The sequence below is a fragment of the Nyctereutes procyonoides genome, unplaced genomic scaffold (genome assembly GCF_905146905.1).
Source record: "Nyctereutes procyonoides isolate TBG_1078 unplaced genomic scaffold, NYPRO_anot_genome, whole genome shotgun sequence".
NCBI classification, from domain to species: Eukaryota; Metazoa; Chordata; class Mammalia; order Carnivora; family Canidae; genus Nyctereutes; species Nyctereutes procyonoides.
In genome coordinates, this window is record NW_026575123.1 from 750,603 (window position 1) to 822,691 (window position 72,089).

The 72,089-nt window shown below is 38.6% G+C and overlaps 1 protein-coding gene across 1 annotated transcript; it reads right to left on the reverse strand.

The window, feature by feature from the left end:
• Positions 1-22,139: 22,139 nt before the first annotated feature.
• On the reverse strand, positions 22,140-45,409 carry KLRB1 (killer cell lectin like receptor B1). Its single transcript, XM_055336727.1, has 6 exons — positions 45,325-45,409; positions 28,623-28,721; positions 27,893-27,967; positions 26,594-26,748; positions 26,109-26,224; positions 22,140-22,866 (listed from the first exon to the last, which is right to left on the reverse strand). Exons 1-6 carry the CDS (start codon positions 45,407-45,409, stop codon positions 22,719-22,721), a joined length of 678 nt encoding a protein of 225 aa, XP_055192702.1. The 3' UTR covers positions 22,140-22,718.
• Positions 45,410-72,089: the final 26,680 nt, after the last annotated feature.

Here is a 72,089-nt window from a genome sequence, read left to right on the forward strand (position 1 = left end):
GGCATTCTAAACACCTCTGGAAACTTGATAAATCATTAGGGGATGGATCTGTGCTGTTAGGCCTACTAAGATTGGGCTGCCTATCTTTGGGAAAGCTAGGAGGAAGATCACAGGTGTGGGTTATGTACCCTAAATGAGGTAGAAACTAATGAAGATCATGTAACTATTGGTAGATAAAAACTCAGCAGTTCATATCACATACTGGTGGAAAAGCTAACTAAATAATCTTCCCATTAATGAAGTGCCAAGCTCTTGGGGACCACATTTATAACACTGTGGTATAATACGGCTGACTACTTCTAAGAGTACTAAAAAAATTAAAGAAAAGGAATGACAAGGCCAGGACTTTATTCACTGGTTTATTTTTAATTTTATTTAAATTCAGTTAATTAACATATTATTGGTTTCAGAAGTAGAAGTCAGTGATTCATTAGTCTTATATAACACCCAGTGCTCATTACATCACATGCCCTCCTTAATGTCCATCACCCAGTTACCCCGTCCCACAACCCCCTCGCCTCCAGCAGCCCTCAGGTTGTTTCTTATGATTAAGAGTCTTATGGTTTGTCTCCCATTCTAATTTCGTCTTGTTTAATTTTTCCTCTCTTTCTTTATGATCCTCTGTTTTGTTCCTTAAATTCCCCACAAGTGAGATCATATGACAATTGTCTTTCTCTGATTGACTTATTTCTCTTAGCATAATAACCTCTAGTTCTATCCATGTCATTGCAAATGGCAAGATTTCATTTTTTTATAAGCTCAGAACTTCAATAAATCAACCCTTCTCATCTAGACATCTATAACAGAAGTCACCCCCAATTCCCTAATGGAAGTAATGAATTAACTTCTCTCCTATGCATACAAAATAGTACTTTGTAGGTGCCATCCTTGAAGGTGTTGATAATGTAGGTTATTTGTGGGACTTCATCTCTCATATAACCCAGTTGAGAAAGACTGCTCTAAGAGCTTGGCTCAAGATGTGCACTGAAGATGGATGTCACCAAGGTGGAAACACAGGAGATTCCTGAATCTCCTCCTTCTACGGATGTGCCAAATATACAGCTCTACAGCTGATTGATTATGTCTGAGAGAAATACAGAAATAAGTTGAGTAACCCCTACGCATAATATAGAGAATTATTAATGTGGTTGAATAGGTAATTAATCTAAATGATTAAACATTTTTGGTTTAGTGCTTACAGAAAAACTGAGTTTGTATACAGGATAATATGATTTATCTGCTCATTAGGGACATTTTTACACTTTATTAAGATGGCAATTTCAATATAATATGAATATTGTCCTGTATTATCAATGTAACATTGTTATATTGTAATATAATAGTGTCCTATTTAATGTACTGTGTTAATTATATTTTAGGTTAAATTTATTTTAATTTTTAGTTAAATTTATCTCCATTTGTATATTTATACGTACATATATTTATACATATAAATGCACACATAGAAATGTGTTAATAAATCCTTTACTGAAAAATTTCACATAAGTGGTACACATGGGCAAAATTAGAATTTTTCTCTTTTTTTGTAAAATGACTATTTTTCTATGTTCAGATAACAAATGCTCTTTTTATTTACCAATCTATTCTGTTAAACTTGATCTTGATATATTTTTTAAAAATTCCTTTTAAAATATTAAATGTTTCTATTAATCTTTGCTTCTTATTGAAATGTGTTTTTAAAACATAGTATTCTATTTACCTCTAGTTTCTTTTGGCAGTAGTCAATTTTGCTTTTCTCAAATTTAGGTCCCAAATTAGGAATAATAAAACTGTTGAGATAACTTTATGTATATTCTATTTTTGGGTCCCGGAAACAGGACCAGATAACACATTTATTTCTTTATTTTATTTAAAGAAATAGAGTAGGAATACTAAAAATAATCAAGTTTGTTTGTCAGCCTCAAAATCTGATTATTTCATACTATGTGAGAATACTTTGGCTGCTGAACTTGTTAAAAGAACTGAAAGGGCGGCCCCAGTGGCCCAGCAGTTTGGCGCCGCTTTCTGCCCAGGGTGTGATCCTGGAGACCTCGGAAGGAGTCCCACGTCGGGCTCCCTGCATGGAGCCTGCTTCTCTCCCTCTCCCTCTGCCTGTGTCTTTGTCTCTCATGAATAAATAAATAAAATCTTTTTAAAAAAAACCCTGATAAATGTAGAAGAAAGTACATCTTCCTAGATTTATTACATATAAGTTAAGACTATAGGGGATCCCTGGGTGGCGCAGCGGTTTGGCGCCTGCCTTTGGCCCAGGGTGCGATCCTGGAGACTCGGGATCGAATCCCGCGTCGGGCTCCCAATGCATGGAGCCTGCTTCTTCCTCTGCCTGTGTCTCTGCCTCTCTCTCTCTCCCTGACTATCATAAAAAAAAAAAAAAGAAAAAGAATATATTGTGAGAATATTACAATGATTGTAAATAAGGATTACCAAAAAAAAAAAAAAAAGCTTAAAAATAGGACACTCATGTTTAAGCACAAGGACTGGTATAATAATTACTTACAAAAAGCTGTTGTTTCTAGGAATCTAGTTTTAAGTACTCTTGTTAGGGATGCCTGGGTGGCTCAACAGTTGATTGTCTGCCTTTGGCTCAGGGCGTGATCCCCGGGTTAGGGATTGGGTCCCACACAGGGCTTCTTATGAGGAACCTGCTTCTCCCTCTGTCTGTGTCTTTGCCTCTCTCTGTGTGTCTCTCATGAATAAATAAAATCTTAAAAACAAATACTCTTTTGTTAATTGAAGGCACTTGGAGTTACACCAAAGTCCTTGTATTATTTGGCTCTTCTTAACATAGCAATCCACCACTATAACATGCTGAACTCAGGAGTGCTCCTTTCTCTACTTAACAAAACTCCTCAGTGGTTTAATCTCCTCTAGAAAATATTCTATGCTTTACACAGGCCTTTTGTAATTTCCTTGGATAATCTTGATTTAATTTTTTATACTGATTTACACTTAAAAGCAAAAACTTGAAATTATCAAGCAGACTATCGAATTACAGATTCAAATTCAATCTTGGAACATGAGCCACTTCATGGATTTCAATTAATCCATGGATTAATGGATTTCAATAAATCCATTGAAATCCATGGATTTCAATAAATCTAGTTAATTTTCTTCATCTGGGCCTTCCAGGTTAAAAAAAAAAAGATAAAAATCAACATATAAACAAGTAATGTTCATGTTCTAGTATGCCTGGTCATTATTAGCTTATTTTGAGAGCTAGCTTTCACTGAGAATGTTATTAAATACCTTTGTAAGTCTTTACCTTTTACTTAAAAAAGTTTCATTGTTCTTATCTTTAATCTTCAGTGAAAAGTAGGAGAACAAATGAAATGGAAAAACCAAAAATTGGCAAAGCTCTCCAAGACTCTAAGAACTTCCATGGCCTAAGGAATTGCCATAAGCCTTGATGATACATAGGGTACAGACTCTCCCTTATAGATTAATAACAGGCTGCCCCATGCACTAGGGTATTTCCTATTATGAACAGATATAACAAGACACAACCAGTCTTATTAAATAGTTACAGTTTTTCTAAAATAATCACTCAAGACATCCCTTCATAATGTGAACATAGAACTTTAGTCCTTTCAAAGAAACACTATAAAAAAAATTCATCCTTGTCTTTTGAAGGAAAGGATCTAGCCTGGTACCCTAATAACTAGTATTGCAGTTAACCCCCAAAGTGTTTATCCTTGGATCCATGCTTCCCAATTAAGAAGACAGACAGTATCTTCTCTTAACAACCGGATATCTTCTTGTTCTGTTTCACTGGAGGACTTTAAATTGTAGATTCGAATTGTCCTCTAAAAAGAGGTAGCCACAGAGAGTAGAAAACTTCCATACAAGATGATGGAATAAAATTAATTTTTTGATTACCTGCCATCCTATTTCTTTCTGTTTTATCCTCTATATCCTGCCTACTATTGCATTTTAACACCTCATGTTGACTGACTGAATGATTTCCCAACAAGCTCCCCAAAAGGAGTCTTTCCTTTTACTATTGACACGCTGTGGCCTTCTGTTACTCAAGGAAAAAGAAAATTTTCTTATGCATTTTCTGACCATAGCTACCATTTTGAGCAAACTGATTTGTGGGCTTATCATCCCCCATCTGTTCCTGCTGTTAAGCCTCTAATAGCTATTCCTTTAAAATACACATTCTCAGTAGGGGTGACATCACTTCTAAGAGAGCAAAAAAAAAGTTCTTATGGGTTGAAGTTGTCTAACTTTTTAATGTATAAGCATTTTTATGCATACTGTGCATAAACAGATATAAGCATATCTAAATCTATGGTATTAACATTTCTTGGGTGTAACAATTGGAAACAAAATGCCTAAAAGGGCTCCTTAAGGGGGACAGAATTGAAGAAAGATTGAGAAACACTGTGAAAATATTTCAAAAGGAGATTTTCTTTTGCAGGTCTTGTCTGGTACTTAAATTACCCTTACATTATTAGTTGCAACCTTTAATCTTGTAAAAATTGGGCCTTGCTGCCCCTCTCCCCAACAGAATACTTCTATTAAGGTCATTGTATTTTTAGCAGCTAAATCCAGCTTATCAGAAGTGTACTAATTTCAGAACTATCATTAGTAAAATAGTGTCTCTTTCAAATGAGACAAATGCAAAGCCACTCCTATTTGTATTTAGTACAGACACAAATCAGAACCTTGTGCAAACTATAAAAATAATCAAGTATCTCCCTCTCTCAGTGACATATGTGACTCCAGCTTCTTTCTCTAGCTCAGGTCTTGCTATGATCTTCCTACCTCCTAGATTAAAACTACTAAGAAACCTTCAGCAATATAATATAAGGGATCTCCAAATAGCATACCTAAATGAAATTTTGATAAAGACAAAAGATCTATGCCCACAGGAGAAATAAAGCACAGGCAAATATCACAAAGATCCTAGATATCTCGGTACATCTTCTAGGGTCCTCTTACATTCCACATAGAACATGCTTTGTCTCTGGAACATGAGCCACCATGATGTATGTATGATATCTCAGCCTCAGGGAAACCAAAAGACAAGTCTATTGAGAGGTCTTTTATCATCCATTGGTTACATAGCCAAAACTTGCCTGTGAAGCCAAGCTAACCCAGTACAGAACATCAATCTGTTCATTTTCAGCAGAGACAATGCTAGAGCTACCACAAAACAGCTGCAAGTTTGCTTTATCCCTCTACAATACTCAATAATCAAATTGCCCTGTGGACCAAAATGCTAGTTTCCGAAAGCATCCTATCCAGAGCAAGACCAACGCTTTTGGACTCTCCCCTAAATCACCTAGCATAAGGTCCAAACCTTTAACAACCCATTCCTAATATTTTCCTACTAAAATATTCCACTGTCAGAGATAAAGTTGACTTACAGTTGAACTGGATGAGAAAAGTTATAGCCTTATCTCTGAGGCTATAACTTGTGAGTTTGACTCTTGGCAAAGATAAGCACAATGGGATTTATGATGTGCTGTTTAAACTTTGAAACTCCCTAGGGAGTTTGAAACCCCTAGGGCTAGTTTGTTGATGGATTTCAACTAGCACAACCAATGAGGCAGCCAGACAATAAATAATGGGGCCAATGGGGAATTAAAAACCCAGATGGGAACTTCTGTCTTGAGTTTTCCCAGAACTACAGTTTGTTGCATAAATATTGGTAGTTCAATTTGGAAACAGATGAAAACTATGTGTGAATAAGAGTTCTGGGGTGACTGCCTCTGGAGGTCCCCAGGATCCCAAATGATTGCCTACATAATCTTTCTCTGGTTGCACTGTATCTGTAGCTTTTAGGTGAAGGGCTTACATGAGTATGCTCTGGAGAGTCTTGGAGATGCTCAAATCCAAACTGTCAAAAACCTTGCACCCAGGGATTCCCATAGTGTGGGTATTCCTTGCTATAGCACACAATAAACCCAGCTTTAACTCAGATTTGTTCTTGTCTTAAACTGGCAGACATTGATTCAGGAAATTAAGGTAGAAGTCTCAGCACTAACGTAGACAGACATTGTTTACATCAGTGGAAAAAAAAAGATCTATATTACATTTTACATTTTAAGAAAGATTTATTTGAGAGGAAGAGAGAGAACAAGCACATGAGCATGGGGCAGAAGAGCAGAGGGAGAGGGAGAAAAAGTCTTAAGCGGACTCCATGCTGAGCATGGAGCCTGACTTTGGGCTTGATATCATGACCCTGAGATCATGACCTATGCCAAAACCAATAGTCAGATCTTAACCCACTGTGCCACAAGTGCACCTACATTTTACTTTTTGAACAAAACATATGGAGAGAAAACAGATGGAACCATAGTATATGGCTATGTTTAGAAGGGTATATTAATTTATCATTGCATGTCTAAAACAAGGGCTAGAAAAATGTTTGGAGTTAGGGGTAAAGAGATCTGTAATGCTCTGTATTTTTTTAAAAAAGACTATTTTTTTCTCTTTTATTTTCTTTCTTTCTCCTGAAAGAAAGTAAACTAGCACAACTAGACATAGTGCAGCAATCTAGCTAGCTAGAGGCTAGAGGAAAAAGTATAAATGAACCCAAAGAATGATTCTCTTCCAGAATCCTCAAAATAAGAAGAAGAATGGAAAACAAAAACAAAAAAGTTGCATGAGTCCTGAAAACTAGAAAGACTGTCTTCCATGTATATATGAGATACAGTGCAGGAAGTTTCAAAAAAATTGATGCAAAAAGGAAGACTTGATCAGATGGTTTCTATTTAGAAGAGTAGTAAACCCAGGAGAAATGTTTATAAGACTCTTCCATAATCCCACTAATACTGCTTTGTTTTAGAATAAAGTGTAGAGCAGTAAACAGAGCAATTAAGTCTGTATTTAAATTTAGCTGACACAAACTGAAAATTAGCATATAAGTAAAGGTCTATCTTAAGAGACTAATGTCGAGTCCTAGCCTATAGAATTGCCTTTTTATTTTAAGAAAAGGATACAGGTGAGACTGGAGACTGGAAACCAGTAGATACCCACATAGATTTACTTCCAGGGAGGAAAGCCAGGCTGGTCTCCACTTCCATACTATGATAACTAAGAGACTACAAGAGACCCTCCTATAGAGATTTTGTGTCTGTTTGTATTAAGGTTTTGAACTAAGAATACTACGTTGAACATTTTCAAATTTTTCACGGATTTGTTAGGGGTGAGAGGGACTTAGGTTTGTGAGAAAGATAGTCTTGGTCCTCAGATTCCCCATTATTTTTGTGAGGATCCACGCTCAGAATAAAGACAGACAGAAAGAAAGTAGCGAGCACAAAGCAGTTGATTAAAGAGAAAGTATGCTCTCAAGGTGGGAGGGCTGGCAAGTTCCACGGGGTGTAGTAGCCCAGGTGGTCTCTAATGGAGGCTGCTTCCAATCTTTTGGGAGGCTCCTCCCACAGGTTTGACCCTACCAGGTTTGTACTGAAAGGTCCTGGCAGCCTTCTTCATCAGGCAGGGCTGTATGTGATATGCAAATGTTTTCTAATGAGAGTGGAGAGGTTACCTTGGGGCGGAGTAGAGGTGGAAGAGGAGTTTTGTACCTGTGGCTTTTGATCTGTCAGGCCCAAGCTCTTAGAAGCCACAGGGTGAGGATGTTGAGCTCCAGGGCTTAAAATGTGTAGTTTATCACCATCCATGCCTCCCGCTCTTGTCTCTATCATTCTTCTTCAAGATCTTGGGACCCTGCCTCGGGGCCTTCCTTCTACTGCCCAGGTCTAGCTTCGACCTAACCCATTTAAGAAAGTATAGCACGTAATATCTTTCCTGCAAAAGAAATATCCCCCCACACACTCTGACATGCTTCCTCTTTCCTGATACCTTTGGCTCACTTGCCTCGCAGGGCACCGACCTGTGTGGTTTTCCTTCTCATTAGTGTCTTGTGCACTGTCTTTGTTCATTCTTCTACTTCCATTGTTCAGTGTTGAGGTGCCATGGGGGCGAAGTCCTGGCCCCTGCACTTCCCTGTAAACATTCTCTTTCTCAATGGTCTCATTTAGTTCCTTAGCTTTATATGCTAATAATCTCCGACTTTCCAGTTGCTTCCCAGAGCCGTCTCCCTAACTCAAAACACACGTTTTGAGTTACAAACTAGGAATCTTAAGCTGTATGTCTAATGAGGATCTGGGTCCCATTGTCCAAAATGGAACTCTTAATCTGCCCCAAATCTTCTTCCATTCAGTTGATAACAAATCTCTCCTTCCCATGCTCAAGCTGTAAAATCTGGACTCATTCCCAACTGTTTTCTGTCTCTTACATCCCACACCAATCTGTCAGAAAACCTTATGAATTTCACCTTTACCATAGATCCAGAACCTAAGCACCTCTCACCAACCCCACTGCTGTCACCCTGCTCTAAGCCACCATCTTTGCCTTCCTAGGTTATCACAGCTGCTTCCTTATCTGCCTTCTTGCTTCTGTCTTTGCCCTCCACAGTTTTTTTAACAATACAGAAATCAAATTGAACACTTAGCACTAAAATGTAAATCAGATCAAGCCCTTACTGTGCTCTAAACCCCACAATAGCTTCCCATTTCCAAAAGAGGAAACCAAACTCCTTACGGTGACCTACAGGTTTTATGTGATCTTAGCTTGTTATCTTGCTGACATCAGTTCCTGCGACTGTGCCTTCATTTACTTGGCTCCAGCCTCCTTGCTGTTCCTGGAACATGCCAGCCATACTTTTGTTTTTCATTGGCTCTTCCTTTTACCTGATTCTGCACTCACTGTGATAGTCTGTCACCTGTCTTATCTCCTACTCTCTTCAAGGTCATGCTCTCTATATCTGACCTTGACCCTTTTATTTAGTAGAGTAGTCTACACCACTGTCCTTCAAATCCTTCACCCATTGTTTCCTTTTTTCCTTCTTTATTACCTTTTACAGGTTTACTTATTTTTATTGGTTTTTTTTGTTTTTCTGAACAATATGTAACTGAAGCTCTACGAGGTCTTTCTCTACCATGTTCACTGACATATCCCAAATGACAAAAGTTGGCAGGCATTGTAGGTCATCCAGTATTTCTTCAATGAATAATTGATTCTGAACTTTAACGTACCACAGTATAGATTAAGAATATCTATAGAAATGTTTTAAAATACATGTGGAATGTGTAGAATCAAAACTACAGTGAGGAGCTTTGCCACACCAGACTCCATATTCCGTACATTCACTTGACTAAAGGCTCATTATAACAGACAGTAATACAAATAATAGGGCAGATTTATGGGCTACTTAAATGATGCACCTCAGAGAATACACTATTTCTTTTTTGAAAAATACAAACCATAAAGTTAAATATATTATCATTCATTATTTTAGAAACCACTAACACATTTTTTTTTAAGATTTTTTATTTATTCATGATAAACAGAGAGAGGCAGAGACACAGGCAGAGGGAGAAGCAGGCTCCATGCAGGGAGCCCGACGTGGGACTCGATCCGGGGTCTCCAGGATCACGCCCTGGGCCGAAGGCGCCAAACCGCTGAGCCACCCAGGGATCCCCACCACAAACACATTTTAACAAAAATTTTTTTTAAATGTTAGCATTTTGTGATACCGTTTTACACTTTTACAGTTGCAGATGCACATGATGGTCACAAGGTGGCGAGAGACTCACTCTTGAATTTATACAAGGATGCTCCTGCGGTTGAAAGGAGCCTCCAGAAAAGGACATTTAACACAAAATCTTCGACTGCTGGCTCTAGGAGGAGAAATGTGTGAAAACCTCAGGAGGCAAGAATTACTGAGAAAATTCACACTTAAAATTTAGTAGCTAACATTCACATAGGCAAGCTGGAAAGTGGACAAAACATGGAAATAGAAAGAAGCAAGGAGAAATCTAGTACCTACTCCCGGCTCAATTAATACTTGGTTTGTGACCTTACCCAAGTCAACTATAAGTAGCTCTGACATGTAAAATGAAAAAAAAATTAGACTCAGAAACCTTTCACTTTCTTTCTAGTTGTAAAAAAATCCCTTCTTTTTTTGGTTCAACTTGAATATGGTTAAGTCTCTAATCATGAACTTCTTGTGTCTTAGTCCTCAGAGACATTGACCCTGGAAGCAAATGCCTGATAAACACAATTGACTTTCTGTTGCTGTGACGAGTTTCCTATAGAGAAGGAAACTTAGTTCCTCTTAAGATGTATACAAATACGATTGGAGATGCCATAAAGTATTCCTGTGCTATATACTTGTTTGCAGCACATGGATAGGTATTTCTGAAAACATATATGCATATACTGGATTTCTGTAATCATTACTATAGAGATAGTTTGTTAGAGCCAACTACTCCTCTTCCGCTCCTGTGCATTGCCATCCCATGTGTAAGCAAGGTGGAGAGAGTAAAGCAGCAAAGCTATGAGGGATAAGAGGCGTGGGCAATAGGACATATGCTAAAGATATGGAAAGACAAATGATACTATCTTTTTTTTGACAGGAAAAGGAAATCTAGTTGGTTCTAAACAAATTTTCCTGTAAATTTCATTTTTCTCATACAACTGAATCAATTATTCATTGAAGAAATACTGGCTGACCTACAATGCCTGCCAACTTTTGTCATTTGGGATATGTCAGTACCAATTCATTGTCTTCATGATCCTTGCTAACTTTCTGACATATCATACCCAGGAAGCTGGTATCCTTTTATTATTTTATGGTAGCTACCAAAGCAACCAGATATTCCCTCTTTTATCATATCCTCTGTTTTCAAACTATTTGCAACTCTTACCCACCTCAAAACTAAAGTCCATTCCATAGGAAAAACATGTTTTCAAACTGATAAACTTTATTGATTGAAAGTCCCCTTTATCTCCCCTCCTCCTAAATTTTGGGGAAGAAGTCATAGAATTGTTAAATCATTCTATTGGAAAACAACTTTGTGGACATCTAGTACCAATATCCCAATTAATAGAAGAAATTTCTGCATATACACGGTGTGAAGTATGGTACAACTAGAAATCATTTTAAAGGATTATATGTAAACTGAGTAAAAAGAAATTGCACCAGCTCTGGTTTTCTATCTCTCCATTGTACCCATTTCTTGTAATGGAACTTAGCACCTCCTCCCATTAAGATTAGAGGACTATTACCCCCACCTTTGAGTCTGGGCTAGTCTTTTTTTTATTTGATTTGTCCAAGAATGCAGAGATGTGACAGAATCCAATTGCAAACCTAGACCCCTCTTCTTTTTAAAACTCTCCCGGCCACCATCTGAATAACTTGAGATAATCTGAGGAGAATATGAAATGCCTGTGCCTACTAACCAGGTGAACAGTGAGCCAACTGCCCCACAGATAACTAAGGTCACCCAAACAGCCTTCAGCTGGTCTGTCCGCAGCCTACAGATGCATGAGTCAGTCCAGGCAGTATCAGCTGAATTAGGATCAGATAAGTAGAAACTTCCAGCTTACTCACAGTATCATATGCAAAACTAAATCATTGTGTTTTAATCCACTGAGTTTTGAGGTGATCTGTCATGTATCAAAATTTAACTCAGGTAGCAAGTGCAGTAGTACTTGTACTTATTGTTTCTATTACAAATCAATTGTAGTATTATATAATTCCATTAAATGTATCTGCAAAGTTTAATAAAATTTGCTGTTGACTCTGTTTTGATTGGTTAGAAATTTTGGAGATGATGTTGGTTTGTTTTAGCAATTCTTCCTCTGGGTTGTTTTGCCTATCTCTGTCGATAACTGCAATGGATACTAATTGAGGGAAGAATATTGATAAGCCAGAAGCAGCTCAATTACACACTAAGCCAGTGCTAAGTAGTGTGAAAATTTTAAAATAAATACAGTGAATGACTCTAAAAACCATATTTGTCTTTCTTTTGGTGTTTTTATTATTTTCTTAATTTAAATTGAATTTGCCAACATAAAGTATAGCACCCAGTACTCATCACATCATGTGCCCTCCTTAGTGCCCATCACCCAGTTACCCCATCCCTCCACTCCTCCCCTTCTGCAACCCTCAGTTTGTTTCCCAGAGTTAAGAGGATTATCTTTCATGGTTTGTCTTCCTCTCTAATATTTTCCCATTCAGTTTCCTCTCCTTCCCTTATGGTCCCTTTCACTATTTCTTATATGCTGCATATAAGTGAACCATATGATAATTGTTTTTCTCAGATTGACTTATTTCACTCAGCATAATACCCTCCAGTTCATCCACATTGAAGTAAATGGCAGGTGTTTATACTTTCTGATGGCTGAGTAATATTCCATTGTGTGTATATACACACACACCACATCTTCTTTATCCATTCATCTTTTGAAAGACATCGTGGCTCCTTCCATAGTTTGGCTATTGTGGACATTGCTGCTATAGACATCGGGGTGCAGGTGTCCCTGATGTTTCACTACATCAGCATCTTTGGGGTAAATACCCAGTAGTTCAATTGCTGGGTCATAGGGTAGCTCTATTTTTAACTTCTTGAGGAACCTCCACACTGTTTTCCAGAGTGGCTGTACCAGCTTGCAGTGTAAGAGGGTTCCACTTTCTCCACATTCTTGCCAACATTTGTTGCTTCCTGTCTCATTAATTTTGGCCATTCTCACTGGTATAAAGTGGTATCTCACTGTAGTTTTGATTTGCATTGCCCTGATGACAAGTGATGTGGAATATTTTTTCATGTGCCTGTTGGCCATGTGTAGGGCTTCTTTGGAGAAATGTCTGTTCATGTCCTCTGCCTGTTTATTGACTGAATTCTCTGTTTTTTGGGTGAGTTTGGTAAGTTCCTTATAGAGCTTGGATACAAGCCCTTTACCTAATATGTTATCTGCAAATATCTTCTCTCATTCTGTAGGTTGACTTTTAGTTTTGTTGAGTCTTTCCCTTGCTGTGCACAAGCTTTTTACCTTGATGACGTCTCTATAGTTCATTTTTGCTTTTGTTTTCTTGCATTTAGAGTGGTGTCTTGCAAGAAGTTGCTGTGGCCACAGTCAAAAAGGTTCCTGCCTGTGTTCTCTGAAAAATGAGGCTCATGCAGGTATTCGAGCCTCAGGACCTTGCATATCCCTCTCATGGTATCATGGGTACCTAAATCATGTCTTAACCTTCCTAGAGTGTTCTCTGGGGCTCCCAAATCAGAGTCAGGGTGTGAAGCCATTACAAGGTGGCAGCCCATCCCTGGCATCACATGGACATGTGCACACAGATATTCCTCACACCCCTCCCCTCTCTGGCATCCTGAGATGCTGCACTTGGGAACCTCTCAGAAAGTTGCCTTACCTGAGACCAGTGCCTCAGGGCAGTGGTGCTCAGCCTAGCCAGAGGCGGGAACCCTACACATTCAGGAGTTTTAATCACGAAAGGATTCTGTATTTTGTCAAATGCTTCTTCTGCATCAATTGAGAGGATCATATGGTTCTTGTCTTTTCTTTTATTATATTATCACGTTGATTGATTTACAAATGTTGAACCACCCTTCCATCCCAGGGATAAATCCCACTTGGACACGGTGAATGATCCTTTTAATGTACTGTTGGATCCTATTGGCCCATATCTTGGTGAGTATTTTGACATCCATGTTCATCAGGGATATTGGGCTGTAATTCTCCTTTTTGATGGGGTCTTTGTCTGGTTTTGGGATCAAGGTAATGCTTGCCTCATAGAATGAGTTGGGAAGTTTTCTTTCCATTTTTATCTTTTGTAACAGTTTCAGAAAATAGCTATTATTTCTTCTCTAAATATTTGGTAGAATTCCTCTGGGAAGCAATCTGGCCCTGGACTCTTGTTTCTTGGGAAGTTTTTAATAACTGCTTCAATTTCCTTGCTGCTTTTTGGTTATTCAGGTTTTCTATTTCTTCCGCTTTCACTTTTGGTAATTTATAAATTTCCAGGAATGCATCCAATCCTTCCAGATAGCCTCATTTGTTGGCATATACTTAATCATAATACATTCTTAAAATTGTTTTATTTCCTTGATGTTGGTCGTGATCTCCCCTCTTTCATTCATGATTTTATTGAGTCTTTTTTCTTTTTAATAGCTTTGCTTTTTAATAAGTCTGGCTAGGGGGTTATTTATCTTATTAATTCTTTCAAAAACCAACATCTAGTTCATTGATCTGTTCTACTATTCTTCTGATCTCTTTGTCATTGAGTTGTGCGCTAATCTTTATTATTTCTCTTCTCCTGCTTTGTTTAGGCTTTATTTGCTGTTCCTTCTCCAGCTTCTTTAGGTGTAAGGTTAGCTTGTATATTTGAGATTTTTCTAAATTTTTGAGAGAGGCTTGTATTGAAATGTACTTCCCTCTTAGGATCACCTTTGCTCTATCCCAAAGATCTTGAACAATTGTGCTTTCATTTTCATTAGTCTTCATGAATCTTTTAATTATTCTCTAATTTCCTGGTTGACCAGTTCATTTTTTAGTAGGATTCTCTTTAACTTCCAAATGTTTGAGCTCCTTCCAAATTTCTTCTTGTAACTGAGTTCTCATTTCAAAGCATTGTAGTCTGAAAATATGTAGAGAATATTTGCAATCTTTTGGTATCAGTTGAGACCTGATTTGTGACCCAGTATGTGGTCTATTCTGGAGAAAGTTCCAAGTGCAGTTGAGAAGAATGTGTATTCTGTTGCATTAGGATGGAATGGTCTGTATATATCCGTGAAGTCCATCTGATCCCGTGTGTCATTCGAAACACTTATTTCTTTGTTGATCTTCTGCTTAGAAGATCTGTTCCTTGCTGAGTGAAGTGTTGAAGTCTCTTATTATTAATGTATTATTATTTATGTATTTCTTTACTTTGGATATTAATTGGTTGATATAATTGACTGCTCCCACATTAGGGGTATAAATATTTATAATTGTTAGGTCTTCTTGTTGTTTGGATAGACCTTTTAAGTATGAATATTAGTGTCCTTCTTCACTGGAAGGTGAAGCTCTTTCTCTTGGAAAGCTTTCTCTTTCTCTTTGGAAGCTCTTTCTTTTTCCTTCTATTCTGAATGATAGCCTTGCTATGCCATAGATCCAGGATAGTTGGAGGCAATGATATGAAGAAAGACATGGAATCTCACTGAATTTTAATCTGGAAACAGGGAGACCGAGAGTTGGACTTGGACTCAAACTGGAGTTGGACTCAGACTGAGGCTTTGTCTCCTCCAGTTTTTATTAAGAGAGCTAGCAGATTGGCTTTTAGGAATGATTAACTTTGGGAAGCAGAGAAAAACATGTTTACTTCGAAAAGTAAAAGAATAGGCTATTGACTCAAGGGGGGGTGGGATACAGAGGAGCTGTATCTGGAGGACAATGTGGTCAATAGTCAGTGGGCCAACTCAGGATCTCCCATATCCCTTGTGCCGAGGACTATAAGATTCAGTTCTCAGATAGGCTCTGCAGCTGGTTCCCCACATTGCTGGATAATGTATTCTTGGCTGCATGTTTTTCTCATTTGGTACCCTGAATATCATGCCAGCCCTTTCTGGACTGCGAGGTCTCTGTGGAGAGGTCTGCTGTTAATCTAATATTTCTCCCCCTAAATATTAGGAATCCCTTCTCTTGAACTTTCAGGATTTTCTCTTTATCTCTGAAATTTGCAAACTTCACTATTATACGTCAGGGTGTTGTCTGCTTTTGTTTATTTTGGGAAGGGTCTTCTCTATCTCTCTAATTCTCCAGATTAGGGAAGTTCTTAGCTATGATTTACGTAAATATACCTTCTGCCCCCCCTTCCATGCCCTCAGGAATTCCAATAATCCTGACATTTTTTTTTTCAAACTATCACTTATGTCTCAGAGCCTCTCCTTGTGAGCTCTTAGTTGCCTTTCTTTCTTTTCCTCAGCTTCCTTTCCATCAACTTGTCTTCTATGTCACTTATTCTCTCTTTTGCCTCATTTGCCCTAGTGGTGAAAGCATCCAGTTTAGACGGCATCTCAGAGTGTTTTCAATTTTGGCCTGATTAGATTTCATTCCTGCACTAAAAGATTCTCTAGTCTTTTAAACGTTTTTAAAGCCTAACTAGTAACTTTATAATTGTAATCCTGAATTCCATCTTTGACATTTTGCTAAATCCATATCCGTTAGATCTGTGGCAGAGAATATTACCTCTGGTTCTTTTTGTGGTGAATTCTTCCTTATAGTCATTTTGTCAAGTGCAGAATGGTCGTAGAGTGAGCAGTCAAAAATATCAACCACAACCCAAGCAAAATACACACTAGACAATTCTGAAAAGGTCAGGAACCAGAAAATAAAGGAAAAAAGACAAAGAAAAAGAATACCATTTAAAAAAGAGGGAAAAGAGGGGGTGGGAATTTGGGGAGATATAATCTCACAGAGTGGACAAAACAGGGTGATTCACTTGGTCCTGAGTGTATTTTGGTCTGTGGGTTAGAAGATATAAATTCCAAATTATAAAAAAGCAAATTCATATATATATATATAAATATATATTTATTTATGTATACAAAAATAAAGTACAGTGAACGGAAGGCAAAAATGAATAATATATATATAACCTGTAATTGCAAAATATGAAAATTAAAAAGAAAAGACTTCAAAATGAAGATTTGATTAAATAAGAAACTTGTAGCGATAGGATAAAAAGAAAAAACAGTGGAAAATTTTAACCTGAAAGATAAACAAATCATAAGGAAAAAAAAACCCTCCAGTTCTATATACTATTTTCTCCCAGTCCTACAGTTTTCCAGTCCTGTTTGGTCAGTAAATATGCTGTTCCTCTGTTCTTCTAGCTAGTCTTCTGAGGGAGGAGTCTGCTGCACTGATTCTCAGGTGTCTGTGCCTGGGTAGAGTTGCACTGTCCCTTGCCAGGGGCTTTATGAAAGGTAGACTTAACTTGAGGGTTAAAAATATTCAAAGTTCCCAACAAATACAGAAGAAAGAATGACATTCATTCAGAAAAACACCATGAACAAAGGCATCTTCATCCCATATAACAGTTCCTGAAACATTGTTTTTATTTTTATTTATTGAGAGTGGAGGAGGGGCAGAGGGTGAGGAAGAAGCAGACTCCACTGAGCAAGAAGCCCAATGTGGGGCTCCATCCCAGAACCCAAGGCCCCATCCCAGACCCAGAGCTGGAGATCATGATGCGAGCCAAAGCAGACACTTACCCCACTGAGCCATCTACATGTCCCCTGAAACATTGTTTTATTAATCACTTACAATTTCCTACAAAATAAACTCTGACAGAATATTTATTCTTCTCTTTAAATCATCATTTGTTCAGTATTCACTGAGTACCTGCCATGTGCCCAATATCTTTCTAGGTTCTTGGGACACATCAGTGAAGAGACAGGCAGAGATCATTGTGATTTAGGAGCTTGCATTCTGGATCCACCCCTCCCACTGCTGGTTGGGCAAAATCACTTCACATACAAATTATCACTAATTTAAATTGCCCTGTATTTACATTACCACCAAACAATAAGTTGAAATAAGGTACTCATAATTGGATACTGCCTCTCATGCTTTTAGCCTCAAAATCATTACAACTGAATAAAAACTTGAAGAAGAAAACAAGCTATCTGGAGGGCAGTTTAAGTCAGAATTTGAATTACATTTACAGATTATGTTTATTGAAAGTCTTTGCCTGAGAATTTGTAACCATGATGCAATTACCTATTCCCTGAGATAGAATATTGAAAATTTCTCATGAATCACAAATGATAAATCCAAAGCACACTCTGAGTATGCAGTGTTCAAATGTTTATTTTGAAAGGGCTCTAATAGAGTGTGTCAGGATAGATGGATATGCAATTGGCTTCATATACCTGGGAGATCATATTTGGGTTCTAGCTCTATCAGTGGGTCACTTCCTAAATGTTGACAAGTCATTCTATGCTGCTTGTATTATTATTTGGAAAATGGTCTTTTTAGAAAAACTATTCCTGTAACTCTGCCTGCCCTGCTGAGTTTCAAGGCAACAGCCACAAATCAATAGCCACAAATATTGGTGAGGAAAGCAATGAGATACCACTAGCCCTAATCACCATCTCACTCTAACTACATTAGAGACCCCAAGCAAGAACCATCTCAGTATGCCCATTCAGTCAACATATTTGATTGTACAATTATTTATTTGGCAGGAAATATTTATTGAGAATCTACTCTGTGCCAGAACCATGCATTGGTTAATAATACAATGAAGGTCCTTCCACTCATGGTGCTCATTTTTTTTTTAATTTGCTTATTTATTTTAGAGAGAGAAAGATTGTGCATGCAAGTGAGGTCAGAGATTGAGAATCCTTAAGCAGACTTCCTGCTGAGCACAGAGCTCCGCATGGGGCTAGATCCCAAAACCCTGAGATCATGACTTAAGCTGATATCAAGAGTCAACCTAACAAAATAATAACAATAACAAAATAATAAATAAGTAAACAAAATAATTACCCAAGTTTACATGTTGTGAAGGAAATAACGTGTTGGAATGGGACAAAATGGATAAACTTCTGCTATAGAACTATTTATTGTTTATCATTTCTCTGTGACAAAATTCTAAGTTTTTTTTTTTTAATTTGAGTATAATTGACACACAACATACTCAGTTGACAGATCCATGTTTGGAATGAATTCTAGATTAACTGGTTGGATTTAGAGAACCTTATCCTGATTTGCTTTAGAAGGTTGCACTGAACATCATTCCAAGGGATGGAAATGTACATTGTCAGTTATGGAAACACTTTTTTTCAGATTTCTGTTCTTTATAGGTCGCTTCCCCAAAAGTGCCCAACACTTCCAAATCTCACTGTTATCATATATTGTTCATAATGATTCTCTTGTCTAGAATGTTTCCCTAAGTGAACACAATTATACTTTGCTCGTTGAATCTCAAAATTTATATATTAACAAGTATTTTTTTATAAATTGCATTTTTATTGGTGTTCAATTTACCAACATACAGAATAAAACTTCCCAGTGCTCATCCCGTCAAGTGTACCCCTCATGCCCGACACTCCATCTCACCCCCACCCCCCTCCCTCCACCCCCTTCATCCAACCACCCCTAGTTCGTTCCCCAGAGTTAGAATTCTTTATGTTCTGTCTTCCCTTTCTGATATTTCTCACACATTTCTTCTCCTTCCATATAATCCCCTTTCGCTATTATTCATAATCCCCACAATGAATGAGAACTATACAACTTGTATGTCCTTCTCCGGTTACTGTGGCAAGTTCAAAAAGGGTTTGCCTGAGTTCTTCTCTGTATTATTGATGGAATCATGTCTCACATTTAGATCTATCATCCATTTTGAGTTATCTTTGTGTATGGTGAAAGAGATTCGGTTCCAGTTTCTTCTTTCTGCATGTGGATGTGCATTTTCCCGCACCATTTATTGAAGAGACTGTCTTTCTTCTAGTGGATCTCTTTCCACCTTTATCGTATTTAGTTTAGCATAAAGTTCAGGTCCACTTCTTGTTTTCTGTTCTGTTCCCTTGACTATATTGTTTGTTTTTGTGCCAGTACCCACACCTGTCTTGATGAACACGCTTGTTGTACAACCAGAAATCTGCATTGTGATGCCCCCCAGATATGGTTTTCTTTTTTTAAAATTCCCTGGCCTGTTTGGGGTCTTTTCTGATCACATCAAATCGTAAAATATTTGTTCTAAGTCTCTGAAGAAAGTCCATGTATTTTGATAGGGATTGCATTGAATGGGTAAATTGCCCTGGGTAAACATGACATTTTTCACATATTAATCCTGGTCAATCCATGAGCAATGGAGATATTTTATCCATCTCTCTTTTGTGTCTTCTCAATTTTCTTTCAAAGTGTTCTGTAGTTTTTTTAGGTATATTTTTGAGACCCATTTGAATGGTAAAAATGTCTCCAACCTTTTATTTTCATGTTGTAGGTGGTCCTTCAGTCTAAAATGAGTCTCTTGTAGACAGCAAATAGATGGGTTCCTGTTTTATCCAGTCTGAAACTCTGCCCTATTGATGGGGTCATTAAGCCCATTCACGTTCAGAGTTACTAATTGAACTTCTTCTTAAAGGGAGTTTTAAGAGTCCCCCTTAAATTTCCTGCAGAGGCTGGTTTGGAGTTCACATATTCTTTCAGTTCCTGCCTGGCTAGGAACTCTTTATCTCACCTTCATTTTGAATGAGAGCCTTGCTGGATAAAGTATTCTGGTTGCCATGTTCTTCTCATTAAGGACCCTGAATAATCCTGCCAGCCCCTTTCTGGCCTGCCTCGTCCTCTGTGGAGAGGTCTGCTGTTACCCAAATATTCCTCCAATGAAAGTCAGACTTCTTGTCTCTTGCTGCTTTAAGGATCTTCACTTTATCTTTGGAATTGGCAAAGCTTCACTATTAGATGTCGAGTGTGAACGGTTTTTATTGATTTTTAGGGGGGGATCTCTCAATTTCCGATCTGAATGCCTGTTTCCCTCCCAGATTGGGAAGTTTTCAGCAAGATTTGTTCAATACATCTTCTGGCCCTCGTTCCCTTTCGGCGTCCCTCGGGAACCCAAATTAAACGTAGGTTTTTCTTCCTAGAGAGTCATTATTTGCCTTAATCTGTCTTCATGTCCCTAATTGATTGTCCTCTTTTAATCCTCAGTTTCCCTCTTTGCCATTAACTTGTCATCTATGTCACTCACTCGTCTCATCCACCGTCGTTAACCCTCGTCCGTTATGGACTTCTACGTTTGGATAGCATCTCATTTCAATAGATTTTTTAATTCTGCCTGATTGGATATAAATTCTGCAGTCAGAAGTCTCGTGAGGCCTTAATGCTTTTTTCCTAGAGCCACCAGTAGCTGTATAATAGTGCCTTCTGAATGGCTTTTCTGACATTGAAGTGTATCCAGATTTTGTAACTCTGTGGAGAGAGGCTGTATTCTGATTCTTCTTTTGAGTAGGTTTTTCCCTTCTAGTCATTTTGCTCAAGTGCAGAGTGGCCAAAAACAATTGTCTTGGAAACAACGGGGGAGTATCATGGTCCCTCTAGCTGGTCTTCTGGGGAGGGGCCTGCGGTGCTGATTTTCAGGTGTTCACAACTTGGGTAGCTGCTCGGGGGTTCCCCTGCCTGCAGCAGGGCCAGCGGGGGTGTTTACCCCGTCGGGCCACCAGAGGAACAGCCCCAAGTGGCTATGGCAGCTCTGGAAGCCTGGATTCAGCCTCCGCAGGAACTACGGGGTACCTCGGGGCTCTCGGTTCTCGTCCGCAGGGCCATGGAGGCTTCCGGGCGGGGCCGCTGAACTGCTCAGCTCGGGCAAGAGCGCACCTCGCGTCCTGGGCCCTCCCGCCTCTGCCATGTCCCGGGAGGCCGGATCCTTGGCTTGTCCCTGCGCCGTGCTCCGGGGCCTGCCTGTTGATTCGCCGCTCCCGCCCACGCAGCCCCCTCCGCGGAGCCGGCCGCCTGAGTCCCTCCGATCTGCTCCGGTCGGCAATCCCTGCCGTGCGCGCTGCAGCCCTTAGGGAGCTCGGCGCACTCTCCCGGGGCGCAGCTGTCTTGTTCAGTGTCCCGGGATCCCGAGGGCATCCCCGCACCCTCCTGGGTCCTGCTCCAACTCCCTGCGAGCCCCTTTCCCCGCCCGCCCGGGAAGGTTGTTGCTGCTCCCTTGCTTCTCCAGACGGGCTCTCCCCTGTCCTGGGGACACTCGCCCCGGCCTCACCCTCTCCTCGCGGGCCCCTCCCCCTCGGCGCCTATTGTTCCTTAATTCTTTTCCCCTCTTCCCTACTTGATAGAAGCGCGAACTCTCTCACTGTAGCGTTCCAGCTTGTCTCCTCTTTAAAATCTCAGGAGCCGAATTCTAGATTTGCAGAGATTGAAGTTATCTAGGTAATTTGGTGGGGATCAGGCGATTTTGGGGACCCTGCTCCTTCCGCCATCTTGGCCCCTCCCCCTATATAACAAGTAATATAAATCATCATGGAAAACAGAAATTGAAATGTGATTTTGGTCATTATAGTATGTACTTGAGTTTATATAATTCAAATTGGCATCGAATGATCAGAGCAAGTAGATATCTATTTTTCAGAAATTTTTTTATAAGCCTCCTTACAGAGTAAATTCAGTATTATTATTATTTATTTGCTCTCCACAGAAAATATGGCATGTTTTAAAAAGTGAACTTTCATGATATTTATTTGAATAATTTCTCTTTTGTTGAAAAAATATCACTTATTTCCCATTAAGTAATGAAAAATTTAATTACATATTTCCTACAGTTGTATGTGAGCCATAGATAAAAGGAGACATAAAAGGAAAATAAAGACGTAATGAGAACATTAAAATGGGAAGAACATTGGAATGGTGGAGTTTAGATCCCTTCCCAGGATCCTTTGATTGAGATTCTGATATCAGAGTCAAATGAATGGATTTAAGTCAGGGTCCTGCCGCAATCCAGTTGTGTGATAATATGAAAAAATCATAGACTATTACATATTCACAGGACTTTAGAAATCTTTTACTAAAACTTCTAGAGGTGAGCTAAGGCATAGAAGGGACCAATGAAGGCCACACATATACCCCAGTCTGGAAACCATTCCTCTCAGCTGGTCTGACTCGTTTCCATAGAACATCACTCTATCTTAAAAATGATACATGTTTTCCCTATGTATTTGTTTCCTCATTCATTTAGTGAGTAGATTAGACATGAACTTCTGTAAGATTCACAATAGTTTTAGAATTCTCAGTATTGATGCATTTTGCGCTATTAAATATACAGTAGGCCAGTTTAACCATATGCATAATTAAAATAGCAGAGACCTGAGTGAAAATTAAAGAAATTGGGAGGGGATGCATAGTCAGAATTTAGAACATATTTTACTTCTGTCAGGTTTCAGTTCTTTTTGGCAGATCCATCGATTTTCTGCATCACAGTTCTCTGAAACAATTCCTGTCAGAGAGATGTAAACACAGCTGCTTTCTTTATTATAACCAGCAATTTGTAATCTGTGAAGCAAAAGAAATGTCTCTGTTAGTGTTTGGGATTTTCTCACGTAATTAATTATCCTCATCTAGCCAGTGTCTCCTACAACTTTCAGGGAACAATAGGATGCCAAATTATTAAGTATAGAGTAAGTACGCAGTCACAAATATAATGGTATAAACTTTTTAAAAAGATTTATTTAATTAGTTAATGAATTAATTGACTTATTTAGAGCACAAGTTGGGGGGAGGAGCAGAAGAGAGGGAGAGAGACAAGCAGACTCCTCGCTGAGCATGGAGCAACATGTGGAACTCACAAATCTCTGAAACTTGCAAGTTGATCTTCCCTGGAAAAACGTCCTCTAACAAGAAACTTCATAATATATACGAAGAAAACAAGCTTTAGAAGCTGGAATTCTCTTCTTATCCCCACTCTATTACTAATATATCACATGAAAAGTTTTTTTTAATTCTACTAAACTTAAATTTTCTTAAATATATAGGACATAACCACTAATATTTGGGGGACACAGTGAAATGGCACTTGTGAAAGTATGACAATGCTTAAACAAAGTATGTGCTGAGGAAACATATTAAGTACACAGTGCGTAACGGGCATCCAGAGTCTACAGACTTTGGACACAGCTAGGGAAAGAGGTTTCATTTGTGTGGTATGTGGTCAGAGGTTTCCTTTTTTTTTTCCAATTCCAAACAGAGGTTGGTGGGTGTCTGCAGGTAAGGGTGGGAGTAGAATCAAAAACAAAATAGGCAGCATTAGGGTGAGGTGCCAGGATGGGGTGAGTTCAAGATAAGTTTATCTGCTTTCAAACAAAGTGGAGTGGTGGCAGTGGACAGGGTGTGTCACAGGTTTTCTTTGTTCCTTCAATGCATTCCTTCATGCAGCCCCTTGGGCCTGAGCAGCCAATCTGATTCCTCTCAAGTGTCTGACACTCTAGTCAAATTATGAACTTCTTTCAACTGGGCTATTGCCAAAGTCTGCCATGTTTTATCTCTTCTACCCTTTTGATCCCTTCTTAACAATTTCAAGATAACTTTTGTAATGCTCAGATGGCCAGGTCAATGACTTTTTTTTTTTTTTTTCTGAAAGGCCCTCAATGACTTCCCAGGCTTTCCTTGACCTGATGTCAGCCTGGTTCTCTAAATTTATCTCATTTAGTCCTTCAGTAGTCCTGTGAAAAAAATTATCACCCTCTATTTTTTTCCTTACCTGAAAGCCAGGCCAACAGTTAAAATGAAAACGGAACCTGATACCATTTCTACTATAACTCAATACCTTTCAGGTATATCTGTTCACTGATACCTTAAAATATTGTTTTTTTATCCCAGAGTAAAATGGAATGTTCAACTGAATATAATCCCCTTTACCTATATCTCTGCTCACAGACACTTCAGTATTTTCCAATTTTATTTTGAATCTCAGTAAAATAAATACACATCCACACCCACACATGCTAAATTTAATCAGCCAAAATTAATCTTTACTATGTATAAAAATTAGTTAATATCAAGTTTTCACTTATATTTAAATAAAGTATAGAAAATAATACCTAGAAAGCATGTAAAAAATGAGGATGGATTTTTTGGTGTGTCTGTGCTGTGTGTGTATGGTATATATGTGGAGTACATGTGGTGTATATGTGTTGTGTATGTGTAGTGAGTGTGTTTTATGTGTAGTATATGTGTGATGCGTGTTTGGTGTATGTCTGTGTTGTTTTTGGTGAGTTTTTCTGTGTGTGTTGTGTATGTGTGGTGTGTTTGTGGTGTACCTGTGGTGTAAGGATAGATTTTACTTAACAGAATGAGTATGTTTGCCTTTTCATGAGTTTATTCTATTCTGGAACACTTACTTTATTAATTGATTGATTGACTGATTGGTGATTTATTTATATGAAGAGAGAGTGCACAGGGGGAGGAGCAGAGGGAGAGGGAGAAAGAAACCCAAGTAGACTCTGTGCTGAGCATGAAGCCCAACACAAAGCTCAATCCCAGGACCCAGGAAATCATGACCTGAGCCAAAACCAATCACCAACTGTGCCAGCCACAGCACTTATTTTAAAACCATCTTTTAAAGAATCACATTTTTAAAAATAGTTTAGAACATGGGTCAAACAATGTAAAAATTTGTTAACTAAGCCAACATCTTTTCAATGTTTAATACTTACCCATATAAATTATCACTGTAGATAAACTTGAACATGTTCCTGTGTTTTAAATTTCATGTTTTTTCCTCATGTTCCTCATGTTTTTTGAATGACAAAAAACGTTTAACTATAATTGATACAAATTTGATTGAATCATTCACAGACTCAAAAATGCAATGTATATCATCTCTTCTGAAAAACTTATTGAAAGTTCTTTACAGAAACATTATTGAATACCTTCATACTTTTGCTTCTGAGGAAAAAAATACTCTTCCTTTGTTGTGAAATGAACCATAAATTCTGTTAAAATATGTAATTTACCTGTCCAGTAGCCACTCTCCTATTATACTGTTACCTTGACCATCTTACACAAGAAACTATAATGAATATAAATAGAAAACAGCAAATAGATCCTTTGTGGCCTAAGCTATATTAACACATTCCCTCAAATGACTGTTTCCTTTATACCACTGGTTAAAATATACAGCTGACCTTCGAACAACATGGGTTTGAATTACACAGGTTCGCTTCTATGCATTTTAAAAATAAATACAGTGCAGTACTGTAAATGTATTTTCTGTTCTTATGATTTCTTAATATTTTCTTTTCTCTAGCTTATTGTAAGAATACAGTAGAGAATACACAAAATATATAAAATATATATTAATCAACTGTTTATGTTGTCAATAAGGCTTTTGGTGTGTCTAGATTCTGCACTCTGATATTTGCTTTTTCTTTTTCTTTTTATATTCACTGTTCCCTTTTCCTTTTATATTCACTTAAAAATTTTGGCATGCTATAAGCTTCCAGCTAGAGATTGTTTAATTTCATGTGCTCCTCCCCAAAAAAGCCTATTTCTTGTCTCCTCTAAAACCACCTTGCAGATAAAAATATACCTTGCTGTAATGGCCTGATGTCTTTTCATATATGGAACTTTTCAACCAATAACTTCAACATCATTCATCTTCTTTGTCTATTCTGAACCTCTTGAAAATTTCTAAACTAAATTAAAACCACAAAACTCAATTTTCCATAACAATGTTAACTATCTTGAAATGTAAACCTGATAGAGTGAATATTCAAATGAGCTGATCTAATACTCACATATTTGAATTTAAAAACGAACCATTTATCCACTTCCATTTCTTCTCTGATAATGTTAAATTCAGTCCAATCCAAAACAGAATTTCTTTCTTATATATCAGTCTTCTTATGAGTCTCTATCAATGAAATGAAAGGAATGACTGGATATTCAATCTGTACTACTATTCATGGTTTGCATTTTTCTACTCATTCTCTAAAACTGAGTTCAAATCTCACTTTGTCTATGATGCCTTTCTTAACTCCCCATCAGAGTTAATTACTCCTTCTTTGTGATATTATTGTCTATTTATATTCATATTATTGCATATGTTAAGTTATATTCAATTATTTGCTCACACGTGTGTTTAGTCTCTCAGATTGTGAGCTTCTTGAAGCCCAAGTTGCTACTTCTATCCACATAGAACCTCTGCTCTAAAGCCCGAAGATCTTGGTATGGCTACAAAAAAGTGCTAAATTCTATTAAGGTGTCTTATATAATTATTTACCAACTCTTCCTGATCCTGAATAAGCAGCAAACTGGATTCTTTTGCAGAACAGTCAGTTAGACCATCTTTCCAAGTGTTGGAAGCGTGAGAAAAAAACAAGCATTTTTCTTGGAGTAGATGCCAATGTACTGGGCACTGTAACAGATTTGGTTTCTCTGAGGTATACAGAAAGAAGAAATAAGTAAGTGTTATATTTTGTCCTGTCTCCACCCACCACAACCAATCACAAATACACGGGTCATTGTAAATGCACCAAAGTCTCTGATTATCACTAGGAGAACGACAAGTGAATTTATTATAATTTTGCGATTTTTGAGACTTATTTTTGTTCATTCTGGTATCAAGAATTGGAAATTCATGACCAGCTATGTTGAGCATAGATGGAATCATAGAATATTAAAATAGAGGAAGAGCATCAAAATCATTTAAGGAACCACATCTTGCTTTTTAAGGTACTGACAGAATAATTTAAGTCCATACAATCAGATGGTGGTAGAGTCAAAACTATTTCTGAGTTTCCTTAAACTCATCACTAGTGCTGACTCCACTATATGTTCAAACTACATGTTGAACTACATAAAAAATGTTTATGTTAAACAACATGTGAGCTGCAAGGCAGATAACTATTGATTTCACTAAATTGATGACAAATTCTATGGAAAATTTCTAATTGCCAAACTATCTATTTGCTGACTTAATGAAATCTATTGGATAACATTTTCCAGAAGGATTTTTCCAAGTTTCTTAACATTTCTGTTCTGTAAGAATGTGCATAATCATGATCACATCCTACTACAGTCATTCCACAATAGTGTCTTTATTAACTCATACCTAGTGGAGCAAGAGTAATGTTTTAAGATTAATGATCATTGAGATTAACAAACACAATAAATATTTAAAAATTCATTTTATGTTTTAGTTCTACTAATTAGCTTCAGACAAAAGTTATTTCTTTGACTGCCTCATTAAAATCATTAAATATTTCATGGGAGTGTATATTTTACTTTTTAACGTAATATTTAGTATTAATTATTGAATATTCTAGGAGCAACTTCTCAGGAAGTGACATGAACTGGTGGTTAAGATCATAGTCTCTGATATCAGGTCACAGATGTAATTTCCATTGTGTCTCTTACTAGGAGTATGACCCTAAGTGAGTTGCTTACCCTTTTCATTCCTCAGTTTTGTTCAACAAAATCAGAAAGAAAGGTAATGCCATCTTAACATATAAGTTGTTAGGAGCCTTTACTTCTGTAATGTATGGCTGTTATTTTTAGGAAAATCAAGCTACCCAATTACCTGTTGTTTCATTCCTGCTCACTTGAACATCTACTTGACATTCTTCTATTGATGAGTTTTGTCTTAAGAATATCACTAGTAAGTAAGGAGAGACCATAAGAAGATTAAATGCTGAATGTGGTGAAATGGATATGTTATATTGATCATTTCAGGATCACTATTTATCTCAACGAGGCTGAATGTGGACAGAAGCTGAGGCAATAGCAAAGGTTCTAGTTAGAATACAGCATACATACACAAACAAACAAGAAAATACGTAGAACAGTGAACTCACACAGACCTTGACGTATCGGCTATCTACTATTAAGTTGTTTATACTCCTGACCAAGCTTTCTCATCTTCGGGATGAGTATAATTACATGTATCCCATAGGAGAGAATGCCTAGTGCAATCTGAAATTTAGTAGGCACTTAAAAAACTATAAATAATGGAGAAATTTAATTCTTTTGTCATTGCCATGTTTTTACTATAATTGTGATTATTTTTAGGTTCTGGGAACACATCTGAAATACCAAACGAAGGTGATCAGAATAATTAGGAAGAGAAATGTGAAAGGCTGAAGTTTGTGGAGTAGATTTGGGCAGAGAATTGTGAAAAGCACTTTTTTGTAATTGTTTTTATGTTATTGCTCTTTCACTAAGTTTGAGGTGGCCCAATGATGTTGGTACTCTAACATTTTTTTATAGAAGTAGTATTAGTATTCTGAAGCAAATGATCTTGAATCACTTACCTGAAACACTCAACCCAATCACAGTCAAAGTAAGAAGAATAACTGCGGTACAACCAAGTTTCAGAGCAAACTGATGCCAAGCTGAACCTTGACAGACATCTGAGAAGGTAAGAAAATACACTCAGTTAACTTGGTTGAGTTCATTTCATACAAAAAGCAAGGGTAGTTTGGATCAACATAGACAGATTCATGTTGGGAGCTGGGGGCAGGAAAGAACATTTATCAGCCATATTAGAGACCCTCAAGGTAGATTCTCAGTCTGATCCAGCTAAGAGTTTGCTCATTGATAAAACAGAAATATATTTATGTTTGTCTTATGTACAAATGATCAGTGTAATAATCAAATGGGATAGACAGAAAAAGTTTTGAAAATTGTCAAGTGCTGTGTAAAAATGAAGCACATGCCCTATTGTTGGAAGTAAGTCAAAGAATTTTGTCTAAAAAGGATTACCTTGTCCAGTCAAGATATTTTAGAAAAAACTCTATATTGTGCTAAGCACCATTTTAGGTTCTGGTGATATACAACAATTCTATTCTTGGACACAGATTCCTCTGCTTTATTGTCTAAAACAATTATCTCCATCTTGAGTCAGTTGTATGGCATTTGAGGAAGAATGTTTTGGAAGAATACATATTATTTTCAGTCTTTCAATGAATGAAACATAACCTGAACTTATGTTTACAGCATTGCATAGCCTAACAAAATATCAAATACATTTGTTTTTCTTTGTAATCATATCATTTGCAACATGCTGTATATCTCATGTTCATCAGAAATTGTGATTGTATTAGTTTACAAGAAGGGAGCCTAAATTAATAACAACTTTATGAATGTTTTTGGTTCTAGACATCTTTAAAATATTAGATTTCATAGGGAAAAATAATGAGAGTAATTTTCTTTTCTTTATAATAAATTTAATTTTATTGGTGTTCAATTTACCAACATACAGAATAACACCCAGTGCTCATCCCGTCAAGTGCCCCCCTCAGTGCCCGTCACCCATTCACCCCCACCCCCCGCCCTCCTCCCCTTCCACCACCCCTAGTTCGTTTCCCAGAGTTAGGAGTCTTTATGTTCTGTCTCCCTTTCTGATATTTCCCACACATTTCTTCTCCCTTCCCTCTATATTCCCTTTCACTATTATTCATATTCCCCAAATGAATGAGAACATACACTGTTTGTCTTTCTCCAATTGACTTACTTCACTCAGCATAATACCCTCCAGTTCCATCCACGTTGAAGCAAATGGTGGGTATTTGTCGTTTCTAATGGCTGAGTAATATTCCATTGTATACATAAACCACATCTTCTTTATCCATTCATCTTTCGATGGACACCGAGGCTCCTTCCACAGTTTGGCTATTGTGGACATTGCTGCTATAAACATTGGGGTGCAGGTGTCCCAGCGTTTCATTGCATCTGTGTCTTTGGGGTAAATCCCCAACAGTGCAATTGCTGGGTCGTAGGGCAGGTCTATTTTTAACTCTTTCAGGAACCTCCACACAGTTTTCCAGAGTGGCTGCACCAGTTCACATTCCCACCAACAGTGCAAGAGGGTTCCCTTTTCTCCGCATCCTCTCCAACATTTGTGGTTTCCTGCCTTGTTAATTTTCCCCATTCTCACTGGTGTGAGGTGGTATCTCATTGTGGTTTTGATTTGTATTACCCTGATGGCAAGTGATGCAGAGCATTTTCTCATGTGCATGTTGGCCATGTCTATGTCTTCCTCTGTGAGGTTTCTCTTCATGTCTTTTGCCCATTTCATGATTGGATTGTTTGTTTCTTTGGTGTTGAGTTTAATAATTCTTTATAGATCTTGGAAACTAGCCCTTTATCTGAGATGTCATTTGCAAATATCTTCTCCCATTCTGTAGGTTGTCTTTTAGTTTTGTTGACTGTATCCTTTGCTGTTCAAAAGCTTCTTATCTTGATGAAGTCCCAATAGTTCATTTTTGCTTTTGTTTCTTTTGCTTTCGTGGATGTATCTTGCAAGAAGTTACTGTGGCTGAGTTCAAAAAGGGTGTTGCCTGTGTTCTCCTATAGGATTTTGATGGAATCTTGTCTCACATTTAGATCTTTCATCCATTTTGAGTTTATCTTTGTGTATGGTGCAAGAGAGTGGTCTAGTTTCATTCTTCTGCATGTGGATGTCCGATTTTCCCAGCACCATTTATTGAAGAGACTTTCTTCCAATGGATAGTCTTTCCTCCTTTATCGAATATTAGTTGACCATAAAGTTCAGGGTTCACTTCTGGGTTTTCTATTCTGTTCCATTGATCTATGTGTCTGTTTTTGTGCCAGTACCACACTCTCTTGATGACCACAGCTTTGTAGTACAATCTGAAATCTGGCATTGTGATGCCCCCAGCTATGGTGTTCTTTTTTAAAATTCCCCTGGCTATTCAGGGTCTTTTCTGATTCCACACAAATCTTAAAATAATTTGTTCTTTACTATCTGAAGGTATTTTGATAGGGATTGCATTAAACATGTAAATTGCCCTGGGTAACATTGACATTTTCACAATATTAATTCTGCCAATCCATGAGCATGGAATATTTTTCCATCTCTTTGTGTCCTCCTCAATTTCTTTCAGAAGTGTTCTATAGTTTTTAGGGTATAGATCCTTTACCTCTTTGGTTAGGTTTATTCCTAGGTATCTTATGCTTTTGGGTGCGATTGTAAATGGGATTGCCTCCTTAATTTCTCCTTCTTCAGTCTCATTGTTAGTGTATAGAAATGCCACTGACTTCTGGGCATTGATTTTGTATCCTGCCACGCTACCAAATTGCTGTATGAGTTCTAGCAATCTTGGGGTGGAGGCTTTTGGGTTTTCTATGTAGAGAATCATGTCATCGGCGAAGAGGGAGAGTTTGACTTTTTCTTTGCCAATTTGAATGCCTTTAATGTCTTTTTGTTGTCTGATTGCTGAGGCTAGGACTTCCAGTACTATGTTGAATAGCAGTGGTGAGAGTGGACATCCCTGTCTTGTTCCTGATCTTAGGGAAAGGCTCCCAGTGCTTCCCCATTGAGAATGATATTTGTTGTGGGCTTTTTGTAGATGGTTTTTAAGATGTTGAGGAATGTTCCCTCTATCCCTACACTCTGAAGTTTTGATCAGAAATGGATGCTGTATTTTGTCAAATGCTTTCTCTGCATCTATTGAGAGGATCATATGGTTCTTGGTTTTTCTCTTGCTGATATGATGAATCACATTGATTCTTTTACGAATGTTGAACCAGCCTTGTGTCCCGGGATAAATCCTACTTGGTCATGGTGAATAATTTTCTTACTGTACTGTTGTATCCTATTGGCTAGTATCTTGTTGAGAATTTTTGCTTCCATGTTCATCAGGGATATTGGTCTGTAATTCTGCTTTTTGGTGGGGTCTTTGTCTGGTTTTGGAATTAAGGTGATGCTGGCCTCATAGAATGAATTTGGAAGTACTCCATCTCTTTGTATCTTTCCAAACAGCTTTAGGAGAATAGGTATGGTTTCTTCTTTAAACGTTTGATAGAATTCCCCTGGGAAGACATCTGGCCCTGGACTTTTGTGTCTTGGGAGGTTTTTGATGACTGCCTCAATTTCCTCCCTGGTTATTGGCCTGTTCAGGTTTTCTATCTCTTCCTGTTCCAGTTTTGGTAGTTTGTGGCTTTCCAGGAATGCGTCCATTTCTTCTAGATTGCCTAATTTATTGGCATATAGCTGTTCATAATATGTTTTTAAAATCGTTTGTATTTCCTTGGTGTGGGTAATGATCTCTCCTTTCTCATTCATGATTTTATTTTTTTTTTAATTTTTTTTAAATTTTTATTTATTTATGATAGTCACAGAGAGAGAAAGAGAGAGAAGCAGAGACATAGGCAGAGGGAGAAGCAGGCTCCATGCACCGGGAGCCCGATGTGGGATTCGATCCCGGGTCTCCAGGATCGCGCCCTGGGCCAAAGGCAGGCGCCAAACCGCTGCGCCACCCAGGGATCCCATTCATGATTTTATTAATTTGAGTATTCTCTCTCTTCTTTTTAATAAGGTTGGCTAATGGTTTATCTATCTTATTAATTCTTTCAAAGAACCAACTCCTGGTTCTGTTGATCTGTTCCACAGATCTTCTGGTCTCGATTTCGTTGAGTTCTGCTCGAATTTTAAGTAACCCTCTTCTTCTGCTGGGCGTCGGGTTGATTTGCTGCTTCTTCTCTAGCTCCTTTATGTGTAAGGTTAGCTTTTGTATTTGAGTTCTTTCCAGTTTTTGAATGGATGCTTGTATTGCGATGTATTTCCCACTTAGGACAGCTTTTGCTGCATCCCAAAGATTTTGAATGGTTGTATCTTCATTCTCATTAGTTTCCATGAATCTTTTTAATTCTTCCTTAATTTCCTGGTTGACCCTTTCATCTTTTAGCAGGATGGTCCTTAACCTCCACGTGTTTGAGGTCCTTCCAAACTTCTTGTTGTGATTTAGTTCTAATTTCAAGACATTATGATCTGAGAATATACAGGGGCCGATCCCAATCTTTTGGTATCGGTTCAGACCCTTTTTGTGACCCAGTATGTTGTCTATTATGGAGAAAGTTCCATGTGCACTTGAGAAGAATGTGTATTGAGTTGAGTTTCGATGTAAAGTTCTGTAGATATCTGTGAAATCCATCTGTCTTGGGAAGCAAACAGAAATCATCTGGTCCAGTATATCATTTAAAGCTCTCATTTCTTTGGAGATGTTGTGCTTAGAAGACCTATCGGCATAGAAAGAGCTAGATTGAAGTCACCAAGTATAAGTGTATTATTATCTAAGTATTTCTTCACTTTGGTTAATAATTCGTTTAAGTATTTGGCAGCTCCCACATTCGGGGCATATATATTGAGGATTGTTAAGTCCTCTTGCTGGATAGATCCTTTAAGTATGATATAGTGTCCCTCTTCGTCTCTCACTACTGTCTTCGGGGTAAATTTTAGTTTATCTGATATAAGGATGGCTACCCCTGCTTTCTTTTGAGAACCATTTGAATGGTAAATGGTTCTCCAACCTTTTATTTTCAGGCTGTCGGTGTCCTTCTGTCTAAAATGAGTCTCTTGTAGACAGCAAATAGATGGGTCCTGCTTTTTTATCCAGTCTGAAACCCTGCGCCTTTTGATGGGGTCATTAAGCCCGTTCACGTTCAGAGTTACTATTGACAGATATGAGTTTAGTGTCATCATGATATCTATTTAGTCCTTGTTTTGTGGATTGTTCCACTGAACTTCTTCTTAAAGGGGAATTTTAAGAGTCCCCCTTAAAATTTCTTGCAGAGCTGGTTTGAAGGTCACATATTCTTTCAGTTCCTGCCTGTCTTGGAAGCTCTTTATCTCTCCTTCCATTTTGAATGAGAGCCTTGCTGGATAAAGTATTCTTGGTTGCATGTTCTTCTCATTTAGGACCCTGAATATATCCTGCCAGCCCTTTCTGGCCTGCCACGTCTCTGTGGAGAGGTCTGCTGTTACCCTAATATTCCTCCCCATGAAAGTCAGGGACTTCTTGTCTCTTGCTGCTTTAAGGATCTTCTCTTTATCTTTGGAATTTGCAAGCTTCACTATTAGATGTCGAGGTGTTGAACGGTTTTGATTGATTTTAGGGGGGGGGATCTCTCTATTTCCTGGATCTGAATGCCTGTTTCCCTTCCCAAATTAGGAAAATTTTCAGCTATGATTTGTTCAAATACATATTCTGGCCCTCTGTCCCTTTCGGCGCCCTCGGGAACCCCAATTAAACATAGGTTTTTCTTCCTTAGGCTGTCGTTTATTTCCCTTAATCTGTCTTCATGGTCTTTTAATTGTATGTCTCTTTCTTCCTCAGTTTCCCTCTGTGCCATCAACTTGTCTTCTATGTCACTCACTCGTTCTTCCTCCTCGTTAACCCTCGTCGTTAGGACTTCTAGTTTGGATTGCATCTCATTCAATTGATTTTTAATTTCTGCCTGATTGGATCTAAATTCTGCAGTCATGAAGTCTCTTGAGTCCTTTATGCTTTTTTCTAGAGCCACCAGTAGCTGTATAATAGTGCTTCTGAATTGGCTTTCTGACATTGAATTGTAATCCAGATTTTGTAACTCTGTGGGAGAGAGGACTGTTTCTGATTCTTTCTTTTGAGGTGAGGTTTTCCTTCTAGTCATTTTTCTCAGTGCAGAGTGGCCAAAAACAAGTTGTATTGGGAAAAGGAGAAAAAGAGAGGAGAGAAAGAAGGAAAGAAAAGACAAAAAGAAAAAAGAAAAAAGGAAGAAAAAAAGAAAAAAAGAGAAGAAAAAGAGAGATAGAAAGAAAGAAAGAAAGAAAGAAAGAAAGAAAGAAAGAAAGAAAGAAAGAAGAAGGGTGGGGGAAGCAAACAAATCAAAAAGCAAAAAAAAGCAAAAAAAAAAAAAAACCACAAAAAACACGGGGGAGTATCTTCTGAATCTGTAGACTTTAAGTTCCTTGACTTCCCCTGGAACTGGTCCGTCCAGCTGGTCTTCTGGGGGAGAGGCCTGTTGTGCTGATTTTCATGTGTTAGCACTTGGGGGAGCTGCTCTGCCCCTGCCTGGTGCAGGGCTCAGTGGGGGTTGTTTACCCCGTGAGGCCCCAGGAGGAACAACCCCAGTGGCGGGGCCAGCTCTGGAGCCCCGGATTCAGCCCCCGCAGTAACTCCGGGGCTCTCCGTCTTCAGGGCCTGGAGGCTCCGGGGCGGGGCCGCTGATGTGCTCAGCTCGGGGCAGGAGCGTCCTTGCTGTCCTGGGCCCTCCCGGCCTCTGCCTGTCCCGGGGGAGGCCGGATCCTGGGCTGGGTCCCGGCGCCCTGTGCTCCGGGGCCTGCGCTGTTGGATTCGCGCTCCCGCCCCACAGCCCCCTCCGCGGAGCCACCGCCCGAGTCCCTCCGAGCTGGGTCAAGCCGATTGCCCGCTGCAGCCCTTTAGGGAGCTACGCCGTGGGTTGTGGCGCGCTCTCCCGGGGGGGGGGGACAGGTGTCTGTTAGTGTCTCCGGGAGCCCGAGGGCATCCCCGCCCTCCTGGGTCCTGCTCCAACTCCCTGCGGGCCCCTTTCCGCCCGGGAAGGTTGGTGCAGCTCCTGCTTCTCCGGGACGGGGCTCTCCTGTTGAGAGTAATTTTCTAATAAGAAACATTTGTGCGAGAGGAGCGGCAAGACGACGGAAGAGTAGGGTCCCCAAATCACCTGTCCCCACCAAATTACCTAGATAACCTTCAAAACATCCTGAAAATCTACGAATTCGGCCTGAGATGTAAACAGAGACCACCTGGAACGCTACAGTGAGAAGAGTTCGCGCTTCTATCAAGGTAGGAAGACGGGGAAAAAGAAATAAAACAAAAGGCCTCCGAGGGGGAGGGGCCCCGCGAGGAGCCGGGCTGAGGCCGGGGCGAGTGTCCCCAGGACAGGAGAGCCCCGTCCCGGAGGAGCAGGAGCTGCACCAACCTTCCCGGGCGGAAAGGGGCCCGCAGGGAGTTGGAGCAGGACCCAGGAGGGCGGGGATGCCCTCGGGCTCCCTGGGTCACTAACAGACACCTGCGCCCCGGGAGAGTGCGCCGAGCTCCCTAAGGGCTGCAGCGCGCACGGCGGGACCCGGAGCAGCTCGGAGGGGTTCGGGCGGCGGCTCCGCGGAGGGGGCTGCGGGGCGGGAGCGCGAATCCAACAGCGCAGACCGGGAGCACAGGGCGCCGGGACACAGCCCAGGATCCGGCCTCCCCCCGGGACAGGCAGAGGCGGGGAGGGCCCAGGACAGCGAGGACGCTCCTGCCCCGAGCTGAGCAGATCAGCGGCCCCGCCCCGGAACCTCCAGGCCCTGCAGACGGAGAGCCCCGTAGTTCCTGCGGAGGCTGAATCCAGGTTTCCAGAGCTGCCATAGCAACTGCGGTTGTTCCTCCTGGGGCCTCACGGGGTAAACAACCCCCGCTGAGCCCTGCAGCAGGCAGGGGCAGAGCAGCTCCCCCAAGTGCTAACACCTGAAAATCAGCACAGCACAGCAGGCCCCTCCCCCAGAAGATCAGCTGGACGGACCAGGTCCAGGGGAAGTCAAGGGACTTAAAGTCTACAGAATCAGAAGGTACTCCCCCGGGTTTTTGTTTTTTTTTTTTTTTTTTTTTTTTGCTTTTTGATTTCTGTTTGCTTCCCCCACCTTTTTTTCTTCTCTTTTTTCTTTTTTTTTTTTTCCGTTTTTCTTTTTCTGTTTTCTTTCCTTCATTCTCTTCTCTCTTGTTCTCCTTTTCCCAATACAACTTGTTTTTGGCCACGCTGCACTGAGCAAAATGACTAGAAGGAAAACCTCACCTCAAAAGAAAGAATCAGAAACAGTCCTCTCTCCCACAGAGTTACAAAATCTGGATTACAATTCAATGTCAGAAAGCCAATTCAGAAGCACTATTATACGGCTACTGGTGGCTCTAGAAAAAAGCATAAAGGACTCAAGAGACTTCATGACTGCAGAATTTAGATCTAATCAGGCAGAAATTAAAGATCAATTGAATGAGATGCAATCCAAACTAGAAGTCCTAACGACGAGGGTTAACGAGGAGGAAGAATGAGTGAGTGACATAGAAGACAAGTTGATGGCACAGAGGGAAACTGAGGAAGAAAGAGACATACAATTAAAAGACCATGAAGACAGATTAAGGGAAATAAACGACAGCCTGAGGAAGAAAAACCTACGTTTTAGGATTTTTTTTAAATTTTTATTTACTTATGATTGTCACAGAGAGAGAGAGAGACAGAGACACAGGCAGAGGGAGAAGCAGGCTCCATGCACTGGGAGCCCGACGTGGGACTCGATCCCGGGTCTCCAGGATCGCGCCCTGGGCCAAAGGCAGGCACTTAACCGCTGCGCCACCCAGGGACCCCGAAAAACCTACGTTTAATTGGGGTTCCCGAGGGTACCGAAAGGGACAGAGGGCCAGAATATGTATTTGAACAAATCATAGCTGAAAATTTTCCTAATTTGGGAAGGGAAACAGGTATTCAGATCCAGGAAATAGAGAGATCCCCCCCTAAAATCAATAAAAACCGTTCAACACCTGACGTTTAATAGTGAAGCTTGCAAATTCCAAAGATAAAGAGAAGATCCTTAAAGCAGCAAGAGACAAGAAATCACTGACTTTTATGGGGAGGAATATTAGGGTAACAGCAGACCTCTCCACAGAGACGTGGCAGGCCAGAAAGGGCTGGCAGGATATATTCAGGTCCTAAATGAGAAGAAGTTTGGAGAACCATTTACCATTCAAATGGTCCTCAAAAGAAAGCAGAGGTAGCCATCCTTATATCAGATAAACTAAAATTTACCCCAAAGACTGTAGTGAGAGATGAAGAGGGACACTATATCATACTTAAAGGATCTATCCAGCAAGAGGACTTAACAACCTTAGTATATATGCCCCAAATGTGGAAGCTGACAAATATATCAATTAATAACCAAAGTTAAGACATACTTAGATAATAATACACTTATACTTGGTGACATCAATCTAGCGCTTTCTACACTCGATAGGTCTTCTAAGCACAACATCTCCAAAGAAACGAGAGCTTTAAATGATACACTGGACCAGATGGATTTCACAGATATCTACAGAACTTTACATCCAAACTCAACTGAATACACATTCTTCTCAAGTGCACATGGAACTTTCTCCAGAGTAGACCACATGCTGGGTCACAAATCAGGTTTAAACCAATACCAAAAGATTGGGATCGTCCCCTGTATATTCTCAGACCATAATGCCTGGAAATTAGAACTAAATCACAACAAGAAGTTTGGAAGGACCTCAAACACGTGGAGGTTAAGGACCATCCTGCTAAAAGATGAAAGGGTCAACCAGGAACTTAAGGAAGAATTAAAAAGATTCATGGAAACTAATGAGAATGAGATAAAACTGTTGAAAATCTTTGGTATGCAACAAAAGCAGTCCTGAGGGGGAAATACATCGCAATACAAGCATCTATGCAAAAACTGGAAAGAACTCAAATACAAAAGCTGACCTTACACATAAAGGAGCTAGGGAAAAAACAGCAGATAGATCTTACACCCAGCAGAAGAAGAGAGTTAATAAAGATTCGAGCCAAACTCAACGAAATCGAGACCAGAAGAACTGTGGAACAGATCAAGAAAACCAGGAGTTGGTTCCTTGAAAGAATTAATAAGATAGATTAACCATTAGCCAGCCTTATTAAAAAGAAGAGAGAGAAGACTCAAATTAATAAAATCATGAATGAGAAAGGAGAGATCACTGCCAACACCAAGGAAATACAAACAATTTAAAAAACATATTATGAAGAGCTCTACGCCAATAAATTAGGCAATCTAGACGAAATGGACGCATTCCTGGAAAGCCACAAACTACCAAAACTGGAACAGGAAGAAATAGAAAACCTGAACAGGCCAATAACCAGGGAGGAAATTGAAGCAGTCATCAAAAACCTCCCAAGACACAAAAGTCCAGTGCCAGATGGCTTCCCTGCTTCCCTGGGAATTCTATCAAACGTTTAAAGAAGAAACCGTACCTATTCTCCTAAAGCTGTTTGGAAAGATACAAAGAGATGGAGTACTTCCAAATTCGTTCTATGAGGCCAGCATCACCTTAATTCCAAAACCAGACAAAGACCCCACCAAAAAGCAGAATTACAGACCAATATCCCTGATGAACATGGATGCAAAAATCTCAGCAAGATACTCGCCAATAGGATCCAACAGTACAGTAAGAAAATTATTCACCATGACCAAGTAGGATTTACCCCCAGGACACAAGGCTGGTTCAACACTTGTAAAAGAATCAATGTCATTCATCATATCAGCGAGAGAAAAACCAAGAACCATATGATCCACTCATTAGATGCAGAGAAAGCATTTGACAAAATACAGCATCCATTTCTGATCAAAACTTCAGAGTGTAGGGATAGAGGGAACATTCCTCAACATCTTAAAAGCCATCTATGTAAAGCCCACAGCAAATATCATTCTCAATGGGGAAGCACTGGGAGCCTTTCCCCTAAGATCAGGAACAAGACAGGGATGTCCACTCTCACCACTGCTATTCAACATAGTACTGGAAGTCCTAGCCTCAGCAATCAGACAACAAAAAGACATTAAAGGCATTCAAATTGGCAAAGAAGAAGTCAAACTCTCCCTCTTCGCCGATGACATGATACTCTACATTGAAAACCCAAAAGCCTCCACCCCAAGATTGCTGGAACTCATACAGCATTTTGGCAGTGTGGCAGGATACACAATCAATGCCTAGAAGTCAGTGGTATTTCTATACACTAACGATGAGACTGAAGAAAGAGAAATTAAGGAGGCAATCCCATTTATAATTGCACCCATAACTCTAAGATACCTAGGAATAAACCTAACCAAAGAGGTAAAGGTTCTATACTCTAAACACTATAGAACACTTCTGAAAGAAATTGAGGACGACACAAAGAGATGGAAAAATATTCCATGCTCATGGATTGGCAGAATTAATATTGTGAAAATGTCAATGTTACCCAGGGCAATATATACGTTTAATGCAAAACCTATCAAAATACCATGGACTTTCTTCAGAGAGTTGGAACAAATTATTTTAAGATTTGTGTGGAATCAGAAAAGACCCTGAATAGCCAGGGGAATTTTAAAAAAGAAAACCATAGCTGGGGGCATCACAATGCCAGATTTCAGGTTGTACTACAATGCTGTGGTCATCAAGACAGTGTGGTATTGTCACAAAAACAGACACATAGATCAATGGAACAGAACAGAGAATCCAGAAGTGGATCTTCAACTTTATGGTCAACTAATATACGATAAAGGAGGAAAGACGATCCACTGGAAGAAAGACAGTCTCTTCAATAAATGGTGCTGGGAAAATCGGACATCCACATGCAGAAGAATGAAACTAGACCACTCTCTTGCACCATACACAAAGATAAACTCAAAATGGATGAAAGATCTAAATGTGAGACAAGATTCCATCAAAATCCTAGAGGAGAACTCAGGCAACACCCTTTTTGAACTCAGCCACAGTAACTTCTTGCAAGATACATCCACGAAGGCCAAAGAAACAAAAGCAAAAATGAACTATTGGGACTTCATCAAGATAAGAAGCTTTTGCACAGCAAAGGATACAGTCAACAAAACTAAAAGACAACCTACAGAATGGGAGAAGATATTTGCAAATGACGTCTCAGATAAAGGGCTAGTTTCCAAGATCTATAAAGAATTTATTAAACTCAACACCAAAGAAACAAACAATCCAATCATGAAATGGGCAAAAGACATGAAGAGAAACCTCACAGAGGAAGACATAGACATGGCCAACATGCACATGAGAAAATGCTCTGCATCACTGGCCATCAGGGTAATACAAATCAAAACCACAATGAGATACCACCTCACACCAGTGAGAATGGGGAATATTTACAAGGCAGGAAACCATAAATGTTGGAGAGGATGTGGAGAAAAGGGAACCCTCTTACACTGTTGGTGGGAATGTGAACTGGTGCAGCCACTCTGGAAACTGTGTGGAGGTTCCTGAAAGAGTTAAAAATAGAACTGCCCTACGACCCAGCAATTGCACTGTTGGGGATTTACCCCAAAGATACAGATGCAATGAAACTCCGGGACACCTGCACCCCGATGTTTCTAGCAGCCATGTCCACAATAGCCACACTGTGGAAGGAGCCTCGGTGTCCATCGAAAGACGAATGGATAAAGAAGATGTGGTTTATGTATACAATGGAATATTACTCAGCCATTAGAAACGACAAATACCCACCATTTGCTTCAACGTGGATGGAACTGGAGGGTATTATGCTGAGTGAAGTAAGTCAATCGGAGAAGGACAAACATTGTATGTTCTCATTCATTTGGGGAATATGAATAATAGTGAAAGGGAATAGAAGGGAAGGTAGAAGAAATGGGTAGGGTATATCAGAAAGGGAAACAGAACATAAAGACTCCTAACTCTGGGAAATGAACTAGGGGTGGTGGAAGGGGCGGAGGGCGGGGGGTGGGGGTGAATGGGTGACGGGCACTGAGGGGGGCACTTGACGGGATGAGCACTGGGTGTTATTCTGTATGTTGGCAAATTGAACAACAATAGAAAATTAATTTGTTATTATTAAAAAAATAAAATTTTTCATAAATGAAACATGACATTAAATAAATTTCAAAAGTTACAAAATAAAAAATAAAAAATAAATAAAAAGAAAAATTTGTGGAGAAACACTGGGCTACAGCTTCCAAAATTAAATCAATGTAATGGCATTATTCTGGTAATTCATACCTACCTTACAATTATAAGTTGTTTTCTATATTCTATTATTAAAGCAGAGGGCCTTTACCAGTAAAGATTTTCCAAATTATATATAGTTATGGATTTGTTTATATTATCAAGTCTTTTAAATATTTTCTCTAATATTTCTCTATAGAAATTACTTGTTTTGAGTTGGTTGTTAAAAATATTAATATCATATTTGTTAAAACTCTATCTTCTATGCTCCTTAGATGTTCAACTGTGACCTATAAGTCCTCTCCTGTTTGTTTTTTTATACTCTCCCTGGCAATTGCCTTGTGCAACCCAACTTGCTGAGAACTTCAGATTGTCTCTTCCATTAGTACACTGACATTCTATTTCCAACCTATTGAGCATCATAGTTTAGCACAGTCTATCTTAAAAGGGTTCCAATTACATTAGCCTACAGTTGGGCAAAATCATTTAACACAAAGCCTATTTTATAATAAAGTGTGGAATATCTCATAATTTATGGAATACTGTGTTGAAAGTCAAAAGCAAGGATGAGAACTGGATGTTATATTGTATGTTGGCAAATTGAACTTAAATAAAAAAAAAGAAAGTGAAAGCAGAATGGTTGCATAGGTACAGGATGGTTGTGTGGATTGTTGACCCTTTTGATTGTGTGGCTGATAGGGAGCTGCGGTTGCTGCTGCTCAGCATTATGAGATAGGACTATATTGCACGTTTGCTACTCAGGGATTGCTGGCTATTGCTATTGCCATTGTATTTGCAATTGCTATTGTATTGCTATTGCACCATTATAAAGTCCAAAAATTTTAAGTTGAACCATTCTAAGTAGGGCGCCATCTGTATAGGTCAAAGGCAATTTGGAGTGACTTAAAAAATACTTATTTAGGAATGCCTGGGTGGTTCAGTGGTTGAGCCTTTGGCTCAGGTTGTGGTCCCAGAGTCCTGGGATGGACTCCTGCATCAGGCTCCCCACAGGGAGCCTGCTTCTTTCTCTGCCTCTCTCATGAATAAATAGATAAAATCTTTAAAAAACCCCAAAACTTAATTTATTCTTGCTAAGACTTTTTTTTAAAAAAATATTTTATTTATTTATTTGAGGGAGAGAATGCAAGTGGGGAAAGGCAGAAGGAGAGGGAAAAAGAATCTGAAGCCAACTCCACATTGAATGCAGAACCTGACATGGGGCTCAATCCTACCACTGGGAGAATATGACCTGAGCAAAAACCAAGAATCCGATGCTTAACCAACCTAGCCACTCAGTTGCCCCTTGTAAAGTTTAAGGAATTGAGTGGAAGGTCCTTTGCTTGGTATGCTCTTCCATATTAACTTTCTCTACTGCACTACCTGAGATTAAATTAATGATGTTACAATAGCAAACGGAAGGGGCCAGTACACTTTAGTCATTGGGAAATACCCTCTCAGGGCTCTTCCTTGGGTATAAACTGTATGCTGAATCATCTTACTCTGTTGCTCTAAATCTTTCAGTGGCTTTCTATCCAGTAGATCTGAACCTATAAAGTCCATAAATGGTCTGCAATTCCCCATTCAGTTTGGCTTCCAATGACCTCTTTAACTTCACCTGGGGCAGCTCTCCTTGCACACATGCTGACAGTTCACACTAACCAGCATGCTGCTCCTACAGTGGGATGGGCAAATTCTCATCCCCTAAAAGACTCTTCTGCCCAGATACCATGACTTTGTCCCACAGTTCTTTCAGGTCTTGATTTACATGTCATCTTGCCATCACCTTCTGTGAATATTCCATTTGATGTCCTCCCCCAAAGTTATTCTACATCTACTTTTTATTTTTCTCAATTGCACTTAATATCACGTGATCTTTTTAAATATACTTAGTTCTTTGTTTATCTGTATGTGTCTATAGTAGTATAATATAAACGCAATAAAGGAAAAGATTTTTTCTCTACTTTGCTCACTTCTGTAGTCTCAGCACCAGTCATATGCCTGGCACATAGAAGGTGTTTATTTTTGAATGAATGAATGACCTTGAGGCATTTTGCCAACACAACACCATAATTACTCTTCTTGGGGACCAAACCGTTGGCTGTAACAAAATAGGTCACGGCTCACATCTCTGTCTGGTTTTGATGACTTCTTTTGGGCACTCACTATTTTATAGTTACCACAGCCTGAAAAGTTTAGCTAAGAAGCTCAGAAGTGGTTTCACAATAACCGTAATATCAGGTCAGTGCTTTTTAATGACATATTTTGTTGATTTTATTCTATTTTTTTTCAGGTCCATGTTCAGGATGGTATTTTGTAGAATAAAAAAAATAATCAGACTAGATACATATTCTGGACCCATTGATTTGGGGTCATAGAGAGTAACTTTTGAGGAAAATCTCCCTTTTTCTGGCATCCCCTTTCAACATGATCTTACTTTCTCTCTACTTTTGCTAGATCTGAATAGGGTACAAGAAGTCTTGCTCTTTCCTATAAAAAAATTAACTGTGTCTAAACCAACCCCCAAGTGTAGTTATCAAAATCCTCCAACTCACCTTAATTCCCCTATGAAGAGTATGGTGAAACTTGTTTGGTAAACTTAGACTTGTTCCCCCCATTTGGAACATTGATAATTTAATAGTTTCAAACCTATACTAGATCATCCTAAAAGGATATAGCCCACAGGCCGAGCACAATATGAAACGAATATCAGGTTAGATAAAAATTCCAATATTACATTTGGTTAGATTTCAGAAAGTCATGATAATTTCATACATATTTTCTGCCTAGTTTCTGGCTTTTTTTCACCCAGGTCCAGGCCATAGCATCCCTCATTTATTACTTCACAATACATTTTCATATATATATTTTTTCACTAACTCAGACAAGTGCTAATTTCAATAAGTGCCGAATAGGTTCATCAATGATATTCTCCAAAGTCTCATGGCTTATCTCCTTCTAAATTGTGATACTTTTCAAATATCAAGTTTCAAAGTTAGAAATTATTGCATAGTAATTATATTGAAGTCTTTGATCTTGGATATGATTTTCTTTCAGATTTTTTTCCCCTGTCTCTTTGGAGAATGAAGGAAGCTAGTCATTTAAGTTTATATTTTGTATTGTGAAAAATACTATGGAAGTGAATTAGCTGGAACTTAATCTTAGTATTTTGAGAAGGGATTTGGAATTAGGTAGGTTGCCATTAACAGCAAGGTACCAATGTGTCTCTAAAAATATTACTTTGTTCATACATGTAAAATATTTCTCCCTGGTTTTTAACCAAGGCTCAGTAATAGAAGTGATATTCACTTTTTCATCTTGATGAAAAAAGAAATCTACAAGGTGTGTGCTTTTGTTCACAGTTATTGTTACCTCAGACAAACTATGCTGCTCCACCATAACATTCATATAGGACTGCTAGTCAGTATAAATACAAGAGGAAATTCTAACTCTGGAAGATAAACAAATGCCAAAAGGAAAAATTAAAGGTACTTACCTTGAGGAAGAGATGGCGGTGATGAACTCGCAAAGCAAGAACCCCTGGATAAGTTTAAATCAGCATATATCACTTGTCTATCCATTGCAAGCAGGAGAATATGGCACTGAACTTGTGTGCAAGGACAGATTCCAAGTTCTATGAGTCAAGATCAACAAAAGGAAGTGCCCAGGCTGAAATGCTTTGTTGTTTCTTTTGTATGCCCTCCCACCCACACTTTTAGCTGTGGGTTTTCTCCATAAATTAGAGAGATAATCCATTTATTGGGGATCCAATATACTTAGATATGTAATATCTACTTTGCTTAATTAACTGGTCTGTTTGACAAAATTTGGGGGAGATTTTTTGTTGTCCTTCTAACCATCTGTTTTGAATATCTTTCTCAGGGTCAGGACAAGGGTGAAGCAAATGAGACATTCATCTAGGGTGCAAATTTAAGGGAGACTCCAAAAAGACTCCACAGTCAAGAGAAATAATACTCAATGCAATGTTGTAAAAAATAAAGATTTATGCAAAAATTGGCAGGATGCATTTCAAAAGCTCTAAATTCTTCCTGAAATATTTGTGCTCCAAATAAAGTTGCAAAACCTAGAAAATGGTATTTAAATATGGAAATGGCCCCTTAATAAGACAATTGAAAACCATCCATAAAACGATCTTAGCTTAGTTCTAAAGGTGCTTGTGAGTATAGCAGTCTCCACATAAGTAAAAAAAAAATTAGTCTGCCAGAATTATAGAAAGTGGAAGATGTGAGTTTGTGAAATTTCTACTTTTTCAAGGATTTTGATGCAGAGTACCATGGATGCCACCAAGCCTGACATTCCCATTTACAAATGAGAAAGGGATTTCCTCAAAGTTGCTTGCAATAACCAGGACAGAATTGTACCAAATGCTCAAAATTACTGAACAGTGAAAGCAGTCTTCTGGTTTTGATTCTCCAGGAGGCAGGAAGAGTCACTTTATTTGTGCTGTGATATCTGGTTTTGTCACATATTTTACCTAAATTTTTAGAGTAAATATAACCTGCCAGAATTATGGAAGTGTATACTGGGTCACCTATATAGAATAGTCATTCTTGAATTTTAGTTTCTATATATAATAACCACCTGAAAACTTGTTAATAATGTAGAATTTTGTCTCATATACTCTTCCCTTTGTAAAATACAGTTAGTCTGAGGTAGGGGATATGGAAAAAAAATCAGCCCAGGTAACTGAGGTGGTTCATGAACCATACATAAATACTCATGTAGCAAGTAAAAAGTGTGGAGATATTTGAGAAAGATCAATAAAGTGAACAGAAGTCTGATAGGGTATTTAAATAATGCTTTTAGTGCACTAAAGTTTAATATAAAGTTACTCAGCATTGGGGTGCCTGAGTGGCTCAGTCAAGCATCTGCCTTTGGCTCAGGTCAGGATCTCAGAGTCCTGGAGTCATACCCCATGTGGGGCTCCCTGCTCAGTGGAGAGTCTCCTTCTCCTTCTCCCTCTGCCCCCCACATCCACTCATGCTCACTCTCTCTCTCAGCTAAATAAATATTTAAAAAAAAATAAGGTTACGCAGCACAACTGTGAAGATTAAGAATCTACAATGACCATATGAAAAAATAGTTTGAGTGTTTCTTTCAGAGTGTTTCCTTCAAACAGAAGCTTGTAAAAGCCAGCTGCAAAAGTATAAACTGGATTGAAGTAGAAACAAAAAGTGAGTTCTTTACTCGTCCATATGCAATATGCAATATATTGATGGCTCATTTTCTTTGTTCAGCCATCTTCACAATCATCCATCTCAAAAGACCCTTATTGCGCAATCATTATTGTATACATATAAAATAAACACTTTATGAGAATTCAAACCTGGAGAATTTTTTTAGTTATGTTCATCTAATCATCTAGATGGCACTTTTGTAAAAAGTATTTCAGAATTTAGAAATATATTGTTAGATATGTATGTATATATGTATACATGTTATATGTATGTATGTTATATGCATATATATTTGACAGTACATCCCTGACTATGTGTATGTGTGTGTATTTATAAATACACACACACATATATACACATACAGAGATAGGCACACACATAATATATAGAATGTTAAAGCTAAATATTTCAGAGAATGAATGATTACAAGCTCTGAGATTTAGAATGCGTAAGAGTAACAATAATATTGAGTAGCTCAGAAAACAATAAAGATAGATTTTTAAAATTCTATCACCTATTTTGACATTGAACTTTTCTAGGTTAATAGTGGGAGTTAGAGTGGATAGGAAGAGAGAGTAAAATAAAAGCAAATTTATCTTTGAACGTGCAAAAATATAATAGAGGCCAAAAGATGGCTAGGAAATGGAGAAATTAATGATAAGAGAATAATTTGGTGCAAAAAGGTGAAAACACAAGAGACAATAAGTAATCAGGAGACAAGAGAGTCCACTTTAGGCTTATAATATAAAAGAGGCTACAGGCCCACCTCTTCCAATGAATATGGATCAAAATACCTCTGTAAGAGCCCTTGAGACCAGCTGAACAACTGCAGCAACCAGAACCAAGAACACATTCCACCAAAGGAGGTAGGATAATTCCCAGTATTTGGTACAATCATTGGTGTCCTCACCCCTAGAGAGTATACTGTGGAGACATCGGGAGGAAATGCCATGTAATCTCCTTTAGATAGGGGACAGGTGGGGTGGAAGAGTAGACCAAGCACTCAACATTCTGACAATTGTCTGAGGACTACTCACGGAACTGGTTTCTGTCTTGCCTGACTCAGAGTGCTTAGGGGATCAGCTCAAAATTAGAAGCTACTGAAAACTGAGGTGAACAGCAAGCAGAGGTACATTAATGCAGGCAGGCATGGGAGGAAAGGAAATTAAGAAAATTATTCCATTTACAATAGCATCAGAAAGAATAAAATACTTAGGAATAAACCTAATTAAGGCAATGAAAGACTTGTACATTGAAATTTACAAAACTTTACTGAAAGAAATTACATAACACATGAATAAATAGAATGACATCCCATGTTCATGGATTGGAAGACTTAATATTGCTAAAATGTACATACTACGTAATCTTCAGATTAAATGCAATTTGTATCAAAATTATATCAATGACACTTTTTTCCAGAAATATAAAAATGGGGCACCTACGTGGCTAAATCAGTTAAGCATCCAACTCTTGATTTCAGCTCAGATCATGATCTCAGTGTCATGGGATTGAGCCCCATGTCTGACTTCATGCTGGCCTTGGAGCCGTTTGGGATTCTTTCTCTTCATCTGCCCCCCACCCCCAAAAGAGAAAGAAATAGAAAGAAATCATCCTAAAGTTCACATGGAATCTCTAGGAACTTCAAATAGACAAAATAATTTTGAAAAAGAAGAACAATGTTGGAGAACTCATACTATCTGATTTAAAACATATCACAAAGCTACAGTAATGAAAATAGTGTGGTACTGGTGAGAAGACAGACAAATGAATCAATAAAATAGAGAACCCAGAAATAACTACCAGGCTTTGGGCTATATGACCTTCAATAAGTGTGCCAACATTACTCAAGGGGAAAAGAGAATCTCTTCAACAAATAATGTGGGAAAGTAGATGTTTACATGAACAAGAATAAAGTTGGAATCTTATCTTACATTATATATAAAAATTAACTCAAAATGTATTAACAATGTAAATGTGAGACTCAAAATTACAAAAGTTCTAGACGAAAACACAGGAAAATGATGACATTGAACTTGGCAATGATTTCTTTTATATGATATTCTCCAAAAGCCAACAAAAGCACGGATAAACAAAGGGGACTGCATCAAACTTTAAATAACGAAGTGAAAAATCAACTACAGAATAGAAGAAAGTGTTTATAAATCATTTATCTGATAAGGGATTAATATCCAGAATATATAAAGAATTTCAATGACTCATCTACAACAACAACAACAACAAAATCAAAGAGCCTGATTAAAAAATGAGCAAAGGACTTGAATAGACATTTCTCTAACATGATATACAAAAGGCCAACAAGCATATAAAAAGATGATCAACATCACTAGTCAGCTGAACAAATGAAAACCATAATACTTGGTATGAAACTTCACACCAGTTAGTATAGTTATTACCACACATAAAAAAATACATTGACAAAGATGTGGAGAAATTGGAACCCTTGTATATCATTGGTGGGAATATAAAATGCTGCTATGGAAAATAATATAGAGTTTCCTTAAAATTTCATGGATTTTTAAAAATAAAACTACCACATTATATATTCATCCTATTTCTGGATATATATTCAAAAGAATGGAAAGCAAGATCTTAAAGAGATATGTGCATAATCATGCTCACAATAGCACTATTCACAATAGCCTAGATTTGGAAACAACCTATATAGCTATTGGCCGATGAATGGATAAAGAAATGTGGTACACTGACACCTGTCAGAATGGATAGTATCCAAAAGATAAGAAATAATGTGTTGATGAGGGTGTGGACAAAAATATCCTCATGTGCTACTGGTGTAAAAGAAAATTGGTGCAGCCACTGTGAAAAACATTATGGACGTCCTTCCAAAAATTAAAAATAAAAATACTTCATAATCCAGTAATCCTATTATATTTACCTAAAGAAAACAAAAGCAATAATTCAAAAAGATATATGCATCCCTACACATATAATAGCATTATTTACAATAGCCAAGATATGGAAGCAACCCAAGTAACCACGGATAGATGAATGGATAAAGAAGATGTGAAATATATATATATGTGTATATATATACATACATATAGCAATATATTATATATATTTATTTATATACATACATATGTGTATATATAGAGAAAGAGAGAGATAGTGGACTACTACTCAGCCATAGGAAAGAATGAGATCTTGCCATTTTCAACTACATGGATGGACCAGCAGGTGCTATGCTAAGTGAAATAAGTCAGACGGAGAAAGACCATTACCACATGATTTCACTCATGTGTGGAATTTCAGAAACAAAACAAGTAAAGAAACAAATAAATGAATAAATAAAAACACTCAAATACAGAGAACAAGCTGTAGTTGCCAGAGGGAAGGTGGGGGGTGAGATGGGTAAAGTAGATAAAGGGGATTAAAAGATACAAACAAAATACATAAGATACAAAATCTTCCCCCTTCCCACCCAGAGAATTGGAACATGGTCAATTGTTGGAGAAATGCAAGGGGATATTGGAAGACGGAAGTGGAATAAATGTCTCTAAAGATGAAAGAGTGCAATTGCATCACCTTACTTGTGTTCTTCCTCATTTAATATTGACACGAGCCTGTGTGCACCATTCACTAGCTTATTCAGATATAGAATTATAAACACAATGATTTCTGATGGATTTAAACAAACTTATTGCCTTTTAAGAAATTTTTAAAATATTAAAGGGTAAGACTTATGGCTTCAGAGAAGTAAGAGAAATAAATGCCAACTACTAAAGAACTCATCATTTGGCTATGAGTAGTCATCTTTTTGCTTTGCTTTCTCACTCATTGGTGTCTGGCTGCAGTAGTTACAATTTTTTGTTGTTGTTGTTTAGGTCTATACTTCAGTGCCCTGTAGAAACAGATTCATTTTATCCCTTCTTCCTTTGTGTTCCTGCAGACTCTGCATGCAAAGCATGGCTATAATTTGTTCGCAATGTGAATAGCCATGTTTTGGCTATTAAATGGAAAATCTCCCTTGCCATGACTGTTTTCAAAGCCAGAGAATAGCTACATAAGTATATACTGAAGGGATGAATGAATGTATGATGCAATTATTGTGATTGTCTTGGGGAATAGATGTGGAACAGTGCCTGTATGGGTTTCCTAGGGCTGCCATAAAAATGTACCACAGACTTGGCATAAACAACAGGTAACTTATTTTCTCATAGTTCTGGCAGTAGAAGTCCAAGATCAAGATGTCAGCAAGGTTCATTTCTTCTAAGGCTGGTAATCCAACAGGGACTTACCAGAATGGTTATGATAGCACTCAGCAATATGGAAATAATGTTCCCAATATGCACAATGGTATGAACCAACAGGCATATGCATATCAGACAAGATAGTTATTTAAGAAACATGGGAAATGCAGAAATAACTGCAGTGCAGCAGTAATTATGGTGCACTTTTTCACTATTTAAGTTGGATATTTCTCTACATTCCTGAAACAATTTTTAGGGTTTTTTTGTACTAGAAAATGCAGGCAGTGTTTTCACAAAAGTAAATGTACAGTGATTTGAAATAGAATAAATGAAGGCAACGCATGGGCTTCCAATAAAAAATAATTGTAAATGGCTATCTTTTCTCCGTATCTTCACACGATCTCTCTGCAACTGTGTTCTAAGCTCTTCCAGTAGAAGTGATTATAAATAATAAGGACACCAGTCATATTGGATAAAGGCTCATGCTAACAGCCTCATTTTAACTTAATTACCTCTTTAAAGACACTTTCATCTATTACAGTCACATACTGAGATGCTAAGGCTAGGATTTGAATATATGAATATTTTGGTGGGGAGGTCGGGGGAATACAATTCAATCCATAATATATCTTAATGAATTTTCCACTTTTAAGTCAGGCTAATGATTATATTTGGCTGCAAAAGAACTTGAAATTATTAATATGAGGTGATCCTACTGTAAAAACTAAAGATATCAAAACACCAACAGAATCTGCTGATTAATCCAAAACAAAATGCAAACTTTCAAATAGTTAATGCACTTTCTATAGCTTGTTTCATATGTGTTATGCCAATATCGAGAACATTTTCAACATTGTGTTGAGAAAAAGATACTGCACAGAAACTTTTTGTGCTCAAAGTTCAGAAATTTCCACTGCAGGCAAAATAGGTCAGTTGCTTTTATGCACAGGAAATACCACAAGTATCTTCCTAGAAACATTCACATTTTTATAGCTATGGTCAGGCAGTATGCCAGAAGCACTAGCCCTATTAGCATTTGCCTGAAGTTCAACCACTGAAATGAAGATCAATATTGTTAGAACCCACTTTTATAGGGATGCCTGGGTGGCTCAACTGATTAAGCATTTGACTTTTGATCTCAGCTCAGGTCTTGATCACATGGTCATGAGTTCAAGCCCTGTGTTGGGCTCTATGCTAGATGTGGCGTCTACTTAAAGGGGAAAAAAAACCATCTGCTCATAATGTAAGAATTGTGCTTACTTTTAGAGTAGCATAGTTTTTTTTTTATCATGTTTGTATTCTCAAATATAGAGGGGATATAAGGCAGCTGCTAAAAATCAAATTCTTAGTCTCTATTTTATAAAGTGTTATGGTCCCTTTGCCATGTGATTATGTCAGCATTCAGTCCATATTCATAAAGCATTTACTATGTTATACTTCATGTTATTTGTTGGGAGGGTTATGTAAGTAAAATTGAAATACAAATACAAATAAATAATACAAAGTTAGTGACAAGCAATGTAAAGTACAATTTAGATTTTCAGAAAAAAAGTGTTAGGTAAATTCTCAGCTGATGTGTTGGTGGTTTTGGTGTGGGAGATGGTAAGAGAATTTATCTGAAGAAAAAAAAATCCTTGAAGCAAAAGATGCTTGGGTTTTGAATACCATGCAATGTAGAAAATTACATAAAACAATTGTCTATGTTATTTATGGTAAATGTGTTACAAGCATGCATGCAAATTATCTGTACCAATCTCACCTTATATGTCAATTTTGGGAAAGAGGAAAGGAAAAAAAAACAGCTTTATAGGTGTCTAGAAATTTTGTTAATTTTTTACCATGAAGTAAAGGAAATATGGGCAATAGTCTTAATATATGTCATATATGTTAGGTGTTATTTTATTAAAACACTTTATTTAATCTTTTAACTGTAAGTCCCAAATATGTGCTGGGCCATATTTTTATTTTCAGTATCTTAATTTGAGTATTCTCTCTCTTCTTTTTAATAAGGTTGGCTAATGGTTTATCTATCTTATTAATTCTTTCAAAGAACCAACTCCTGGTTCTATTGATCTGTTCCACAGTTCTTCTGGTCTCAATTTCGTTGAGTTCTGCTCGAATTTTAATTAACTCTCTTCTTCTGCTGGGCATCGGTCGATTTGCTGCTTCTTCTCTAGCTCCTTTATGTGTAAGGTTAGCTTTTGTATTTGAGTTCTTTCCAGTTTTTGAATGGATGCTTGCAATGCGATGTATTTCCCCCTGAGGACTGCTTTTGCTGCATCCCAAAGATTTTGAACAGTTGTATCTTCATTCTCATTAGTTTCCATGAATCTTTTTAATTCTTCCTTAATTTCCTGGTTGACCCTTTTATCTTTTAGCAGGATGGTCCTTAACCTCCACGTGTTTGAGGTCCTTCCAAACTTCTTGTTGTGATTGAGTTCTAATTTCAAGGCGTTATGGTCTGAGAATATGCAGGGGACGATCCCAATCTTTTGGTATCGGTTCAGACCCGATTTGTGACCCAGTATGTGGTCTATTCTGGAGAAAGTTCCATGTGCACTTGAGAAGAATGTGTGTTCAGTTGAGTTTGGATGTAAAGTTCTGTAGATATCTGTCAAATCTATCTGGTCCAGTGTATCATTTAAAGCTCTCGTTTCTTTGGAGATGTTGTGCTTAGAAGACCTATCGAGGATAGAAAGAGCTAGATTGAAGTCACCAAGTATAAGTGTATTATTATCTAAGTATTTCTTCACTTTGGTTAATAATTCGTTTAAGTATTTGGCAGCTCCCACATTCGGGGCATATATATTGAGGATTGTTAAGTCCTCTTGCTGGATAGATCCTTTAAGTATGATATAGTGTCCCTCTTCGTCTCTCACTACTGTCTTCGGGGTAAATTTTAGTTTATCTGATATAAGGATGGCTACCCCTGCTTTCTTTTGAGAACCATTTGAATGGTAAATGGTTCTCCAACCTTTTATTTTCAGGCTGTCGGTGTCCTTCTGTCTAAAATGAGTCTCTTGTAGACAGCAAATAGATGGGTCCTGCTTTTTTATCCAGTCTGAAACCCTGCGCCTTTTGATGGGGTCATTAAGCCCGTTCACGTTCAGAGTTACTATTGACAGATATGAGTTTAGTGTCATCATGATATCTATTTAGTCCTTGGATTGTTCCACTGAACTTCTTCTTAAAGGGGAATTTTAAGAGTCCCCCTTAAAATTTCTTGCAGAGCTGGTTTGAAGGTCACATATTCTTTCAGTTCCTGCCTGTCTTTGAAGCTCTTTATCTCTCCTTCCATTTTGAATGAGAGCCTTGCTGGATAAAGTATTCTTGGTTGCATGTTCTTCTCATTTAGGACCCTGAATATGTCCTGCCAGCCCTTTCTGGCCTGCCAGGTCTCTGTGGAGAGGTCTGCTGTTACCCTAATATTCCTCCCCATGAAAGTCAGGGACTTCTTGTCTCTTGCTGCTTTAAGGATCTTCTCTTTATCTTTGGAATTTGCAAGCTTCACTATTAGATGTCGAGGTGTTGAACGGTTTTGATTGATTTTAGCGGGGGATCTCTCTATTTCCTGGACCTGAATGCCTGTTTCCCTTCCCAGATTGGGAAAGTTTTCAGCTAGGATTTGTCCAAATACATATTCTGGCCCTCTGTCCCTTTCGGCGCCCTCGGGAACCCCAATTAAAAGTAGGTTTTTCTTCCTTAGGCTGTCGTTTATTTCCCTTAATCTGTCTTCATGGTCTTTTAATTGTCTGTCTCTTTTTTCCTCAGTTTCCCTCTGTGCCATCAACTTGTCTTCTGTCACTCACTCGTTCTTCCACCTCGTTAACCCTCGTCGTTAGGACTTCTAGTTTGGATTGCATCTCATTCAATTGATTTTTAATTTCTGCCTGATTGGATCTAAATTCTGCAGTCATGAAGTCTCGTGAGTCCTTAATGCTTTTTTCTAGAGCCACCAGTAGCTGTATAATAGTGCTTCTGAATTGGCTTTCTGACATTGAATTGTAATCCAGATTTTGTAACTCTGTGGGAGAGAGGACTGTTTCTGATTCTTTCTTTTGAGGTGAGGTTTTCCTTCTAGTCATTTTGCTCAGTGCAGGGTGGCCAAAAAGAAGTTGTATTGGGAAAAGGAGAGAAAGAGAGAGAAGGAAAGAAAAGAGAAAGAGAAAAAAGAAAAAAAAAAGGAAAAAAAGAGAAGAAAAAGAGAAAGAAAAAGAAAGAAAGGTGAAAAAAAGGGGGGCGTAGGGGAAGCAATCAGAAATCAAAAAGAAAAGAAAAAAGAAAAACAAAACAAAACAACAACAACAACAAAAAAACACGGGGGAGTATCTTCTGATTCTGTAGACTTTAAGTCCCTTGACTTCCCCTGGAACTGGTCCGTCCAGCTGGTCTTCTGGGGGAGGGGCCTGTCGTGCTGATTTTCAGGCGTTAGCACTTGGGGGAGCTGCTCTGCCCCTGCCTGCTGCCGGGCTAAGCGGGGGTTGTTTACCCCGTGGGGCCCCAGGAGGATCAGCCGCAGTTGCTATGGCAACTCTGGAAGCCTGGATTCAGCCCCCGCAGGAACTACGGGGCTCGGGGCTCTCGGCTCTCTGTCCGCAGGGCCTGGAGGCTCCGGGGCGGGGCCGCTGATCTGCTCAGCTCGGGGCAGGAGCGTCCTTGCTGTCCTGGGCCCTCCCGGCCTCTGCCTGTCCCGGGGGAGGCCGGATCCTGGGCTGTGTCCCGGCGCCCTGTGCCCCGGTGCCTGCGCTGTGGGATTCGCGCTCCCGCCCCGCAGCCCCCTCCGCGGAGCCGCCGCCCGAGCCCCTCCGAGCTGCTCCGGCCCCGCCGTGCGCGCTGCAGCCCTTAGGGAGCTCGGCGCACTCTCCCGGGGCGCAGGTGTCTGTTAGTGTCCCCGGGAGCCCGAGGGCATCCCCGCCCTCCTGGGTCCTGCTCCAACTCCCTGCGGGCCCCTTTCCGCCCGGGAAGGTTGGTGCAGCTCCTGCTCCTCCGGGACGGGGCTCTCCTGTCCTGGGGACACTCGCCCCGGCCTCAGCCCGGCTCCTCGCGGGGCCCCTCCCCCTCGGAGGCCTTTTGTTCCTTTATTTCTTTTTCCCCGTCTTCCTACCTTGATAGAAGCGCGGACTCTTCTCACTGTAGCGTTCCAGCTGGTCTCTCTTTACATCTCAGGCCGAATTCGTAGATTTTCAGGATGATGTGAAGGTTGTCTAGGGAATTTGTTGGGGACAGGTGATTTGGGGACCCTACTCTTCCGCCATCTTGCCCCTCCTCCTATTTTCAGTATCTTTAATTATTTCATTTATATGTATTTCACAATCAGCAATTTTTATTTTATACAAGCAGTAATGTATTTTTGTTGCTATAACAGATTACTCATAATTTCATCTCCTTATTTTGTACATGCGTTATAGTTATCTTTTGCTATATGATCTGTTTTCTTTGTGTAGTACATAAGTGCACATCTTTCTTTTGGAAATTTGTAAGTTTTATAATCTTATTAAGATCTTTAGTAGTAATATTTTATCTATCAATCTATATATTTGGTTAAAAATTTACATTGCTTTTACTCTGAGTTGAGTATCTGCTTAATGGTTTGCCATTTGTAGAACCTTGTGATAAATTTTCTGTTTTTGTCATTTGACTGTTTTTATATTGAATCATTAGAGATTTTCTTAATGAATATTTAAAACTCTTAATATATTAAAGAAATGAACTCCTTTAACCCAGATTTATATGTAACAGTTCTTTGGTTTAAACTCAAATATTAGGGATCCCTGGGTGGCGCAGCGATTTGGCGCCTGCCTTTGGCCCAGGGCGCGATCCTGGAGACCCGGAATCGAATCCCACATCAGGCTCCCGGTGCATGGAGCCTGCTTCTCCCTCTGCCTGTGTCTCTGCCTCTCTCTCTCTGTGACTATCATAAATAAAAAAAAAATAAAGAAATAAAAGAAAAAAAACTCAAATAGTTAAAGGATGTTATCACTTGATTCAAATTTTTCTACTTTAACGTTTATATCAGGTATCAATGAATAGGTCAAATCTTCCTGTCACCTGCTTTTTTATAGCCAACAAACTAGAGACATTTTTAAGTTTTACATTTTTCACTGTTGGAAAAAAATTTTTAAAGAAGTAGTTCACGATAGATGTTTTTTATACTCCATTCAAATTTAAATATCCAGAAGTTATTTTTTTAAAGACTTGTTTATTTATTTATTTATTTATTTATTTATTTATTTATTTATTCATTCATTCATTCATTTATTAGAGAGAGAGAGAGAGCAAGAGAGAAGTGCATGCCAAAGGGGGGAGGGGCATAAGGAGAGGGAGAGAATCTCAAGCAGACTCCCCTCTGAACAAGGAGACTGAGTGGGGCCTAATTTCACCACTCTGAGATCATGACCTGAGCCAAAGTCAAGAGCTGGACACTTAACTGACTGAGCTATGTAGGCATCTCTAGAAGTAAGGATTTTTTGTTTCAGTTTTGTTTTTAATTGAAATAAGATTAACATAAAACATCGTGTAAATTTAAACTGTAAAACACATTGATTTGATGCTTTTATATATTGCAATAAGATTAACATTTCCATCATATATGATTATCATTGCTTTTATGTGGGGATAATTTTAAAGATCTAGTTTCTTAATGACTTGAAAGTGTATAAAACAGCATTATTAACTGTAATCACTGTACTGTGCATTAGATCTCCATAACTTATTCATTCTCTAACTGCAGGTTCGTACCCTTTGACCAGCATCTCCCAGTTTCCTGACCCAGCCCTTGATAACCACTGTTCTATTCTCTGTTTCTACAAGTTTGACCTCTTTGGATTCCACATAGGGGTGCTATCATACAGTATTTGTCTTTTTGTCTGATTTATCTTACTATATGGTCCATTGCAGAATTTCCTTTCTTCTCATGGTTGACTAATAAATTCCATCTTGAATACTTACCACATCTTTTTAATCCATCATCTGTTGATGGACACAGATTACTTCTATATCTTGACTGTTGTGCATAATGCTGCAATAAACATGGGAGTGCAGATATCTTGTCTTTTCCCCTCCAGTTTTATTGAGATATAATTGATATATAACGTTGTATTTCTTTAAGGTGTACATAATGACTTCATAAATGTACATATTTTGAAATGATTACCACAATGAATTTGGTTAACATACATCACCTTATATAGTTATAATTTCTTTTCTGTGAGTAGATCTTTTAAGAAATAGTCCCTTAGCAACTGTCAAATCTGCATCTAATGAGATGATCACATATTTTTTTAATTTCATTCTATTAATGTGGTGTATCACATGTATTGATCTGCATATGTTACACCATTCTTACATCTCAGGAATAAATCCCACTTGATCTTGATCTTGCTGTATGATCCTTTTCATGTGCTATTGATATTGTTTTGCTAATTATTTTGTTGAGAACATTTGTATCTATATTTATCAGGAATATCGGTCAATTTTCATCAGGATAATGCTAGCCTCAGAAAGTGACCTTGAGAGTGGTCTTTCCTGTTCAATATTTAAGAGAAGTTTGAGAAAGATTGGTACTGATTTTTCTTTGAGTGGTAGAATTCACCAGTGAAATCATCTGGTCTTGGGCTTTCTTGTGTTGGGAGACTTTTGTGGGTTTTTTGTTTGTTTGTTTGTTTGTTTGTTTGTTTTTTGGGAGACTTTTGAATACTGATATAATCTCTTCATTTGCTATTGGTCTGTTTGAATATCCTAATTTTTTGTAGTTCATTCCTAATAGAATAGAATTTATCCATTTCTTCTAGATTATCCTGTTTGCTAGCATATAATTGTTTAGTTTCTTATGATTCTTTTATTTCTGTGCTATCAAAAGCTCAAGTGAGTCTTTTACAGACAACCTATAGTTGGATCTTCTTTTCTTTCCCCATATCTAACAACTCTGTGCCTTATCATTCCAGAATTAAATCCATTTATTTTTACAGTAATTATTGATATATAAGGACCTCATAATTCCATATTATTGTTTTCTGACTATTGTCAGAGACATAGGCAGAGGGAGAAGCAAGCTCACTCTAGGGAGGAGCCCAATATGGGACTCGATCCCAGGATTCTGGGATCACGCCCTGAGCTGAATGAAGGCAGATGCTCAACCCCTGAGCAACCCAAGTGCCCCTATACTCCAGTGATTAACACATCATTATGTTACAGAATTAAAGTTTTCTGAATCTGATTAATTGGAATTTTACATTACTTCATATTTGAAGCCACAGTCACCTCTTTCAATCATTACTAGCTGCCTTCAAGTGAGAGGTACTTTTTGTTGCTCCTGCTCATATTTTGAGGCTTTCTCTGACCTCACATGGTTATACTTGTTTCCTATTTTGGCATAATTCTTAAGTTTGTATAGTTCTCTCCACCTTGCAACAGAGCACGTTGGCTTTGGTAACCTCTCTATGTATTCCTGAGGGTGGTGCTACAGCTGAAGATTGTGTTCTCTCTTGCCTCAAATCCTGTTTTGTGTTCTGCACTTACTCTCCTATCTAGCTTCTTTTTGCTGTCACCCAGGGGTGGGCCCACAAAGAGCCAGCCACAAAGTGGGTGGGGTGAGGGAGAGGTGTGAGTTTGGAGATTAGGGCACTGGGGGGCCCATGGGCCAGTTGGGCAGATCCTCAGGTGAAGTTTTTCCCAGCAGGTCTTCGCCAGACCTTTTACTGGAGTCTAGAAGAAAATTTGTAGGATTGGTGTTCCTGGAACACCCTCTAATATTCTCTCTCTCTCTCTCTCTCAATCTCCTCCCCTCCCTGAGTCACAGAACTCTTGCCTTAATATTCCAGGTTGTGTGGGAGAGAAGAGTTTCTCTAGCAGTGTCCTATACACTGGGTAAGCCAGGCACTCACTTGCTGTTCTAATTTTTCCTTCGTGGGAGGAAACCCAGGTCTCCTTATTCTCTAAACTGTGCCGCTGTCAGGGAGGAATGATTCTTGCAAATTTCCTCTTACCCATCCCAAAGCTTCCAAACTCTTCTGGTTTTTGTTTTTTGTTTGTTTTTGTGCTCCGGTGGAGTGCTGGAACTTTTCCTCTAGTAGCCTGAACTTGTGTAAAGGTGCTTGTGTCTGTGAATATCTGCCCAAGTCAGCATTTTCCAGGCACCCTAAAAGGGGCTGGATGATCCCTACTGGTTCCACAGCCGTGTGGGGATCTGTCTGCCTATTACCCAATTCACAGGTGAGTGAGACTTCTCCTGAGTCCCTTGAGATATGGTGCTGGATAACACAAGCTCCCACAGAGGCACTTTTGTTCATGGATAAATGCCAAGTTTTAGATATTAACAGAAGACACGATGAGGAATTTCTTATGCTGTTATGATATTGATGTCACTCTGTAACTTTCACAATTTAATTTTCTTAATTTTGTATTTGTTTTCTAATCAAAAGTCTAGCAAGTGAATTTCTACCTTTGCCAGAGGAAGAATTTGGCCACATTTAGACTTCCTGTATTTACACATGTATTTTTAGTTAATGATACTTTCAGTTGTGGTTTAGCCATAGTTCTAATGTTGTAAGCTTTTTCTTTTACTGCCCTCGGTTTGCTGCTTCAAGAAATGAAGAAGTAGACCAGGTGACGAGTGGTGGACAGTAAAACAAAGCTTATCCAGCCGTAGTACAGAGCTCCGAAAGAGGAAGGCAGTACCAGAGGTTACAACATGAGTTGTTTTTTGTTTTTGTTTTTTAAAGATTTATTTATTTATTCATGAAAGACACAGAGTGAGAGACAGAGGCAGAGACATAGGCAGAGGGAGAAGTAGGCGCCATGCAGGGAGCCTGATGTGGGACTCGATCCCGGATCCTGAGATCCCAGGATCACGACCTGAACCAAAAGACAGGCGCCCAGCCGCTGAGCCACCTAGGTGTCCTACAACATTGGGTTTCTAAGTTTAGGGGCTTTTAGCGCATGTTTTAATCTGATTGTCCATGCGCCTGTCACCCAATCAGGTTTTTGTCCACGTGCTCGTCTACCTATCAGATAGCTGTTCACGTGCCTGAGGGTGGAGGGTTCCTTCCTGGCTAGTGTAAAATCCTTTTAAGGGTGATTTCTTAGGTTGTTGCCCCTTGTTCCTACCTTTCTTTCTTTTTTTTTTTTTCCACTTGAGAGAAATAGCTTAAGACAAATTCTAAATAGAAAAGTTATAAAAGAATTAACATATTATTAGTTTCTGAGGTAGAGTTCAGTAATTCACTTGCTTTTCTTCTATCTTTCATTGTTACTTCATCATACACAGTTTAATCATCGTTATGCAGCACTTAGTTTAAACTTTCTATTAAGTACACTCATTAACCCTAGTGAAGAATCTATAGTTCTCTTTATTTCATACAAAGTCTTTATCTTTCCTGAGATCCTTATTTTTAAATATCTATTAGTTAGCTGGATCTATTTATTCATCAAGTAGTTTGTTTTTAGAAACCTATATGTTGTGTATGTTGTATTCTATAAAATCCTAATGTTATATTTTGGTTTTAACTTGCATGAGAACTAAATGAGTATAAGAACTTGCCTCACTCAATATTTTTCTCAGTGCAGACATTCTATTATTTCCAGCCGTTGATGTGGTTGTGGCAAAGTCTACAGTGGCACAACATGCCACAAAGTCTGTGGTTGGCACTCCCCATTGTAAGCAACATGCTTTATCTTTAAACTGAAAAATAAGAAACTTTCCCAAGATCTGCTTTATTTATTCTTTGCTCTGATTTAGTTGTCTTATTTCAGGAAAGGCTGCTTCTTTTAATGCTTAGCTACTTTCTACTGTGGGCTAGTCTCAGGAATACTAATTTTATGCATGTCATTTTCTTTCTTAAAGATCACTTTTTAATTGGTTTGCAGCGTCAGTTTTATATCATGGTATCTCTAACATAGTTTTCCTTTATCAGATATCAGAGGGCATTCTTTTCTTTCTGATAAGAATATCAGGTCTCTTTTAGCTTCCTTTTCTGTGCTGAGTGCTGCCAGTTCATTTTTCATTTCTTTATTATGCCTTACCCATTTAATTTTATCTGTTACAGGAATTCTTTTTTTGGCCTAAATTTGTTTCATATTGTGTCTATCCATTTGTCTATTGACAGGCATTTTGGTTGCTTTCAAACTTTGACACTTATGAATATAGCCGATACAAAAAGGCTTTTGCAGTTTTCTTGTGGGCGTCAGTTTTTAAATCAATTTTCAGCTCATTTGTATAAATACCAAGGAGCAAGGTTGCTAGGTCATAGGAGAAGCATATTTACTTTCTTCTTTTTCTTCTTCTCTTTTTAAATGATTTTATCTATCTATCTGAGAGACAGCAAACCAGAGAGAGCACGAGCCAGTGGGTGGGGGCGGGGGGGGGGGAAGAAGCAGGCTCAACACTGAGCAGGGAGTCAGTCCCATGTGGGGCTCATCCCAGGACCCAGGGATCATGACCTGAAGGGAAGGCAGACACTTAACTGATTGAACCACCCAGGTGCCCCAAGTATATTTAGTTTCTTTAGAAACTGCCAGCTGTCTTTCAAAGTCATGTGCTTTTTGTTATTACCACCTGCTGAAACTTCTAAAAAAAAAATCTCAGATTAAAATAGTCCACTGGGGAAAGATAATGCCATTGACCTAAGACTGATTTCTATGGTTACTGTCTTGTTTTAACAATATGAACATGTGTAAATGCTGCTCCAACTGGACAAATCTCATTGTGGGCAATCCTCAGCTTTGAACTCTAATCACCCCAAGGAAGTCCAAGAGAGACAGACTCAACCCAAAGGGGCAGAGCCCTGTGCCATCTTTGTAGGCCAGGCAATGCCCAGGATGTGGGGCCCTGAGCAGACTCTTACCTTCTGTGCCTGGCAGGGACTGGCAGGGACCCAGTTTGGCTGCCAAGCTGGGGAAGAGTCTTTACCAGGAATTGGGAACATGGGATATGGACATCCCCTCTGGCCCATAGCTGTCTGCCAGAACACCAAACAGCCACAATCCACAAGCAGGTTGCCAGGCTCAGTATGAAAAGTATCCATTGATCTGTCAGCTTTCCTATTTACCAGTTTTTGCATTCTCTTTCTATTTCATAAGCTATGCAGACAGACAAAAAATACAAGACAAAAGTAAGAGCTTGGTGGGTTGGTGGTCAAGACCTCACGGCAGCCCTGGCAGGTGCTGGTGCAGGTAGTTGTGGCCTGGGAGCAGAGGGCCCTGGGCACAAGGACCCGCAGCTGCAGAGGGGTCCAGGGCACAGACTGGAAAAGGACAGACCACCTGCAGAGGTCAGTAGCCCTAAGACCTCCTACCTGCACTCTTCCTCTTTTTTGAGAGCTCAGAGTGAAACAGGAACCATAGAGTGAAACAGGAACCATAATTAAGAGAGGGGGAGAACATGCCTTCTGGGTTTCTCAGGGTTTGACCTCTCAGGGCCTTACTAGCCTGGTGAACTTCTGCCCCTGGCCAGACCATTTGAAAAATCTGACCTGACTTCACCCCTGCCCCACCACCCCAGATGTCAGGAACCCCTCATTTGCCCTCTTCATCAGAGTGTGCAGAACTTTATGGTGGTGAGTAGTGGAGTCCCTGGGACAGGTCTCATCACTTGAGGCTTAAGAACTTTTGGAAAGGCTGCGGGGGGAAAGTGTGTTTAGTGTTTTGGTTCAGACCCCCTCCTCCTCTTATTTCTCAATATTCTCCCTCTCTCCCTTAACTCCTTGGCCTTTTTGGGTTAAAAATTTGTGAAAGCTGCTCCCAAGAAGCATTGCTTTTTAAGCAGAAGGTAGAGGTCCCTTTGGAACTGGCCCAGATCTCCTTCTTTTCCAAGAACACACAAGTGCCTCAATTTTGGGGCAGAGACTTGTCTTAAAATTGGATCTGGTTACCCTCAAGCACTCTGGTTGAGTAGGGGTGTGTTAAAAGAAAAAAATTCTTCCTTTCAGGTGTCAGGCAGGTTACTTGTGGCTCTGCTTTCATAACCCATTGCCTTGAGCTGCATCATAGTCTTCATGGCACAAATGTTCCACATGCCTACCCACTCTGCCCTGGCTACTTCTGAGTATGCAAAACTTCTTTTTCTCAGACTGGCCACAAGAGTAAACATTCTGCAAATATTTGGTGATTGGAAAAGAAATGATTAGTTTTGTCTTCTTTTTAAATCCTTTTAGCCATTCTGTGCCTTTTGAAATAATTACTGATAGGTAGGGGCCTGCTAACATGATCTTATTTTGTTTTGCATCTCAGTCTCCCTTAGCCTGCAAGGTGTTTGCTGAGAAGTCTGCTAATAGCAGGTTGTGGGGGTTGCTTTATTTGTGAGAAATTTGTTTTCTCTTGCTGCTTTGAAGATTCTCTCTGCATTTTTAAAAAATATTTTTATTTATTTATTTATTTATTTATTTATTTATTTATTTATTTATTTATTTATGAAAGACACAGGGAGGGAGGCAGAGATACAGGCAGAGGGAGAAGCAGGTTCCATGCTGGGAGCTGGACGTGGGACTCAATCCCAGGTCTCCAGGATCACACCCTGGGCCATAGGCAGCACTAAACTGCTGAGCCACCCAGGCTACCTGAAGATTCTCTCTTTGAATTTGATTTTAGAGAGTTTTTTAATGTTGTGTCTTGGATAAGATTGTTTTAGGTTGAAAGTCTGAGATGACCTATTAGCTTCATAAACTTAGATATCTAAGTCTCTCCCAGAGTTGGGAAGTTCTCAGCTATTATTCCTTTAAATAATCTTTCTGTTCATTTCTCCCTCTCTTCATCTGAGAGTCCAGCAATGCATAGATTATTTCTTTGAATGATATCCTATAATTTATATAGGCTTTCTTCACTCTTTTTCTTTCCTTTTCTTTTTGCTTCTCTGGCTGTAGTTTTTTAACAGACTTGTTTTCTAGTTCACTATTTCTTCTGCTTGGTTGAGTCAACTATTGAAGCTCTCACTGAATTCTTCAGTGCAGTCATTGTTGTCTTCCAGTAGGGTTTCTACTTGATTTATTGTAATGCTTCCTATTTCTTTTTTGAATGTCTCATTTTGTTCAAGCATTGTTTTCCTAATTTTATTTAGTTGTCTATATGCATTTTATTATTGTTTGCTGAATTTCATTAGAAGGGTTGTCTGAATTCCTTGTCAGACAGTTCATAGATCTCTATTTCTTTAGAGTACATCATTGGGATTTTATTAGTTTCCTTTGGAGATGGTGTTATGTATTTTTGCTTATTCATGATTCTTGTGTCCTTGTGATAGAGTCTGCATTTGAGGATGTAGGCACCTCTCCAGTCTTCATAGACTAGCTTTGGAAAGCCAGCTCTCCACTAGTCAGCTTGTCCAGAGATTTGGGTCGGCAGTCCAGTAGTGTCCATAAGCGGGCTTGCTATTGGAGCCCTTGGGTCGCCTGATGCTGAAAATGGTTGAAAGTCTGGAACAGCTGCACTCTGACTGATGTTGAGTCATAGTAGGACCCTGGATTCACAGGCAGTGCTCCCATGAAGCTGGGTTTTTGTATTGGTTGGGAGCCTGTGTTCACAGAGTCATCCAGGGCCATGGGAGTGAGCTGGTGCTGGCATGTGCCAAGACTCTGAATTTGTTGGAGCCCACCATGAGCTGTCAAGTGACATAGGAGCTGAGAAACACTGGAGTAAGCTGGGAATGAGAGTTCATGGGAGCTCACTCAACTGCCTGTGGCCATAGGAGCCTCATAGTTAATGGAGTGGATCAGGGCCTTGAATTCATGGGAGCATTTTAGGAACCCAAAGCAGTCAAAGATATTTGAAGTTACAGGGGTTTTCTGTGGCCACTGAACCACCAGGGGCTCCTGCAGCTAGCTGGCAGACAGATGGGCCAGGAGCCTAATTTCACAGAGGCCCTCTGTGAGCCTGAGGCCAATGAATCTGCCTAGAGTATGCAGCCTACCTGGAGCCACTGGAACTGGAAGGTTTCAGGGTGAACCAGTGTCTGGTTTCATGGGAGCCTTGTAGTGCCTGGTGCCATGAGAGCTGCCTTGGGCCTTGGCTGCCAGCCAGCATGAACCAAGGATTCCAACTGGGGCCACTGGAGTTGTCAGATGCCTGGGTGTAATGAGGGCCTAGATCCTTGGTAGCATGCAGGGAGCCCTGCCTTGAAAGCTGCCAGATCCATGAATGGTGTCTGGGACTTCTGGATCAGGCAGGCACTGGGGTGAGCTGATTTCTTGATTCATAGGAACCTGCAAGGGAGTTACAGAATAGTCTGAGGACACAGGATCTAGCAGGTACCTGGATGAAATGAGCTTCCCAGGACCCTGGTGTTGGGGGGTTACCTGGTTACGTGATGTTAGGGGGATTACTGGAACTGGCAGGCACTGTCAGGGAGAAGGCTCTAGGTTAGTAGGAGCCTGCAGGGAGCTGCTTAGGCCTTCTGTGCCTCAAGCTGATATTGCTCAATTTGAAACCCTGGAAGAACTGGTAAGAAATGTTTTTGGATCATGTTGTTTGTAAAATACTCTGAGAAGGGTAGGCTGATAGGGTTAAAGCTGAAATATAAGGAAGGATTCCATTCCAGGTAGACTTTGGGGCCTGGGATGCATGTTAGTACTTGAAATTTCCAGAAAAGATATAAAGGCTCCTCTGACCATTGAATAGGCCTTAGTAGAGAATTATTGCATCACATTTGGAATTGTACAGACAGCACTGAATATAGCATCTTGTATATTTTGAGATTTCTTTTTTTTTTCTACTGTGATTATGTGTGGTCATAGAAGTGCATTGTATATATGAGAAAATGTTAATATCATGGAATAGCAAAATTGAGTAAGAAATATAAATCCTTTTTATGCTCTTCCATTTACTAAATGACTTTAATAACCAATGTGAACAATTACAAACTGGCCTGTGACCTTTTAAACAATTTTGTTAACAGATTCAAAATTCTCTTACTGTCAGAAAATATACAGGAAAATTTTAAAAGTACCAAAACTAATATTTATTTCTACTTTGTGTTTTAAAACATTAGAAACACTGACAAAATGTTTTTTAGACTTTAATTTTCAGTGTTTTAGATTACAAGGTGTTAAAAAATATTATACCCATAAACAAATATCATTATTTTACCCTTTATTGGATTTAAAATTCTGCTTCTATCCCAGATTAAATCACAAATAGTTAATTACTTGAACTCTTTAAGCATTCAATACCCAATGTTAAAGCTGTTACTGTTGAGTTTTAAAAAACAAAATGTTAAAAAATTTTGTAACATTAGCTTCACTATACTGATGAGTTTCCAAAAGGACGAAATAGCAATATATAGTACATCCTTTGTCTTGTGTACTTACATTTCTTCTACTTTGTTGGTGTATCTGTCAATTTCTTCTTGCAATTCTGTGAAATTATATATATATTATATATCAGATATAATTTGATGATATAATTTATATATCAGATATATATATATATAGCTATGTTATCAGATGCATACAAATATATTTCATCCAGAAACCAAATCTTTTTTCCAGTGAGTAATTTTTTCTAGTAGTTTACCCTAATAATTTTTTTTTTGCCATACAATCTGTTATATTTCAGGTTTTCAAACTAGCAGTGTCTCACATATAGCATATGTTCATGGATATGCCTTCATGATTGTAAGATTCTGTCTTATTTAGTTTCTGCTTTTTGATTAAAAAAAAAGAGCTAAATTTCTCCAGATGTTTAGAAAGTAAAAAACAAACCAAGAAACCTCAAGATTTTATTCTGATGAACTGTGTGTGACTGATTCATGAATTAAATTTGAGTCAAACTGTGGCTCTAACTGACCTAGTATTCTTTTACAAACTAGGTTCCTAGGTATCTATCTGAAGCATGGATTTCATTTCTTACTAGCTGTGACCTTGGTCAAGTACCAAGCTCCTTGCACAGAGTTTCTTCATATGAAAAATAAGTATTAGAATACCAGTTTCAGTGACTAGTTATAAGATTCAAATGAGCTAACAGATAAAGGTCTTTGCCAGTATATCTGCCTCATAGTAAATGTTTAATAAATTGCTGTTCTTTGGTTTTAACTCTATGGAAATAAAAATAAAGCAGCAATAGTTCTGCCACCAGTGTGGGGATATCTAAGTGACGTTAAGTTTGTCATCATTTTCCTACTACCCCCAGTAGGAGGTCAATGAGTTGTTTAAATCAGTTTCTGCCTGTGTGGAAATGCCTCTGTGAAAATCATTATTAGTTGAATTACTCATTCAAAGCATATATGGGAAATATTTCTTCATAGGAGTAAGCTTGTAAAAGTACATGGTTTTTAACAGAGAACACCTACATAATTTGGGACTTGCCCATTCTTCCATTTTAAAACCATTCTGATTCATTCACTCAAATGCCATTGCAACCAGAGTAATCATTCGAATACAAATATGATCAGGCTATTTCCTTGAGAATCTTTCAATAATTCCTCCTCTACTCTCAGTATACAACTGAAACTCCTAATGATAATTAAGGCTACATAATACAGTTATGTCACTGTTCTTTCCATCTTTAAAATGTCTGTGTCCCCCAAACTTGATACCCCCAAAATACATAAATAAAATAAATTATATATTAAGTAAATTTCCTACTAGTTTGTAGCACCAAGCTTGTGGAAGTTTCCAGAAGGTGCAATTCCCAAGCCAGAGTTTGTATAGAAACTCCATGGTGTTCATGTCAATTGGAAATAATACAATAGTCCCCTCTTAACCATGTTTTCACTTTTTGTGGTTTTAGGTATCCTCGGTAAACTGTGGTCCAGAAGTAGACAATTCTGACATAACATCAGAAGACCGGTGGTAGCCTAATGCTACATCTCATTGCCTACATCATTCACCTCCCTTCATTTCATCACACAGGCATTTTATTATCTCACATCATCACAAGAGGAAGGGTGAGTACAGTACAATCAGATATTTTGAAAGAGAGAAACCATATCTAAATGACTCTTTTTATAGTATGTTGCTATAATTGTTCTATTTTATTATCATTATTGTTAATCTCTTATTGTGCTTACTTTATAAATTAAACTATATGATAGATACACATGTATAGGAAAACAGAGTATATAGATGGTTTAGGACTATCCACACTTTGCAGGTGCCCACTGAGGGTCTTAGAACATGTCCCCCATGAATATGGGGGGATTGCTGCCTTTCTGTTTTAGCAATTCGAGAAGCAATCAGCCACAGTCATCCATGAGTAAATGGGATTATAGTGACATCAGTAGCTGCAATTCCGAAGACCTGAATTCTAGTGTAGAGGACAAAGACTCTGACAGACTGGATCAAGTTTGGGTGTGATGAATGCATACACAACTGCAAACACAAACATAGAGGAATGGTCAACATCTATAGTCTTCATTCAGTCATCACCTACCATGGATGTGCTTTCTGAGCTTCCCCACGCATGTGTTCTCATAGCTTTTATTCCCCCACTTGAAACTGCATTACATTTTGTTGCTGTTACTTAACCAATTTTCTAATTTCCCAATGAGAATGTGGCTACATGCAGGGAGAGGCCACAGTGACTTCTCCTTAATTATGTTCTCAGTACTTCGTGTACTCCCTTCTGTATAGTATGAATTCAGTTAATGTCTATTAAGTTAGTCTGTGTGAATGTATTCTTCTGTTGTGTATGTTTTTTTTTTAAAAAAAAACATACTCTTAATAGTTTGTGGCCAGTTTGTGAAAAAAAAAAGTGTGTCTTTCTGTATCATGGAATATACTTAATAGCCTTTCCCATAGTGGCTGCACCATTTTGCATTCCCACCAACAATGCACAAGTCTTTTAGTTTCTCCACATCTTCACCAACACCTTTTAATTTTTTTGTTTTGTTTGGGCTTGGGAGGTGGCTTGTTCCTTGGAAATAGCATCTTGAGAGGTTTGAAGTGATGTCTCACTGTGCTTTTGATTTGCATTTCCTTGATGGTTAGTACTGTTCAGCATTTTCTTCATATATACGTTGGCTATTTGTATATCTTCTTTGAAGAAATGTCTATTCCAGTCTTTAGCCCCTTTTTTATTTTTAAGTTAAATTAATTAACATATAGTGTATTATTAATTTCAGAGGTAGAGTTCAGTGATTCATCAGTTTTATATAATACCCAGTGCTCATTACATCACATGCTCTCCTTAATATCCATCACCCAGTTACCTCATCCCCCCCACCTCTCTCCCCTCCAGCAACCCTCAGTTTGTTTCCTGTGGTAAAGGGTCTCTTATGGTTTGTCTCCCACTCTGATTTCATTTTGTTTTATTTTTCCTTTCTTCCCCCTATGATTGTCTGTTTTGTTTCTTAAATTCCATATATGAGTGATACCATATGATAATTGTCTTTCTCTAATAGCCTTATTTCACTTAGCATAATATCCTCTAGTTCCATCCACATCATTACAGAAGGCAAGACTTCACTTTTTTGATGGCTAAGTAGTATATTCCATTACATATATATGTATATATATATTATATATATATATATACACATACTAATTGTTAAGATGTCTATACTACCCAAAGCAATATACAATATGTATATTAATTTCCTGTTGACCCATTCATTCTTTGTAGGATGCTCTTCAGCCTCTATGTATTTGAGTTCTTTCCAAATTTCCCCTTGTGATTGAGGTCAGGTTTCAAAGCATTATGTTCTGAAAATATGAAAGGAGTGATACCAATCTTTTGGTACTAGTTGAGACCTGATTTGTGAGCCAGTATGTGATCTATTCTGGAGAACGTTCCATGTGCACTCGAGAAGAAGTGTATTCTGTTGCTTTCAGATGAAGAGTTCTGAATATATCTATAAAATTCATTTGGTCCAGTGTGTCATTCAAAGCTATTGTTTCCTGTTGATCTTCTACTTAGATGATCTGTCAATTGCAGTGCATGAGGCGTTAAAGTCCCCTAATATTATTATAGTATTATCAATGTGTTTCTTTAATACTTCCTGTTGGATAGACCCTTTAATTATGGTATAGTATCCTTCCTCATGTATTATTACACTCTTTAGTTTAAAATCTAATTTTTCTCATATAAGGATTGCTACCCTAGCTTTCTTTTGATGTCTATGAGTATGATTAATGATTTTGCACCCTCTCATTTTCAATCTGGAGGTGTCTTTGGGTATAAAATGAGCCTCTTGCAAACAACCTATCAATGGGTCTTGCTTTTTTATCCAGTCTGATACCCTGAGTCTTTTGATTGGGGCATTAAGCCCATTTACATTCAGAGTAACTATTGAAAGATATGCATTTAGTGCCATTGTATTACTTGTAAGGTCACTGTTTCTGTATATTGTCTCTGTTCCTTTACTGTGTATGTTAATTTTGGGCTCTCTCTTGACTTAAAGGATCCCCTTTAATATTTCTCGCAGGGCTGGTTTAGTCACCACAAATTCTTTTAGTGAGTGTTTATCCTGGAAGATTTTTATCTCTCCTTCTATTTTGAATGACATCTTAGGTGGATTAAGTATTCTCAGCTGCATGTTTTTTGTTTTGTTTTTTTTTCATTTAGCACCCTTCATATATCATGCTAGTCTTTTCCAGCCTACCAGGTCTCTAGATACATCTGCTGCAAGTCTAATGTTTCTACCCTTGAAGGTTACAGACCTCTTGTCCTGAGCTGCTTTCAGAATTTTCTCTTTGTCTCTGAGATTTGTGAGCTTCACTATTATATGTCGAAGCTTTGACCTACTTTTATTGATTTTGAGGGAGGTTCTCTGTGCCTCCTGAGCCTGAATGCCTGTTTCCTTACCCAGATTAGGGAAGTTTTCAGCTATAATTTGCTACCTTCTGCACCCTCCCTTTCTTCTTCCCCTAGTATCCAATTATTTTAATATTGTTTTGCTTTATGATATCACT

What these genes read in the sequence shown, in the direction of transcription:
- KLRB1 (XM_055336727.1), bottom strand. Translation starts at nt 45,409, where the DNA reads ATGGATAGACAAGTGATATATGCTGATTTAAACTTATCCAGGGGTTCT. An exon ending in ACCGCCATCTCTTCCTCAAG is followed by an intron (nt 28,722 to 45,324) that starts GTAAGTACCTTT and finishes TTACCTTCTCAG; the next exon opens with ATGTCTGTCAAGGTTCAGCT. An exon ending in GAGCAGGAATGAAACAACAG is followed by an intron (nt 26,749 to 27,892) that starts GTAATTGGGTAG and finishes TGTATACCTCAG; the next exon opens with AGAAACCAAATCTGTTACAG.